This window comes from Acomys russatus, chromosome X (genome assembly GCF_903995435.1).
Source record: "Acomys russatus chromosome X, mAcoRus1.1, whole genome shotgun sequence".
Taxonomy (NCBI): Eukaryota; Metazoa; Chordata; class Mammalia; order Rodentia; family Muridae; genus Acomys; species Acomys russatus.
Window position 1 is genome coordinate 39452915 of NC_067169.1, and position 72089 is coordinate 39525003.

Sequence of the window (72089 nt, forward strand, 5' to 3'; positions counted from 1 at the left end):
TACGGAAATCCATCAATGTAATCCACCATATAAACAAACTGAAAATAAAAAAACACATGATCATCTCCTTGGATGCAGAGAAAGCATTTGATAAAATTCAACGCCCATTCATGTTTAAAGTTTTAGGGAGATTGGGGATACAAGGCACTTTCCTCAACATAATAAAGGCTATATACAGCAAGCCAATAGCCAAAATCAAAGTAAGTGGTGAGATACTCAAGGAAATTCCTCTAAAATCAGGAACAAGGCAAGGCTGCCCACTCTCTCCATATCTCTTCAATATAGTACTCGAAGTTCTAGCCAGAGCAATAAGACAACAAAAGGAGATCAAGGGTATCCAAATGGGAAAGGAGGAAGTCAAATTATCCCTATTTGCAGATGATATGATAGTGTACATAAGTGACCCTCAAAACTCCACCAGAGAACTCCTATTGCTGATAAACACCTTCAGCAAATTGGCTGGATACAAAATTAACTCAAAAAAGTCTGTAGCCTTCCTATACACAAATGACAAGCTTGCAGAGGAAGAAATTAGGAAAACCACACCCTTCACATTAGCCACAAGCAATATAAAATATCTAGGAGTTATGCTAACTAAGCAAGTGAAGGACTTGTATGAAAAAAATTTCAAAACTCTGAAAAAGAGATTGAAGATGACCTGAGAAGATGGCATGATCTTCCTTGCTCATGGATCGGGAGAATTAACATAGTAAAAATGGCCATCCTACCAAAAGCAATCTACAGATTCAATGCAATCCCTATCAAAATACCTACACAATTTTTTAAAGACATTGAAAGTTCAATTCTGAACTTCATATGGAAAAACAAAAAACCCAGAATAGCTAAAACAATCTTGTACAATAAAAGGTGCTCCGGAGGAATCTCCATACCTGATCTCAAACTGTACTATAAAGCAATAGTAATTAAAACAGCATGGTACTGGCACAGCAACAGGCTGGTTGATCAGTGGAATCGAATCGGAGACCCAGATGTGAATCCACACACATATGGTGACTTGATTTTTGACAAAGAAGCCAAATCCATTCAATGGAAAAAGGATAGCATCATCAACAAATGGTGCTGGTCTAATTGGAGGTCTATGTGTAAAAATATGCAACTGGACCCATATTTGTCACCTTGCACAAAACTCAAATCCAAGTGGATTAAAGACCTCAACATAAAACCAGAGACACTAAGCCACTTAGAAGAAAAAGTGGGAAAGAGCCTGGAACATATTGGCACAGGAGACAACTTCCTGAACAGAACACCAACAGCCCAGGCCTTAATGTCAACCATTAATAAATGGGACCTCATGAGGCTGAGAAGCTTCTGTAAGGCAGGAGACACTGTCAAGAGAACAAAGCGACAGCCTACAGACTGGGAAAAAATCTTCACCAACCCTACATCTGACATAGGTCTAATATCCAAAATATATAAAGAACTCAAGAAATTAAACACCACCAAACCGAATAACCCAATTGAGAAATGGGGCTTGGAACTAAACTGAGAAACACTTAAAGAAATGCTCAACCTCCTTAGTCATCAGGGAAATGCAAATCAAAACAACTCTGAGATTCCATCTTACACCCATCAGAATGGCTAAGATCAAAAACTCAAGCGACACCACATGCTGGTGAGGATGTGGGGAGAAAGGAACACTCCTTCATTGCTGGTGGGAATGCAAACTAGTACAGCCACTTTGGAAATCTATCTGGTGCTATCTCAGAAAAATGGGAATAGGGCTTCCTCAAGACCCAGCTATTCCACTCCTTGGAATATATCCAGAAGATGCCCCAGCACACAACAAGAAAATTTGCTCAACCATGTTCATAGCAGCCTTATTCATAATAGCCAGAACATGGAAACAGCCTAAGTGTCCCTCAGTAGAAGAGTGGATAAAGAAACTGTGGGACATATACACTATGGAATACTACTCAGCTATTAAAAACAAGGAATTCCCGAAATTTGTGGATAAATGGATTGAGCTAGAAATGATCATAATGAGTGAGTTAACCCAGAAGCAGAAAGAATCAAATGGTATATACTCACTTATATCTGCATACTAGCCCAAGGGGCATGTCCCACGAAAGCCTTCACTTACCAGGAAACTGGGACAGAGGGGAAGGCATCCTATTGGGACTCTATATGAGAGACGCATGGGAGAATAGCAAAATAAAAGGATACAGAGGGTCCTAGAAATCTACAAGTAGAACAATATGATAGGCAGATTTGGGCCCAGGGATCCCGCTCAAACTAAGGCACCAGCCAAGGACAATACAGGAGGTAAATTTTAAACCCCTTCCCAGATGTAGCCAATGGTCAGAATATTCTCCACAGTTGAGTGGAGAGTGTGATACGACTTTCTCACGTACTCTGCTGCCTCACATTTGACCATGTCCCCTGGAGGGGGAGAACTGGTGGCACTCAGAGGAAGGACAGTAAGTAGCTAAGAAGAGACTTGATACCCTATGAGAATATATAGGGGGATGTAATCCCCCTCGGGAACAGTCATAGGGGAGGGGGAATAATGGGAAAATGGGGGGGAGGAATGGGAGGATACAAGGGATGGGATAAACATTGAGATGTAACAAGAATAAATTAATAATAAAAAAAACCTGAGGGAGCACATATGGAGGAAGAGTAGAAGTGAGTGCTTGATAGTTGTTCAGATGAGTAATTATGGAATTGTCCATAGAATAAAAATGATTTACTCAGCCAACAAAAGAATGAAAAGAAATTCCAGGAATTCAGTCATGCACAGAAGACAAGGAAGAATAATCAGGCCACATTATTCATCATAATCCAAAGTCTAGGAACTGTTATCAGTCCTAGAAATATAACTGAATGCTTCCATCTCTATTCTCATAGAATGTATATTCCCACAGTAGAGTCCACTACTCAAAAAATAATCCAATAAGCATGTGTGCTCAGTAATAACATCCAAGAAAACTGAGCGAGGAATCAGGCAGCAAGGATAAGGAGTGGAGAAGTGGTATCTCTGACTAGGAGTTTCGGGGTGGGGCATATGTAAGTATGTAACAAAGGTCTGACAGCAAGATGAGTCAAAGGGGAAGAGGGTGGGAGGGAGGGACCTGGAGGAGAACAGGGAGAGGTCTATGATCAGGATGTAAAGCGAATACATAAACTTAAAAAAAGAAAAATGAGTCATGATGAGAGACTGCAATTTGAGGACTGTCAAGGAGATCAGATAACAAAGGCATAATAAGCAAGTGATAGAGTTAGAAATCAAAAGCTAGAGCCAGGTACTATAATATTGTAAGAGCTAGCTGGACAAAATGGCACATGTCTTTATTTATTTTTATTAAAATTTAATTTTATTAATTTATTCAGATTACAACTAAATTGTTATCCCATTACTTGTATCCTCCCATTCCTCCCTCCCTCCCTCCCGCTTTCACCCTATTCCCCTCCCCTAGGTCTAAGATCAAGGGGGACCTCCTCCCCCACTATATGGTCGTAGGCTATCAAGTCTCATCTTGGTAGCCTGCTTATTCTTTCTTTGAGTGCCCTCAGGCCTCCCCACCCAGGGGAGGTGATCAAATATGGAACACCAGAGTTCATGTCAGAGTCAGTCCCTGCTCACTACATAACTGTGGAAAGTGTCCTGTCCATTGGGTAGATGAGAGTAGGAGTTTGATGTTTACTATTTGTATTGTCCTTGGTTAGTGCAATAGTTTGAGCAGACCCTCCTGGGCCCCGATCCACCCATCACGATGTTCTTCTTGTAGGTTTCTCGGACCCTATGGGTCCTTCTATTTCCATATCTCCTATATTTCCCTTTCCTAGAATCTCAGTAGGATGGCCTCACATCTATCCCAATGTCTTGGTAAGTGAAGACTTATGCGGGACATGCCTTTTGGGCTAGTGCCCAATTATAAGTGAATATATGCCATGTGAGTCTTTCTGCTTCTAGGTTAACTCACTCATTATGATCATTTCTAGTCCCATCCATTTATCCACAAATTTCTTTGTTTTTAATAGCTGAGTAGTATTCCATAGTGTAAATGTAGCACAGTTTCTTTAGCCATTCTTCAACTGAGGGAGGCAGAGTCAGGTGGATCTCTATGAGTTTTGAGGCCAGCCTGGTCTACAAAGTGAGTCCAGGACAGCCAAGGCTAGACAGAGGAATGCTGCCTCAAAAAACAAAACAAAGAAAAAACAAAAACAAGACTTTAAGGGCTATAATTTAATGGTCCACAAGTACAAGTCAAGGATAACTCATATTAGAATGGGGGAACAGAAGGGTTCTTGCATTAAATTTTAGCACATAATCTGAGTAACCAAATCTAGAGGTTTGTGCAAAGTTTCATCTCAAGCATCTGTACATCGTACCAAAGTATCGAGAAATTCCCTAACTCCAAATTTTTCAAAGGTAAAGCTGGCTGGAGAAAGTACTTTTTACTTGTGTGCTGTATTTTTCATCATCTGTAGGAGAAAAATTGGTAAAGGAAAACAGTTAATTAAGGCATAGTAGGGGAAATTATCCAGTCCTAGAAAAATATTCTTGCCTGTTTCCCCTCAATCCCCACTTCCCTAAGAAACCAAGTATCTTAGGGCATAATAGCTTTGTTTTCAAGGATGAACGGGCTTAGCAGAGTCATATCAAGGTGATTATTATATCACTTCAATCAACTCTGTCCTGTCTCCTTGGGTTTATCTCCTAGCCACAAGTTTTTCCAGGGATGCCTCTCCTTTCTTCCCTTTCAGACCTCTGATTACTAGTGCACGTACTTAACTAGTTCCCTCATGCAACTGTGATTTACTTCATGCTGACTTTATTTTGCACCACCATGAATTCAAACTTGAAGGAGATCTTTAATCTTATGGGATAAAAACTTATGGACAATTCAATGTTTTTTATGATAGATAATTCTGAGAAACATTGTTTATACATCTCTGGGAATCCTGATGGAAATTCCTCTGCTTCCTTATAATAGTGGCCATTGTAATGCACCATAATTCTAATGTTTCCAAGGTTCCTATTTCCTTTTTTCCTACACCTTCACCATTGTTCCTGAAATCATCTCTCAAAGAAATTCTCATTTCATAATTTGCTTCTAAGAACTTGACCTAAGGCAGTTTGTTTGGGGTATTTTGAGTTGTTTTTGGTTCTTTCTTTTTAAATTTAATTTTATTATTTATTCATATTATATCCTGATTGTTATCCCCTCACTTGTATCTTCCCATTCCCCCTCCCTCTTTCACTCTATTTCCCTCCTGTAGACCTCTGACAGAAGGGGACCTCCTCCCCCACCAGATGAATAGCCTGCTTCCCCTTCTTCTGAGTGCCACCAGGCCTCCACACCAAGGGGAAGTAGTCAAATTGGGGGCACCAGAGTTCATGTCAGAGTCAGTCCTTCTTTTTACAGCCCATCCATATCAATCATGGCAGAAACATTAGTTTAGAAGTCAAAACTCTAATTTTCCTCACTATTAACATTTTGCTTTCCTGCAAAGAAGTTCACCTATATCTAGTGACTTTTCTCCTTCACGTTTGCTGTTGTGGGCTCAAGGAGAGAAATGAATTTGCTGATCCTACTTATGTTGAATGCATTTGATTCTAGATGGAAAACTTACTGCAGACTACACTGACCCCTTAATGTCAAGCACATTTGTAATGTCAGTGGTGTTTTCCTTATTTTTCAAAGTAAATATTGTATACAGCATTGTAGATGAAGATAGCTCATAAGACCCATATTGCCTTCCAGATGAGCTACAGAGAAAATAATCGAACATCGTAAGGGTTACACAGTTGCTGATCTGGAATTACAACTTTTATAATCACTGTAATCCTGAAATGTTCTAAAATCAACTTTGTACAAAGAGAGGCCTTTGTACAAATTTGGTATAATTGGGAAATATTGCTTCAGAAAATCTAATGTTACTGGCTTAAATCACAATTTAGATTTAATCATTCATAATTTTGAAGTATTGCTAATGTTTCTTAAGGATATATAATAACATTTTCTACATGCAATAATTTTACAGAGTGATCAAAGAAAATGTGTTTGCTGTCACAGTAGCGATTTGTGAACTAAACATTCGTGTGGTTAAGACAGGTAACTGGTACTCAGCACACTAAAGGACTGACCTAATTGTTAAAAGCCACAGGATCAGGTGAAAGGCATAAAGGCTGAGCAACTTAATGAAGTTAAAAGGTGAGTAAATATGGAAAAAACTCCCCTCTCCGCTTCATGATAATTGTGAAGAGTACATTGCTAAGAAAAGTCAGAAGGGAGAGCAAAAAAATTTCCTAGGAATTACAGCTTCAATACAGGACAGGAATCTATCACTAAAATTCCCATCAGAAACCCTATGGGCCAATGGAGTAACTCTTTCCTACTCTGCCCTGCCAGTTTGGATTGGTCTCCTGGCAACCAGCCAAATCAATGAGGCACTACTTTTCAAACTTGCGAGTTAGTCAAGTTTATCAAGTAGACACTTTACCAACATCTAATATGAATATGGATTCAAGTATTAGATTCAAATCAATTTGATGAATGTTATATCTGGTGGTTGTTAAAAAAAAAGTTGATTTTAGAACATTTCAGGATTACAGTGATTATAAAAGTTGTAATTCCAGATCAGCAACTGTGTAACCCTTACGATGTTCGATTATTTTCTCTGTAGCTCATCTGGAAGGCAATATGGGTCTTATGAGCTATCTTCATCTACAATGCTGTATACAATATTTACTTTGAAAAATAAGGAAAACACCACTGACATTCCATATCACCTGCTTACTGAAAGGACTGGAGTCTATGGGATTCCAGATCTGATAAGCCCAGATTGAAAAATTCATATCAAGTTTCAAATCATCTTGTCTTCTAAGGTCACAGAGCTCACTGCTGAAGGTCAGTTTTACAATTTTATCCAATCTTATCCCCACCCGGACTTCACTCCTACATCCTTTAGTGAAAACTGCATTACTTTGAAGTTGAAGGTTGTATTCAGGCAAGCAGAACAGCTTTACTCCCACCTTGAGTTGGAACAAATAATGGATTCTTCAAAGCAGGTGTCCAACTGGCCAAGGTCATCCCACAATGAGTCAGTGTTAATATATGAATTGCAGTTAGGGAGTTAGGGACAGACTCAGCACATGACAGGTTGATTTAGATAAGTATTCTTTTGTCTTGCTATCATCGTGGTCTGAGACTATGAAAGAAATTGAATGAGAAACTCTGTGACTGCCTTAGAAGGTTATGTCTTTGCTAATCGTGTAGCACCCAGCATGCTGGCAAAACACGTTGGTGTATTTGGATGATTTTGCTTCCCAGGGGCCATTTGTTCTGGGAAAAAATGGAAAGTGGAAATATGAAGTCAGTCTTCTCCTGACATTTCCGAGGATGAATACTTCTGAAGGACAAATAGGCAATCTCTCTTTAGAAACAGTCAATCCAAAGAGCTCAGAAAGTCCTTCAGAGTTGCAAATAGAAAAGCAGATCACAACTTCAAGGGAAAAACTGTACACACACACACACACACACACACACACATACACACACACAATTAAAAGACGCTGTTACTGGGAAAGAATAGAAACAACAAGCACACTCCAGATTCACATTTTTCTCTTCACTGCACTCAAGTTTCAATTGTAGACACTACCTTAAATCCAAAGACAAAGGCACCAAGGATGTGAAGGTTATGAATGATTAAAGAAAAACAAAATGCTTTTAAGTTTCTAGGATATTTTACAACATAACAGATGAGATAAAAGAATTTTAGGGAATTCCTTGAAGGACATTCAGTTAAGGTGCACATATTAAAATTAGTTCATAGCCGGGGTTGTAACATAATTATTTGAGAGCTTTTCTACCATTTCAGAGGCCCCAGGGATATATAAGCCCAGCTTAATTCTAGTTTTAAACATAGTTTTACATGCACGCATGTAATATAAATATTCATAAGGTAGAGGCAGGAGGATCAGAAGTTCAAGGTCATCTTTGACTACACAGCCATTTGAAGTCAGCCTGTGATACATCAGGCCCTATGTCAAAGCAAGACAAACTTTTTTTAAAAAAATCTAGTTTGCAATGCTGTATTTAATGTAATTTTCTGTTAAATAGCAGATCATCAGAAATAAAAAGATTATACATTTAAGTTACTATATTTCCATTTGTAAGTAACAAAGGGGCAACAAGCATTTCTATAAATCATCATATTGAGAGGAAGATATAAAAATTCTTTAAAGACTTAAAAGAGAGAGTACATTTTAACCATGATTTATAGACATTCATCCACATTTCCCAACAGAGAATGCTAACCTAAGGTGCTTCACTGAATTGAATTATAAACTTGACAGTGGATCTATATCTAAACTATATAAAGAACTAAAACTTTTACATATCCAACCTCCAAATAATCCAAGTAATAAATGAACAAATGATCCAAACAGTTTTCAAAAGAAGTACAATATATATGAGTAAAAAGCTCATTGTCCTTAGCTATCAGGGAAATGCAAATTAAAACTACACATAGATTTCATCCTGTAATAATGGCTTTATTATGAAAGCAATCTTACAAATACCCCTATGATTTAAGGAAAAAATTAACTCATAAGGTTGGTGGCAATGTCAATTAATCCAACCACTATGGGAATCAGTATGGATGTTCTTTAAAAAAAATCTAAAAAAATCCATATAATTCAGCTATGCCACTTCTAGGTGTATGCCCAAAAGTACCAAGAAGGTCAGTGTACAATAGGGATACCTATATTCCCATACTTATGGTGATACAAGTCATAATATCTATGTTGTGGAATCAGTGCCAAGATTGATCACTGAGTGAATAAAAAAATTCAGGGTAGCACACCCTGAATACATACATAATGCAGTTTATTCAGCCATAAAGAAAAATGAAACCATAATGTTCCCAAAAGAAAAAGGATGGAAGTGAAATCATCATGTCAGAAAGAACAAGCTATAGTGATTGCCACATTTTCTTTCTTATATGGAACTGTGAGCAAAGGATGACAAGGAAGTGTTATATGGGGAGTGATTATGGTAAAATATATTAAATGCATTAAAATCTTCACAAGAAGACCATTACTCTGCATTATTAATATCTAATAATAATAATCAAAGAACACTTTGAAAGTGCGTTATGTCTTTAGAAAAGATGAGCTCAAATTTAAGGGCAAGTCTTTTAACTGTTAACCCAGTTCTTCTGTTTCTTTGTTGTAAGGATTGTAACAATCTTTGTACCAGGATCCTTGAATCTAACAAAGCCTCCTAATTTTGCCTCCCTCAAGAGTCAGCACCACATTAACTGTGTAGGAATGGTTGGCCTCAATGTTGTCAGAATATAATAATCTTTTTTTCAAAAGGTACACTTTCCCAATAAATATATTTGAGGTTCTACTGTGTGTTGAACATTGAACCAATGGGTATGTACAGAGTGACAGGTTCCTTGCACCTAAGCAAATTTGATATGAATTGGAGAACAGAATAGATATCATATAACTAGGTAAGCAAATTACCAGGTGCTAAGAAGAAAATAAAATTATAACTAACACAATGACCTTAGGGTGGGGGACTTAGGTAGGCCGATTTTTGGCTAGGTTTTTTGGTGGGTTAAGAAGATTGTTAAGCAACTATAGCAAACCTAATTACTACAGTGGCTGAATATTTAACAGAATGGGCAACGAGCTCACATATTCAATATGAATTCTTGTTGTAGATCACATGGCCCATCTAGCAGTTCGAATCTAGAAATGTGGACATACAAAGTAAGTGGGACAAATGCTTGAGCAGAGATGAGGATGAGTTTCAGCAAGAGAGATAGCATTATGGTTGTGCTTTTCAATATAACTTCTCAGTCTTCAATATATCCTTTGTCCTAAAATAATATTTTAAACAAATTTACTCATGTATAAGAACTATATCTCAGATGCTACTGTCCACTTTTTACATATAAAAAAAGCTGAGGAATAGATGCATTAAGCAATTTTCCTATGGTTGAATAATGCACCCCCCCCCATGAAGGTTCTATTTATAAGAAGCTGTGAATTTAGCTGGGCACAGTGGCACATACCTGTAATCCTGCACTCAGGGAGTCAGGAGTAAGCAGATATCTGTGAGTTCGAGGCCAGTCTGGTCTACAAAGTGAGTCCAGGACAGCCAAGACTACACAGAAAATCCATGTCTTGAAGAAAAAAAAAAACAGCTGTGAATTTATTTGTGGAGGAAAAGAGGACTATCTAGATGTATCTAATATGTTCACAGACTTACATAAAAATCAGAGGAGTTAGAAAGAGAAGTTGGACTAGTGTATCCAGGAGCCGAGGAATACAGGTAGTTTCTAAAAGCTAAAAGAGGCAAGGAAACAAATTCTTCCTTAGAACTACCTGACATGAATGGTACTAGTAAAACTGACTTTGGATTTCTGGTTTCTCAAACTGCCATATAATAACCTTGTTATTTGTGTTTCCATAAGCCACTACATTTGTAATTTTTATAGCAATAATAAAAATATGTTTCCCAAGGCCATGTAACTACAAAATAACAGAAACAGGATTTAAATGGAATCCATCTGGTATCAAGGCAAGTAATTAAAACCTCTGTGCCATGGGGGCCATCACAGACAGAATACATATTAACTGTTGAGTTCTCTGCCCTACACGGGACATCTGTATCAACCCTCCAAGATCTAGGGTACATTATATAAGAGATGGCAAAATGACTGTAGGAGAAAAATGTGAAATTCTGTCTTCTGGACATGACACAACCATTACAATCTTGATCACATAATAGCTTCAGTTACCCAAACAAGACTTATATTAAGCAAAATAAAAATAAATAGATAATCAAAACATGGAGGTAGGAGGGACACTAGTTGAGATGAAGAATGGAAGAATGAAATAAAAAAAAGACAACTAAAAGAGATGGTAATAGGAGTGAATATGACCGCAGTAAATTCTGTACATATATGAAATTGTCAAAATGAAAAAGAAAAAATGAGGGTGTTCTCTTTAACTTTCTTACATTTCAGTGGCCCTACAGAATTGAAATGAGGGGGCAGAAGAAGAAGTAGGTGAATGAGAGAGAGAGAGAGAGAGAGAGAGAGAGAGAGAGAGAGAGAGAGAGAGAGAGAGAACGGATGAGTAAAGAGGTGGAGAGAATCTAGGAGAAGTTAGAGGAAGTGGAGACCAAAGGCTTGCACTCTTAAATTTAGGGGGACAGTGGAAGTTGGCTAGTTACACAAAAGTCGTAAGGTTGAATAGAATTAGGCCCCTGGACTTCTGTCTGTGTGAGACTAAAGGATGGAGGCTCCGTGACAAATGCCAGCACTCAGGCTTTCTGGTTCTTGTATTTGTCTTTAGTATCTTAGAATGGTTGGGAACAGGGACAGTTATCAGCGTCCTGCTACTACAAAAGTATGAGAAGTTCTCACAGTATCAATCTTGTGATTATTCTGTTCCCAAGATTCAGCTGCAAGTACATACTGTTTGCAGCCCCCAGCTCCTTGATCCAGGATCTAGGACACAATGGGTGACTGATTGAACTAAACTGAAGATTTGTTATTGCCTGCTTCCACCAATGATTTTCAAATGTAAAGTACGTATGTGTAGTCTTGGGATGGATTACATTAAAACTCACACACAAGTAGTTTGGCTGGGTCTGGAAAGAGATGGTTTTTCAGCCTCCAGTGTAATTCTGAGGCTATTGGTCTGCGGCTCTACACTTTTCAATGTCTCAGAAAATGAGAGGTCACTCTCCAAACAGTATACAAAATGCAAGTTATACAAATTGTGATCATTCCATAAAAGTTTATAACGATGCCACAAAAATGGACTACTTTCCCGTTTAAGCACTTCTTTCAATAAAGGGAATAAATTAGATGTCAGAGTCCCGTGGTAAGAGTTGGAACAGTGACCTAGCTGGCTGCCCCAGGATTACTGCTCTCTTCTTCCACAGGTAGGGGAAGGGGGGGGGTGTAAAGTAAAAAAGAAGGAAGGGAGGGTCCAGGAGTTCCAGCGTTGAGATGTTCCCCTTGGATTTACCAGCTGCTAGGGAGTGTTTGCCCCTTTGAACTTCCGAGGTCACGGGCACACATTCAACCGCAAAGGCGGCGCATCCCCCTCTGAGCCCTTGTCCAGGAGGAGGAGGCAGATGCGCTTGCGTGCGCGCTCAGTATAAATAAGTCCCAGGCGGCGGCCACAGGGCAGAACCGGCTGCAAGAGTCTCTGGCCATGGCGGGTGAGGACCACCCATGGCAGGGCAGCATCCTCTACAATCTACTGATGAGTGCGAAGCAGAAGCAAGAGGCTCCGAAAGAGCCCAGGGTGCGCTTGGGGCCTCAGTGCTGGGGTTGCCCCTGTGGTGCTCAGCCCTTCGTGGGCGCGGAGGGTGTGCCAGGCAGGCAAGCCTCGTCCCTCCTGTACCGCTGCTGCTTTTGCGGGGAGAACCACCCGCGCCAGGGCAGCATCCTCTACTCTATGCTCACCAGCGCCAAGCAGCCAAGCACGGTGGTAGCCCAGGCACCCAAGGCTCCCTGCTGGGGCTGTGCCTGTGGCAATGCTGAGCCCCTGGTGGGCAGAGAGGGGCCGCCAGCTGGCCGGGCCCCCTCGCTCTTGTACCGGTGCTGTTTCTGCGGAGAAGAGCACCCGAGGCAGGGCAGCATCTTGTACAGCTTGCTCACTAGCGCCAAGCAGACGCACGTGTCTCCGGAAGCACCGGAGGCACGTCGCGGAGGCGAGTGGTGGCAGCTGTCCTACTGTATGCAGAGTGTGGGTGGCCCAGAGGGGCTGCAGAGCTCACAGGCCATGGCGTTCCTGTACCGCAGCTATGTGTGCGGTGAAGAGCAGCCCCAGCAGAGCAGCGTTGCCTCTGGCCCGCCCGGGAGCGCGGATCAAACGCCTGGGGCTCCGGAAGAGCAGCCTATGGCCCTCTGGTGGGATGCCTCTTCTGGTGAGCAGCGTCCGGTGGCACTCAAAGATCCACAGGTGGTATGCGAGGCAGCCTCCGCTGGCCTGCTGAAGACGCTGCGCTTCGTCAAGTATTTGCCCTGCTTTCAGATCCTACCCCTGGATCAGCAGCTGGTGCTGGTGCGAAGCTGTTGGGCGCCCCTACTCATGCTTGAGTTGGCCCAAGATCACCTGCACTTCGAGATGATGGAGGTCACTGAGCCTAGTGGGATGCAGGAGATGCTCACCACCAGGAGGCAGGAGATGGAGGGCCCAGAGCCCGCAGATCCCCCAGCCACAGAGCAGACACAGATGGTGTCCGCGGAAGCTGGGCGCCTGCCCTCTGCTGCCGCGATCCAGGCCATCAAGAGTTTCTTTATGAAGTGCTGGAGTCTAAACATTGACACCAAAGAGTATGCCTATCTGAAGGGGACCGTGCTCTTTAACCCAGGTAAGCATGACAGCCTTGTGCATTGTTTCTTCAGGTCAGAAAAGCACCACCTCTACATGCAGTCACTTAAGAATTTTCAATGATAGTAGGGGTGTTGGAGCCCAAGTGAAGACTCCTGACTGACTCTGCGAAGCCGGTGAGCTTCTGCCAAAAATTTGGCACTGGATGGGGTGGGTGACAAATACGCGTTTTACTTGGCTTTTTACGCTGCTACATAAGTTTCTGCCTTCATGGGACATGGCTCTCCCTTCCCTCTTTAGGGTGTCTTTTAAATCCAGTGGCATAACTTTTTAAAAGTTTTTGCTCGTTTCATACAAGCTCTTCTCACACTCCTGTTTTCCAAATTTGCCTGTACCAAGAGCTTGTGTGCTGCTGGATGTTGTCTTCTCAAGCTCCTCCCCTCAGGAGTCAGTAGTTCAGCCCAGCCCAGATTCTGCAAGTCTGCATAAACAAGTGGCTCAGGTGATTTTTGAGATCACCTGAGAAACAGTTTTCTCACTCTTCCAGCCAGTGTTATTAATCCTGCTTTATGGAGATTCAAAGTCCAGACCAAGGTCTCAGCTTTTGGAAGTTTGTATTTCCAGTAGTTTCCCACTTTCCTTGACCCTGTTTCACATCCTTTGCCAGTCTCAACACTCCTTCCTCCCCTTCCCCCTCTCTCCCTCCCTCTCTTATTCCTCCTTTATTTTTATCTGAGTTCTGTCTCAATAGGAGTTTACCTGCCAAATTGTACGCTCTTAAATCATAATGCACCCACATTTGTGCACAATGTAATGTCTGTAAAACACATGGCTTCTCTCCTGATTACCTTTTTGTACCTTGTCTTTATGTTTAAACCCTTAGATAAGACAAAGATTCACATCGTTTTAAATTATATATAAACATATAATTTGGTTTTAACATAAGGAGATGAGAAAAGGTAAAGAGATGTGTAAAGTGTAGAATCCTTTTCTATTTTCTGCCTTTACATTGAAGGGACATTTTGTGGAGGTAGAAGAGAACAAGTAGGGGGGTGGGGCCAGGGAGGTGTGGGGAGGAGTTGGAAATGAGGACCAACCAAAACAATATGGGGTAGAATGTCATAAGGACACCTCTTGGTTTGTAGCCTAAAAATAAATTTTAATGCAAAGAAAGCAAGTAATTACTTTAAGGAAAGGGACAGGGGCTATGTGTGAAAGTAATGGGTGTCTCACAAAAGACAGCATTCACAAACCACAATTTCTGTGTAGACCTGTAGAAACTTTATCAATAGGATATACACAAAATAAAATAGAGATTCAAGCTTGAATGTCAGGATATAAATAGAGTGGAGGGTGTCAATGCTTGGACTATTGTAATCAGAATTATAATCTAGATAAGAAGTGTTGCTTTATTTTGTTGTCATTTTTTATGAATTGATGTTTGCCCATAATAGGAATGCTTCTTTTCTATCACCATTATTTTTTTCACCATTACTATTTGAAAAGCATGATGCTTTCAAAATATTCTTCTGTTGAATTTTGTAGAAGTAAGGTAAATTGTATCATCATTTAAACCAAATCTTTTTTAAAGTTGCCTTTGAGTTATCTTTCATTCTGTGATGTTTTATGTTTATCTTTTAACCTTTTAATGCCACTAAGAGCATGCTTTAAAAAGACTCTTATGTCAGTATTTTCTCCAAAATAACCCATTGGAACATTCATTAGAATCCTAATTCTTAAAACTTTCTACAATCTGGAAATTATAGTATAATGACCCAAATAGTAAACCCTGGCATTTAATTCATTATGAATTTCTAGAGTAATATCAGGGTGCAGCCCAATAATACAAAACACATGAGTTACAGTTTACAGCCGTGAGGCTTACAGTCTAATGACTGGACAGTCAGTATAATTGTGGGAAAGAGTGGAAAAATAATTCCAATCTGGCAAGACCTATCATATTCAAATGGTATGTTTCTCATAGTTATATTTCTCTTGAAATAACATCAGTTTCTTTGTATTTTCACAGAACAGGAACTGGAGCTGTGATGCATCAATTATATTCTATTGACACTAAATTCAGTGTGCCAGTGTTTTCTAAATGTGTGTGCACACACCTACTGAATATTCAATAGAAATTAGTGCATGTTCTTTCATTCTTAAAAGTATTGCTTTTGAAAACTTAGAACTGTTTTGTAACACATTGTCTTGCCCCCAGAAAAACCTTTTAAACAAGAAGCTTGAGTATGCTTCTTTGGGACAAGACAAAATAATGAATGTGGTTTTAAAATGTAAAGATCTCTGTGGTGAGCTGTTTAAAATAAAGACTTTTTTTTTTTTTTTACTTCCAGACCTGCCTGGGCTGCAGTGCGTGAAATACATCCAGGGCCTTCAGTGGAGAACTCAGCAGATTCTCACTGAGCATATCAGGATGATGCAGAGAGAGTACCAGCTCAGATCTGCTGAATTGAATAGTGCTCTTGTCCTGCTGAGATTCATCAACACCGATGTTATCACTGAACTCTTCTTCAGGCCCATCATTGGTGCAGTCAGCATGGATGATATGATGCTGGAAATGCTCTGTGCAAAGCTGTGAAGGCATGTGGCCACTCAAGTGCATTTTACCATAGAAGAAGGAGAAAGTATTAGCTGTAGACAGAAGAGTGCTAAATATTGTGAAAACAAACTTTCTTGTATTTTTACATGCATAGTATATTTGTATTCAATTGAAGAAATACTTTAGTTACAGATAATGCAAAAACCCCTATGCTCCATACTGGCTCCTTGTATTGCATTTGCTAACAAATAATGTATTTCATATATCTTTAATTACATGGAACTATGCTAACAAACTAATTTCACAAATATAACTTCTTTTTCCATTGACCCTGACAAATAAAATTTATAATACTAAGTTTTAATAAAATATAAGGTATTAACTATAAAATTGACTGAAGAGAGTTTTCTTGGAGTTTATGTCGTCAAAAGATTTTAAAATCTAGCTAACATAACTGAAGGTGTATTCATAAGTAACTTAATGAGATTTAATGTTATAGTATATCAGTGCCAATGAAAGGTTATTTTGCCTAGCTTCATCTCTGCCTCCATTAACTATTTAAGAGATTGCCTTTGCTCCTGCCTGAAACTCAAAAGGCAATTTATGGTCTGAAAGTGAAAAAAATATTTCCAGAGTTTGAGTTTGGAATTTTTCTACATACAATTATGGATTTGAACTAAAGTTCTATAATAGATCCGCATTCTGTCAGGGGACATACATCATTGTTTCAGAAAGTTCAACATGACCATAAAATCCTAATTATATACTATTTAGGAACTGTGAAATTAAAAAATCCTAACAAGTGGTTCTAAGTTGCCTCCTGCAGCTCCTTTAAATACAATCCATAGAAATATTGCTTCCTTGTTGTAAGATAAAATTCAAAGCTATATAGGTCCATTTACCTAGAAGAAATACATTGCCTATTAGGATTAACCAGTTAATCTAGTCCAATGTAATAATTCATTTCAAGAGGTCTTTTAAAATTAGGACAAGTCTTACACTGTAGCCTGAATTCAGTATATAGCCCAGGCTGGCCTTCAACTCATGAAATTATTCCTGCATATATTCCCAAGGGCTGGAATTATAGGTGTATGCCACAGTGTACCACTCAAGAGTCTTTTTTTTTTTTTTAAGATTTATTCATTTATTACATACAGTGTTCTGCCTGCATGTATGCCTACATTCTAGAAGAGGGCACTAGATCTCATTATAGATGGTTATGAGCAACCATGTGGTTGCTGGGAATTGACCTCAGGAACTCTGGAAAAGCAGATGGTACTCTTAAGAGCTGAGCCATCTCTCCAGCCCCAGTTCAAGAGTCTTAAACATTTTTGTGAGGGCTTCCTTGTAGGTTTCATGAATCTTACTGGCAACTTATCAGAGTCAGGCACTCAGAGCAATGTGTAAAGTGACATAATTAGGAATTCAAAGATTAATCATCTCCAAGACCAATATTAAAATTTAAGTATGTATTTTACATGTGCTTATACACACATATATACATGTGCTTATTGTCAACACATTAGATAAGAAATTGGTAGCACATATTCTATCTAGCTTAATTTAAAAGCAGCCATCAGTGTAATTGTAATATCAACATATCTACTTTTCTAATGTGATAAGAAAATATCTCATGTCACCCAGCACGTGGTTATATCACAAGGTACATTCTTTTCCCAGCAAAGAAAACTCATCAGCCTATCTGCAACATTTCAATACTTTTCCCCAGAGAAACCCATTAAGATTCAGAAATGGAGTTATTTTTAATTTTTTATTGTGGCTAGTTATACAGGCTTCCTTTACCTAGCATACAGAAAAATTCCAACCATGTGGAAAAAAAGTGTAGTCTGAGCTACAGAGATCAGAGTCTGGGACAACATTACATTTGCACTACATAAATTGATTTTTTTAAATGCCAAGTAAGGCAGAGAAGATTGCACATGTCTGTAATCCAAGCACTGGGGGAGGCAAAGGCAGGCATATCTCTGTGAGTTCGAGGCCAGCTGGTCTACAAATTAGACCAGGATAGCCAAGACTGCAGAGAGAAACCCTGTCTCAAAAAAAAAAAAAAAAAAAAAAAAAAAAACAAAATGCTAAGTAAAGTGAATCAACACCTGAATAAAATAAAGTGGAAGTTTGAAAGGCAGAATGTATACAAGCAATGAGTAGATGGTGGATATACAAGTTATCTATTTTTGTCTTTATCCTTCTCAAAGACAATTAAAAACTGATGAAGCTATGGAACACTTTGATTTCCTCTGTAAAGCATATGAACTTCCTAAGTTCAAAGACTTCCACATGAAGTGGATTTGGTGGCCAACAGACACATGACATCATCAAGTGTGAGGTATCCAGTAGACTTGGCTGTATATTCCACCAAGTTAACTAGTCCCATTTAATACTTAAATGTTGAGTACTGGATATTAAAGGATAACACTGTCATGATTATTGTTAGTCATACTTTTCTGATGTGTTTTTTTTTCTTTGCAGCTTTCCATAATTGAGAGGACCCATGTAAGTTTTAGAAAATTATAAGTATACACCATTTCATATCAAACATCCATCTGCAATAGTCATAAATCAAAGCTGTGAATCAACATTCCCTTTCTTGGATAATTACAACTTGATTCAGGTCACTAGTGGTTCATTAGTCATTTATAGGGATCAGTCTCAGTGATAAAGCTAAGCTGCTATGGAAAAGAGGGATGGGATAGCATAGCAGCAGTTAGCCTGAAAAAGTGACTAGAGTAGATTTTTTAAAACCCTTTCTTTCATTGTACATGGCAGAAGAGAAGCACAGAAAGAACAAACTCATCATGCGGATTATGCTCTCTTCTTCCTCTTCCTTTAGGGAGAGTTAACGATCTATGTCCGAAATCATTTGAATGATCCAGAGTATCAACTCTCCAGGACATGAATCTATTTTTTTTCTAATTTCATAAGTAAATTGTACATCTGTCCACAGGGAAGAGGTCCACTGCTATTTCAAACTACCACTCACATCTCAAGGTTTCAGCATTCTCTCCACTTTGTCAGTTCCCAAATGACACTGGGATTGTATTTCAGAGAACTAGGATCATTCTAGGAAACCCCACTGCTGCCATCACTGTGTGGTTATCCCCATGCTTACCTTCACCTTAGGATGTTTTATAAGTAGGCTTTCAGCACTCCACATGCGTTTGCACTCAGGGCTAAGATTTATTAGAGTATGTTGTAGGATCCTGTCAGGGAAAGGGCATCAGAATGTGGAAGAATTCATGTGCCGGCATCCTGCTTTACTCTCCTGCACATGCAGGGTTACACAGAATGAACTTCCCTGGCAACAAAAATGCATCAACCTGCAAGTGATGATTTTGTCCAGAGAAATGTTTTGAGATTCTGAGTTTAGAGTTGTTTATTGAGGCTGATCACATTGGTACTCCCTATCTATCAAAGTTCCAGATACACAGAAAACAAGTAGGTGCTCAGTCCAAACCACACTGTGTGTAGTCTGTCTGGCCACTGTGAATCACTTTAATGAGTTAGGAAAGGAGAAAAAAAATCTGAATTAGAAGTTCCCAGATGTCAGATGAGGTCATGCATACTCAGATCTGATATGGTATTTTCTGCCAGGACTGCAGTATTATATAACCTACATTTATAATTGAAGGAGAGGGGCCATAGCTCAACTGAAGGATAGTTAAAATTAATATTATTTTCTCACTTCATTTCACCCAGTCCCTGACTTCTATTTGCCATTTTCTTAGTGAGGAGTACAATGATTATTGATAAAACCTGTGAAGGGAGTACATTGATTATTTCATAGAACCGATGAAAGTTAATAGTTATTTTTTTCTCAGTATGATCTAGTTATTTACAATGAGACATCAAAAAATTCTAACCATATCCCTTCCAGCACATTTTGGACTTCTACTCCTAATTTTGAATAATTTATCTTTACTTATGTGTACATGTCTATGTGCAAGTAGCCTCAGAGGTCAGAACACTGTCATATACCATGAAGTTGGAGTTATAGGAGGTTATAAATCATGGATGTGGTTTCTAAGACCCAAACTCCAGTCCTCCAGAATAGCAGCAAACACGCTTAACCATGGAGTTTCCTGTCATTTTATTCTTACTTTCATATCTTTCCTCCTAATTTCGCAAAGAGCCAAGAGGTTGCAGACATAGAGAAGGAGAGAATAAAGGTGTGATTAATGTCAAACTTGTAGTTTTCTCTGATCATGAATAGTTTTCATTCTTTCCTCTTTAAGGCCTTAATTCATTTATGTTTTTGTTGAGAGGTTAAGAATCATGTTAACTGGAGCTATAGAGATAGATCAGAGATTAAGAGCAGTGTATTGTTCTTGCAGAGCTCAGTTCCCATAGGCCGCAATGACTGGCTCATAACTGTTCTACCTCTGGCTCCAGGGTGGTTGATCATCAGCATATTCTATTGTTACTGCATTCAAATGCACACATGCACAGACACATATATATGGACACACACACACACATGGAGAGAGAGAGAGAGAGAGAGACAGAGAGAGAGACAGAGAGAGAGACAGAGACAGAGAGAGAGACAGAGAGAGAGAGACAGAGACAGAGACAGAGACAGAATATTTTAAAAATATTTTCTCTGTATATTAGCTTGTGTTTGTGAAACCTCCTAAGAGTGGACACAGAGTCTGTCTCTCTTTTCTTGTTCTTGGTATTCCTTGTCTTCTATTGGATTGCCTTGTCCAGCCTGGTTTTATACGGGGGAATGGGCTGAGTCTTATGGTATCTTGTTTTCTCCTGTTTGTTATTCCTTGGAGGTTTGTTCTTTTCTGAAGGGAACCAGATGAGTAGAGAATCTGAGATAAGAGGGAGGTGAGTGGAAGATGAGAGGAATGGAACGAGGGAAAACTGTGTTCATGATGTATCATATGAGAGAAGATTCTACTTTCAATAATAAAAATTGTGGAAACTACATACTTCCTATATCATGACCTCCATCCTCAGTTAGAATATTATTTTCTTTGTGCCTCAGAAGTTACTTGCAACCAAACTTGTAACAATCAGCTAATTGTATGCTTTATTTATTATTTTTTATGAATACTAAATCTTTGACACCTATATATCTGTAATGCAATTTTTATTAGCATATGTGACAATTTCACTATCCATCTATATTAAATTTGACTCTTATCTTCTTCATATTTTAAACTTTTTATTCATATAATAATTAAGGCAAATCCCAATAAAGTATTCACAGATTTCACAAACAGTACTCTGGGTAAAATAAAATGGCAAAATTTTGGAACTTCAACTGTTGTCTGACTGCTCCCTCTGCTTGAGGAAGCTCTGAATGCCCTTTTATCAGGGGGTATGAGAAACTACATTCTACACAAAGAAAGACCAAACTGTTTAAAATTACCTTGCAATTTTGGAATTATTAATATGTTCCCTCATAAAAGAAAAATCTGTGTCGCTAACCAATCAACCAGGTGAAGAGGAAACCCACAGAATGGGAGAGAATCTTTGACAGCTATACATCTGGAAGAGGATTAATATCTAGACTAAATAAAGAACTCAAAAAACAAAAAACAAAATAAAAAACAAAACAACAATCCATTCAAAGACATGGCAGCTGAACAGAAGGTTTAAAAAGAAGAAATATAAATTACTAAGAAATTTTTTTAATGTCTACCATCCCTAGCAATTAGGGAAATGTAAATATGAATAACTTTGAGATTTCATCTTATTCCTGTCAGAATAACAAAATATCAACAAAACAACTAACAACAAACACTGTAAATCATGTGAAGAAACAAAACATTCATTCACTCTTGGTGTTACTAATACTCTAACAGTGTGGCAAATCCTCAAAAAAGTGAAGAATAAATCTACCGTATGAGCCAGCCATATCTTGCATCAACATGTCATCATATAATTAATGGACTCAGCATTCTACTCCACAGATACTCAGCCATGTTCACTACTACTCTTTTCCCAAATAGCTAGGAAATGAAAACAATCTAAATGCTGTCCGATTTATAATTATGAAATTATGGTACAAATACACTATGGAATACCATTCAGTTGAAAAGATAAATGAAACCATGTAATTTACAGGTAAAGGGATGGAACTAGAAAAGACCATACTAGCTGATGCAACCCAGGCCTGGAAAAATAAACATTATATGTTCCCTCTCATCTGAGGTTCCTAGCTTCACATCTTTAAATGTAACTGCAAAACCCAGAAAAGTAAAAGGGACCACTGTAGGGAGAAATGGAGAGCAATAGAGAGGAGACTAACAGTATGCAAGTAATCTAAAGGGGGAGATAGAAAAAAAACAGGGAGAATTTAATTAGGGAGAAGATAGGAAGATAAATACAAAAGTAAGGAAAAGAATAATATAAAAGTAAAGATATCTGGAAAAATAAGGAATAATGCTATTAACTATTCAGCTAAAATACCTATAATACATTTAATTATGTATATGTATAAGCAAATACAGTTTAAATGAAATGTTATCATCTGTGCTGGAAATGTTCCTCCAAAAAGACATAGATTGCCAAAATACCCAATACCAGGTATGAGAATACCTCTTTTGAGTTACTGGTCAAGGTTGTCCAAGAGATTCCCAAAATATTACAGGCTATTGTTGTTGCACCCAGAGGCTGAAGGTATGTCTTCATTGCTGAAGACATTATGTACTTGAGACACAGGGCCCAGATGACCCCAGCTGGATCTGACCTGAAAGCCTCTGCCAAGAAGACTAGCTTTCATGGTACTTAGAAGCTTGTATAAGAGTTTCTCAAGGAGGTAAGAGAAGAAAATAACAGTCTTACCCATCTGCAATGCCTAGGAACTACAGCAATGACCAGCATGTCACAATAACCCTAAGGGTACAGTAGTGACACACATATCATGATGGTAATCAACAGCTATAACTGCATGGTCTGATGCTTTGTAATTTATTGTTAATTATTTTACTCCCAGAGTTGTACTTGCTGCCTGTACCTCAAGTAGTCCTGTGTAACCTTGCCTTGAAATGTATCCCTGATTGGCTAAATAAAAGACTTTCACACATGGGCAGGGCAGAAGTGAAGTAGGTGTGGCCAAGTTTCCTGTGCTTAAAGGAGAGAAGGACCGTAGGAAGGAGATAGAGAGTTATGAGAAGAGAAGAAGGAAGCAAGACTGCCATGGGTTACAGTGGAGAAAACCATGTTGGGAAGAAATTTACTCTGAGGTGGTGTCAGGGAGAAGCAGCACAAATGGAAAGCAAGTGCAAGTATTTATGGAATTATGGAAGGGAAGTAACCCAGATAGGAATGGTTAAAGCAAATGGCAGGGGATGTGGGGCTGGAAGGTAACAAGGAAGTTTAGAGGGTTTATATCTGCCCAGCCCCAGGTGAAATAGGCTTATTTAAAATTCTATCAGGTGGTTGTCTCTTTTATTGATATGGGAGGTAGGTTAATAATAACTGCCATAATAATTATAGGCTTTTAATAATAAACATTAATAGTATTTTTTATTTTCTACAACAAGCTGTCTAATTGGACTGAAGGTCTTCTCAACAAGAAGGAAATAATGCCTGGTAGTAGAAAACTACCTAACGACCCAGGACTGGAAAATTCATGGGACTTGAAGAACCTACAACCACCACTTTACTCATATCTAACTATGTTCTAAATATGTATTCTTTACACACAGATAAGTGTAGCTCCCATGTTTAATTTTAAAAAGTGGTGCATGCCTTTAATCCCAGCAGAGGCAGAGGCAGGTAGATTGGTATGAGTTCTAGACCAGTCTAGTCTACAAAGCAAATCCAGGACAGCCAAGGCTATGCAGAGAAACCTTGTCTCAAAAATAAACAAACAAAATATTTTCTTTGCAATGGATTAAGTCCTATTACAGAAAACCATAACCAAGCAAACTAGAGTTCTACAGCTCAGGTCCAAAGAATATATATACAAAACACTCCCCCACCTATGGTTCAGGGAACACTGCAGGAGACAGGACAGAAATATTGTAAGAGCCAGAGAGAATAAAAAATTTTGCTGAGAGAGTCTGTCTCCATAGGAATGTCAGAAGCTGTCTCACCAACAGGACTAATGAAACAAAACCTGGAAAAGGACACCTATGGACATGCTAATATAAAAGAGGGGACGCTCTGGAAGCCTAGGCCCTACACAAAGAGCTACAGCCAATTAAGGAATGTGAAGAGTGACTGAAGTAGTCTTCAGCAGGGAAATGCACACCAATTGATTATCCAATACAAACTGGTCAGCCCTAAAACCATATACATAGTAGTAACATTACATAGACTGAGTAGGTTGTATTTATATGGTTATAATTTATCTATCTATCTATCTAAGCATCTATCTATCTGTAAGAAGAAATAAGTTGCTTTCTCCCATGCTTCTCTCTTTATGAGGCAGATTTGGGCCCAGGGGTCCCGTTCAAACTAAGGCACCAGCCAAGGTCAGTACAGGCGGTAAACTTTAAACACCTTCCCAGATCTAGCCAATGGTCAGAACAGTCTCCACACTTGAATGGAGAGTGGGATATGACTTTCTCATGTACTCTGGTGCCTCACATTTGACCATGTCCCCTGGAGGGGGAGACCTGGTGGCACTCAGAGGAAGGACAGCAGGTTACCAAGAAGAGACTTGATACCCTATGAGCATATACAGGGGGAGGTAATCCCCCTCAGGAACAGTCATAGGGGAGGGGAATAAGGGGAAAACAGGAGGGAGGGAAGAATGGGAGGATACAAGGGATGGGATAACCATTGAGATGTAATAAGAATAAATAATAAAAAATTTAAAAAAAGAAGAAATAAGTTGAAATCACGAATTTGAAGAAGAGCTAGGGTGGTTTACATGGGAGCGTTTGGATGGAGGAAAGAAAAGGGGAAAATGACAAAATTATATTCTCTCAAAATACAAAAAATAATTCAAAATATTTCCATTTGTTGTTTTAAAGTATTAATATGCAAGAACTGGACAAATATCTGTTCATTAAGTTTATAAATATTTTTTAAAACTGATAATGCCAAATTATACTTTTTTCTATTATGTTCAAGGAATTCTGTACAAATTCATAGTGGTAACTTTTTTAGGTCAGAAAATGTCCATATCAAAACATATACTCAATTTCAGAGCAGAAAAATAAAAAGTCATGGGAGATATTTTGAGTTATTAATAAAAGATACAAAATAATCTATAGAAAGTAAAATCTAAAACTAAACAAAAATAAGGGAGCACACAGCAGAGCAGACAAGGCAAAATAAGTAGGAAAAAGAAAACAATCTGGTTGCAGTATAAAATACATTCTAAAATAATCTAAGTTGTCACCAATATTTTCATTTCTAATACTTCAGTTGTGGATAAATATCTAATAACTATTCCAAAATGTTCAACATTCTCAGCCTTTTGGGCAAAACAAATCAAAATTATTTTGAGATTCCATATTACCACAGTCAGAATTTCTATGATCAAGAACACAACTGACAACAAATGCTGGCTAAATAGTGGGAAAATGAAGACCCTTATATACCATGAGTGACAGTGCAATTGATACAGCCAATATGGAAATCCATGGGGGAAGTTTCTCAAAAAAACCTAAAAGTTGAACCACTATATGACCCAGATATAACACACCTGGATGTGTTATCAAATGACTGTGTATTCTCCCACAGATACTTGTACATCCATGTTTAGTGATTCACAATAGCAAGGAAATGGAATTAGCCTAAACAACCATTAATCAGAACGGAAGGATACAAGGGACGAGATAACCATTGAGATGTAACAAGAATAAATTAATTAAAAAATTAATTAATTAAAAAAACAACCATTAACCACTAGATAAAGAAAATATAGTGTATATATAGTGTATATACACAATAAAAATTTTATTCAGCTGTAAACAAAAATTAAATTCATGGGAAAGTATATGGAACTGAAAATTATTATGGTAAATTAATTAACCAGATTCAGAAAGACAAGTGTATTTACTCCCATAGGGGGATATTAAGTTTTGATTTTATATATATGTATATGGGCTGGGGGTATAGATCATGAAACTATAAATTGAAGTGTAAGAGATGAAAATAAGGTTTTAGTAAGGGAGTAAAGGAGAATACTATAGAAGATATAAGACATGGAAAGAGAATGGCATGTTAAAGGAATGGCTCATCAGTAAAGAGCATTTGCTGTTCTTCCAGAGTATCAGAGTTCAGTTCTCAGTTCTTACATCAGGCAGCTTAAAATCATTTGTAACTCCAGATCCAAGAGATTCTATGCCTTTGGCTTCCTTTGGCACCTGTCCTTATATCTGTACATACCTACAAACAAACTCACATACTTATGCAGAATTTTTTAATTTTTTTTTTATTTTAAAAAGGGAAATCCAGCCCTTTCTCAGAAAATTCGGAAGAGCTCTACCTCAAGACCCAGCCATAACACTCCTGGGCACATACCTGAAAGATGCTTCACCATCTAAGGACATTTCTCAACTATGTTCATAGCAGCTTATTCATAATAGCCAGAATCTGAAAACAACCCAGATGTCTCTCAATCAAAGAATGAATAAAGAAACTGGTACATTTGTGCAATGGAATATTAATCAGCTATTATAAACAAAGAAACCTTGAGTTTTTCAGGCAAATGGATAGAACTAGAACAGATTGTCTTGAGTGAGGTAATCCAGACCCAGAAAGGCACGCACGGTATATCCTCACATATAAGCAGATATTAGCCACATAGTACAGAATAACCGCACTACCATCCACAGACCTAAAGAAGTTAAATAACAAAGAAGACCCTAGGGAAGATGCTTAATGCTCATTCAGAAGGGCAAATAGAATAGAGCCAGGTAGCAGTTAAAGAGAATCAACAAGATAGGAGCCTACAATAGAGATCCTATGAAAGACTCCACCCAGCAAGAGATCAAAGCAGATGCTGAGACTCACAGCCAAACTTGGGGTAGAGCCCAGGAAGTCTTATGGAAGAGTTAGGGGATAGAAGGACCTGGAGTAGAAAGGAGTTCCACAAGGAGACCAGTGAAGCCAGCAAATCCGGGCAGAGGAGGGGAGTGTTGTAGAAACTGATGCACCAACCAAAGACAATGCATGGTGAGGACATAGAACCTCTGCTTAGATGCAGTTGATAGGCAGCACAGTCTCCTTGTGGGTCCCATAATATTGGGAGTATGGACTACCTCTGACATGAACTCTGATGCCCACTAATTGATCATTTCACCCTGGTGGGACGGCCTTGCCAGGCCACAGAGGAAGAGGATACAGGCAGTTCAGGTGAGACTTGATAGGCTGAGGTCAAATGTTATGTGAGAGGTTCCCCTTTCTGAGGACTAGGGAAGTGCGGGAGGGAGATGAGAGAGGGAGGTGGAGCAGGAGGCAACCAGGGAGAGGGCTACAATCAGGATGTAAAGTCAACAAAACTTTTAAAATGTGAAATGGGAGATACTAGACTAGAGGGAGAAAGAGAACCATGGCAAAACCATGAGGGTGGGAGAATGGGGCCAAGAGAGGATAAGCAACTAAAAACATGTAAAAATGGCATGACGGGGCTGGAGAGATGGCTCAGTGGTTAAGAACACTGACTGCTTTTCCAGAGGTTCTGAGTTCGATTCCTAGCAACCACATGGTGGTTCACAACCATCTATAATGTGGCCTAATATGCTCTGTATACATAATAAATAAATAAATAAATCTTTAAAAAATGGCATGAAAATGAAAGCATAAGAGGTATGAGAGATGGCTTAGAGCACTTACTTGTCTTGCAGAGGACCCTAGTATGATTGCCAGCACCCACACCAAGCAGCTTACAACTGCCTGTAACTCTAGTTCTATGAGATTTGATGCTCTCTGGCCGCTGAGGGATCCTCCATCTATGTGGTAGATATACACTTATGAATTTGTGCTAGCTCTTTTATGAATTTATAAGTAAATAAGTCTTCTAAAAATACATTTTATTAATTTATTCATATTACATCTCTGAGATTCCATCTTACACCCATCAGAATGGCTAAGATCAAAAACTCAAGCGACACCACATGCTGGCGAGGATGTGGGGAGAGAGGAACACTCCTTCATTGCTGGTGGGAATGCAAACTAGTACATCCACTTTGGAAATCTATCTGGTGCTATCTCAGAAAAATGGGAATAGGGCTTCCTCAAGACCCAGCTATTCCACTCCTTGGAATATACCCAGAAGATGCTCCAGCACACAACAAGAAACTTTGCTCAACCATGTTCATAGCAGCCTTATTCATAATAGCCAGAACATGGAAACAGCCTAAGTGTCCCTCAGTAGAAGAGTGGATAAAGAAACTGTGGTACATTTACACCATGGGATACTACTCAGCTATTAAAAACAAGGAATTCCCGAAATTTGTGGATAAATGGATTGAGCTAGAAATGATCATAATGAGTGAGTTAACCCAGAAGGAGAAAGAATCAAATGGTATATACTCACTTATATCTGCATACTAGCCCAAGGGGCATGTCCCACGAAAGCCTTCACTTACCAGGAAACTGGGACAGAAGGGAAGGCATCTTATTGGGACTCTAAATGAGAGACGCATGGGAGAATAGCAAAATAAAAGGATACAGAGGGTCCTAGAAACCTACAAGTAGAACAATATGATAGGCAGATTTGGGCCCAGGGGTCCCGCTCAAACTAAGGCACCAGCCAAGGACAATACAGGAGGTAAACTTTAAACCCCTTCCCAGATCTAGCCAATGGTCAGAATATTCTCCACAGTTGAGTGGAGAGTGTGATATGACTTTCTCACGTACTATGGTGCCTCACATTTGACCATGTCCCCTGGAGGGGGAGACCTGGTGGCACTCAGAGGAAGGACAGCAGGTAGCCAAGAAGAGACTTGATACCCTATGAGAATATATAGGGGGAGGTGATCCCCCTCAGGAACAGTCATAGGGGAGGGGAATAATGGGAAAATGGGGGGGGGGGAATGGGAGGATACAAGGGATAGGATAAACATTGAGATGTAACAAGAATAAATTAATAAAAAAATATATCAAGAAAGAAAAAAAAAAAGAAAAAAAAATACATCTCAATTGTTATCCCATCCCTTGTATCCTCCCATTCCTCCCTCCCTCCCATTTTCCCCTTACTCCCCTCTCCTATGACTGTGACTGAGTAAATAAGTCTTAAAAAAAAGAAGAAAAATATTTCAAGTTAAAAAAACCCTAATATTCATTGAACCACATTTTTGAGTGTTGTTCAGAGAGTATACCTTTCAATGCCTACACTATGTTACAAGTTAAATACCCTCTTCCCAGGTAAGAAAATGAAGATGCAACGACAAGGCATTTTCCTAAGACTCCTTCAATAACATGAAACTTGACTAGAATTTCAAAGTAAGTTTAAAGGATGAAAGCCTCTACATTTCTTACAAACTACACTGTTCTCCAGTTGAGCTACAGAAGGTAAATTGGAATAATCTGGCACACTCATTTTCAAATTTAAATACCTACGACTTCTAGGCAAGCATGGTGTTGCTTTACTTAGTTACTGTGAACACAGATTCTAAAACAGAAACTTATAACTTTTCAGAGCTTCACTATTTGCACACACATTTATATGAAGCCCAGGGAATCGTAAAATATAGGAAATATAAAATATAAAATTTGAAATTATATTTTATTTTTACAAAATCATCTTAATTTAAAAATGAAGTCACATGAGATAAATGATACCAGTTTGAAAGTAACAAATGTGTTTTAGAGACCCTTCTATCATTTTGAGTGCATTATTCTTGTCCCTTTCAGGTTTTGCCTTTTACATTTACTAATTTACCTAAGGACTTTGAAACCATTTAATGGTTCATTTCATAAAGGTAATTAATGCTAGTATTTAGACATTTAAAAACACACATGGGGGACTGAATAACATTGGTACAATTACAATGTTTTAAGTGGTTATTTCTTTTCTTCCCTCCACAAAATAATTTTAATACAGTCTGGTGCTAGTATTATCATTGCTGTTTAAATTATAAACATAGGAACTGACAAAATGAAAACTATATTCCAGTTCAAATTAGGCATAGCATACAGAATATTAAAACAAAGAACCTTACTGCTTTTGTTTCCAATAAAATACTAAACTGATTGCTTTCAGTTAGCCAAACTCAAAATTCCGTCAAACACACATCTTGGTAAATATTATGAGTCATTTCTTTGGGAATTTTTCTGGAGGCAACATTGAAATAGTGGCAAAACCTCATCTATGCTATTGGACTAATATCATTTGTGTTACCACAGCTAATATGAGAGTAGAAGTGCTCATTGGTTACACAAACCAAGAAAGAAGTGGTAAACAAACTCCAATGAGATGAAGTTCTCATTTATAGATAGCTCCAATGTGAAGTTTCATAATTTTCACTGGATAGTGTGGTAGCTCTGTAGCCATCAAAAGCAATCTGTTTCCTTCTTTGTGCAGATTATAGATATATTATCTATTAATTAATTCATTTTTTGAAGGGAAGCATGTTTTTTTCCTTCTTCATTTTTGTTCAGCTCACTCCTTACTGTCTTATAAATCTCTACCCTAATCATTTGAGTAACCTGGACTCCCATGACTATGTCAATGTTTTAAATAGAAGAACGTAATTTATAAAACATAATTTATAAAAATGTTGGTAATTATGTAAAAATGTTGGAAACTGTAGTGGTTATCACTGTGCCAAATAACTGACAGAAACAATTTGAGGGAGAAAAGATTTACTTTGGTTCATGAACTCAGTACATAGGAGGTGGGAAGGAAGGCATGGCTGAGCATCAGCAGCGTCGCCCCTGAAATTCAGAGACCTGCAGAATATGGCATTTAAAGATGTTTTCATTATTTTAAAGATTCACTGACAATGAGACAGGTTAACTCCTGGCAACACCCAGCCTGCCTCAAAGAAGATGAACATCAAAGAACCTCCTAATGGAGATGGCTTAACATGTGGCAAACAAGCCACTGGGCAAAAGGTCTTCATTTATACCACAGACAGAATTCTGCCCAAAAAATGGCAAGCTTGGATGCAGACAGAGTGAGTAGATGGCCAAACTCTGCCAAGACAGGGTAAGCAAGTCCTCAATAGTTCTTGGTTCACTAATATGTCTGTCAGATATATTGGGCCAAAGGGCTGAAGAAAATGCACCAGTGTTATAGAGTTTTGGGTGACTATTCAGGCAGCAAAATGTCTCTGTCATCTTCTTATTTGGGAAGCTGCCAATCTGTACTTCCTGTATACTCAGATAATTAATTTTATTCCTTCTCAAGTCTCTGATGCGGTTGAAGGCCAGATAGTTTAGTTTTACAATTAAGCTTAGTTGTTTAGGAATTAAGATGTTTTTAGGTCTGGATAGATGTTTTAAGTTGATAATGACAAGATACGATAGCTATTGATTTATCTTCAGAATTTTAGATGCACCAAGATAGAAAAGATGTTTTCTTCAAGGCTGTCAAATACAAATAACCCAAACACTATGAATGTAACATATCTATCTATCTATATCATATATTATATATATAATTCCTGATTGTTTCATGGTCCTTCTTGCTGTATGTAGTTTATTGTGTGTGTATGTGTATGTGTAATAAAATAAATTTATATGTAAAAAAACAAAAATAAATGAAATAGGAGTATACACCAGGAAAAAATTTAAAGTGTATAGTAGAAATTCATCACATGGCCAAGGACTGGATGCACAATGAAGCAAATTAAATTCAGGAGTGGCTATGACGTTACAAGGCCCTGCCTTTTAAAGGCATCATAACCTGCACATTAGTACAACAGGCTGAGAATTGGATGTCAAAAACAGAAGCCTATGGAGGACATTTCACAGCCAAACTAATAGATTCAGAAGTTAGAGTCATTATATGTGTGAAAGTGCCATTTTTTTCTTTTTCTTGTGATATGAGAAGTACAATTGCCACAATACAGGTTGCAACAAAAGAAATGTCTTAAAGGAGCACTGCAAGATCTAAACATCAAGAATATTCTGGTAATTTTCAAAATTTTTATTAATTTATTTTTATTGTATGTATGGGAGTTTTGTCTTCATGCCTGTGTGCCATGCCCATGCAGTGCAGTCCAAGGCCAAAAGAAGGCAACAGATCCCTTGCAACTGGCTGTTAGCTGCTATTTAGCTGCTAGAAACTTGACCAAACTCCTCTGCAGGAGCAACACGTGCTTTCAACTGCTAAGCCATCTCTCCAGCCCACAATGAAACAGCATAGGAACCTATAGGTCTTCATGGATCAACTCTCCATATTCCGACTCTCCTATTTACTGACCTATCAGGTCTGGCCTGTGCGTGCTTTCTTGTAATTGGCTCTGCCCACAGAGACTCCCTGTTGCTTTTTTCTTTCAGGAGATGTCATTCTTGATGGAATCAGCTATTAATTTACTGTTACATTTTCTATTCTCCTTGGTCTAGATATATAGTAGAACAGTATCTTTTAGGACTTGCTATCCCCATACACTTTAGAAACTTTATTTGTCCTTTTGGTACTTAAGTACCTTGTAATTGCTAGTCATTTTAGCTTAATCTTCTCTATTCAAAATACTAGTGGTAAGCCTGGAGGGGGAGAGAGAGAGAGAGAGAGAGAGAGAGAGAGAGAGAGAGAGAGAGAGAGAGAGAGAGAGAGAGAGAGAGAGAGAGAGAGAATATATCTCATAGGTGAAGAGGGCTTGTGGCTCTTCCAGAGGACCTAAGTTCATTTCCCAGCACCCATGTTGGGCAGCCTTTAACTGCAGATTCAGGACATCAGACACCCTCTTCTGGCAAAAATGGATACATACACACACACACACAGACACACACACACACAAATGAAAACAAGATAGATTTTTTAAATAAATACTGATGCTGTTTCTTTTCCTCAGATGACAGTGAGTAACTAAGATGTAGAAGAGATTTTATTCTTCATAAAATGCATCAGATTTTCTTATTGACAGAGATAACACAATGTAATAGGAAATACAAAGCAAAACATAATCAGTATATATCCAGTTGTGCTGTTATTTCAGGAAATTAGGTTTCACCTTAAGAGATGCTACTTAAGTAATGAGATATGGTGGTGTAAGCCTGTAATCCCTGCACTTGGGAGGTGGAAGCAAAGGGATTAAGAGTTAAATACCAGTCTTTTCTATAAGAGACACCGTTTCAAAAAAATGTAACCTAATATCAGTTAGCTTTAATGAATAGTAAAAGCAGTGACCAGATTCCTTACAAGGAGACCAAAAGCCAGAGACATAGATTTTTCAGTGTGAGACATGTAAGGTTATGTTGATTAGTAACTTGAAAATTCAATCAGTAGAAGTGTTAAAAGGTGCATAGAACACTAAGTAGGTGGGAGATATCCTTTAGCTACCACTTAATCAGTAAAATGCCAGTGGATTCCCATTGAGTGTGTTTGGCATTCTTCTCATTTTCTCTCTTTTTGTAAAGATTTGTAGGCCAATAATTATTTTGATTTCAGCACGCAATTACATTTTCTTTGCTTGAGTTTCTCTCAGTTATGTACGAAGCATCCTGTTCTCAAGCCACTTTGTATTTGTCTTTCTTATCCTGTCTCACTGCTTATTGATGGTAGTAAGCAAGTTAAATTATGAGAAACTTTAGTCTTTAATACGGTCAAGACATTAGTGCTAAAGGCAAGGAAACAAACTAGACAGCATCAAGAAAATGGATTCTGGCTCTACAGGAAACTACTTTTATTATCTTTTTTTTCCATTTTGGGGGATGAAAAGTACTTGCATGATATAGGGATACAAGTAAAGTAGTCCTAGAAAATCATCTCTTTATAGTTAATGAGGAAGTTTTAATCACAATATTTAGAGTAATCTGATCAAAATATAAAGAATTTTAAAATAATATTTCATTTTATTGAAATGGATTATTTTTTCACAATGTTTTCCCCTCCTTCTACTCCTCTCAGTCTCCCTTCATCACCTCCTATCTTGATCTTCTCTCTTTCTGTATCTCATTAGGAAATAACTGGCTTCTAGGGGATAATCATAAAATATAACCAAATAAAATATAGTAAGATAAAATAAAAACAATCACATTAAAGTTGAGTAAGACAAATAGAAGGAAAAGAACCCAGAAGAAAGCACAAGAAGCAGAGACTCACTAGTTTGCACACCCAGGAATAAAAACACTAAATTGGAACATTCATAGATCAGTGGCTTAGGTGAGCCTTCATCAGAGAGGATTCCTCCTGCAGCAGATGGGAACAAATACAGGGCCCCATAGCCAGACAATATGCAGAGTGAGAGACTTGGGAGCACTCAGTCCTAAATGAGGTATCTCTATCAAATGTCTCACCTCCGGGTCTTCACCAGGTCTTGTGCATATATATTATGGCTTCCAGTTAAATAACATTTTTATTTATTCTTTAAAAACTTCATGTTTTGTACAATGTATTTTGATCATATACATCAGTCACTTCCATTCTCTAACCCTCCTTGGTATTCCCTGTCAATCAGTCTCTCTCAACTTTATCTCTTATCTTTGTGTTACTAATAAACCCCTGAGTGCAATTAGCACTGCCCATTCATGCATAGATGTAGGGATATCCACTGGAGAATGAGACCTCCACATTTGCCAAAACTTTTCCTGTGTCCAGGGAAAATGTAAGGTGAAAGGGTGAATAATTCTAGAGAAATGTAAACAGAGATATTATTCTTTTGAAAATATATGGTTCCTTGTCTCAGGCTGGCATTGTTTGACTAGCAGATATCATTTGTTAATAGAGGAATGCCAAATCAGTGAATGATGAAATCATTAGTACTAGACCATTTTGATCAGATGCCTTTGATAATGATGTGCTGATTAAGACATAATCATCATTTTCTTCACAGAGGAGTTTTGTTATTTACTAATAATCATTTCTTTACTGCATGTATGTTTATGCATGAGCACACACCTATATATAACATAATTTTCAAAAATTAAAATATCTCAAATTCTTTATAATTTTCTATTGTTTTTATTTGTTATTCAGATTACATCTCGATTGTTGTCCCCTCACTTGTGTCTTCTCATTTGCCCCTCACTCCCTCTTTCACCCTTTCCCTTCTCCTGGGTTTGTGACAGAATGAGCCTCCTCCCCCATCATATGCCATGTGTATCTTTCTAGGGCCGGGGCTAACTCACTCAGGATGATCATTTCTAATCTCAATTTACCTGCAAATTTCTGGATTTCCTTGTTTTTAATAGCTGAGTAGTATTCCATAGTGTAAATGTACCACAGTTTCTTTATCCATTCTTCAACGTAGGGACATCTAGGTTGATTCCAGGTTCTGGCTATTACAAATAAAGCTGCTATGAACATAGTTGAGCAAATGTCCTTGTGTGGTAGAGCATCTTTCAGGTGTATTCCAAGGAGTGAAATAGCTGGGCCTTGAGGTAGCCCTACTCCCAATTTTCTGAGAAAAATGTCAGATTGATTTCCGAAGTAGTTGTATACAAGTTTACACTCTCACCAGCAATGAAGGAGTGTTCCTCTTTCTCCACATCCTCAGCAGTATGTACTGTCACTTGTGTTTTTGATCATAGCCATTCTGATGGGCATAAGACGGAATCTCATCACATGGCATATACTCATAACTGGACACTAGCCCAAAAAAATGTCCATGAAAGTCTTCACTTATCAGGAGATTGGGATAGATGCAGGGACTTCTTATTGGGACTCCAAGTGACAGTAATATGGGAGAATGAGGAAATAGAAGGATCCAGAAGGACCTAGAAACCTAGAAGAAGAACATCATGACAGGCAGATTTGGACCCCGGGGGGGTTCTACTCAAACTACTGTACCAACCAAGGATAATACATGCAGTATACATTGAAGCCCTATTCAGATCTATCCAATGGACAGGATATTCTCCACAGTTGTATGGAAAGCGGGGACTGACATTGACATGAACTCTGGTGCCCCATGTATGACCACTTCCCCTTGGTGGGGAGGCCTGGTGGCACTCAGAGAAAGAATAGGCAGGCTACCAACACAAGACTTGATAGGCTGTGACCATATGGTAGGGGAGGAGGTCCCTTTCTGTCATAGACCTAGGGGAGGGAAATAGGGTGAAAGAGAAAGGGAGGGAGGAATGGGAGGATACAAGTGAAGGGATAACAATTGGGATGTAATCCAAATACATTTTTAAAAAAGAAAAAGAAAAAATAAAACCCTATTTCTTAATTGGATTATTTGATTTGGTGGTATTTAATTTCTTGAGTTTTTTAAAAATATATTTTGGATATTAGCCCTTTGTTAGATGTGTGGTTAGTGAAGATGTGGTTAAAAGCATCGAGAGACAGACAGACAGACAGACATTAGGATTTCCAATGCTATATTATTTATCAAATTCAGTGTTGCAAAATCTTGCAAGGGGCCACTCAATGCTTAGTATCACACTCTCTCAAAATAAAAATGTACAAAAAAACATAAATAAAAGATGTTTTTCCCTTCATGAAACCTGCACTCACTTCCACATTTTTGCAGATGTATTCTTATTGTCTAACAACTTGAAATATAAATCAGAGGCTTTTTTCATAATTTTCTAGGGACTTGAGAATGGCAAAGAACATACATGAGCAATACCTGAACTCTGTTAGAATAACTATTGCTCCCAACTCCTGATTTCCTCTTCTTTTATCTTTCCCCTTAGATTTGTTCTTTTTTTATTAATTAATTTATTCATATTATAACTCAATTGTTCTCCCATCACTTGTATCCTCCCTTTCCTCCCTCCCTCCTTAGATTTTACATAAGAATGTTAAGGGATTTTTTTGTGAAACACCTGTCTTTCTTTATTTCTTTTTTTTTTTTTTTCAAAACAGGGTTTATCTGTTTAGCCTTGGATGTCCTGGACTCACTTTGTAGACCAGGCTGGCCTCTAAGTCACAGAGATATAGAGTATAGAATCATAATACCAGGTCCAGCATGGTTTTGGGCCCTAAACAGACACATAGACCAACTGAATACAACAGAGCACCCAGGAATAAACCAATGAACCTAGTGAAAAAGTGCCGAAAGTACTGATGAAAAACAGCCTTTCAACAAACGGTGCTGGGAAAACTGGATACATAAATGAGTAAAATTAGATCCCTATCTCTCACTGTATACCAAGATCAGAGCACAATTTATCAAAAATTTTAATGTAGAACCTGAGACTTAGAAAATGTTCAAATAAAATACTTCAAGACACAGATATGGGCAAAGACTTTCTGAATAGGATGCCGACAACTTGGACTATAATAGGAAAATTAATAAAGGGGGTTGCTTGAAATTTAAAAGGCTTCTGTCCAGGTCAAGAAACAATTCTGAGAATGGCAGACAGCCCACTGAATAAGAAATGAGATCTTAACCATGTGTCTGTCAAGTAATATCTAGAGTATATAATGAACAAACCCAAGCAAACAAAACTCAACAAAAAAAGCTCCACCAAAAGAGCAACAGCCCAACAGTGAACAGACAATACTTATGAGGAAAAGCAGCTCAAGTGAAAAATACAAATAGAATGTTCAATATCTTTAGGTATGAGCAAAATCCAAACTAGAACTACATTGTAATTTCAGTGTGTTTGGCAAATGCCTGCAATCCCAGTACTTGAGATGTTGAAGCAAGAAAATTGTAAGTTTGAAATGAGTTTAGGTCATATAGTGAGACTCTGTCTCAAAAAACTAAGCAAAATAAAGTCAGAAAGAAAGGAAGGAAGGAAAAAAGGCAAGCTATGTTGAATTTTTTTTAGTTTTTTTTTCATTTATTTAATCACTTTACAGCCCAAACTTACGCCACTCCCTCCTCTCCTCCCACCTCCCACCCCCTCACTGATTTCTGTTTTTGTTATCCGATTTTTAAATTTTATTTTAAATGTATAAAGCCATTTCATGTGTTTCTGTGCATAATATTTATGTTATTCCTTTCACTTATAGAATGCATTGTCACCCAATTTCTTTTTCATTAATTTATTTAACCTTGGTACAGCCTGATCCCAGCCCCTTCCCTCCTCTCCTCCCAGTCCCACATTCACAGCCCTCTTCTCCTATTCCCCCTTCTCCTTGTTTTCCAGAGAAGAGGCCCCCAAATACTATCAACCCACCCTTGCACCTCAAGTTACAGCAGGACTAAATGATCCTCTTCCCTGGAGGCCAGACAAGGCAACCCAGCTATGGGAAAGGGATCCAAAGACAGGCAACAGAGTCAGAGACAGCCCCTACTCCCATTGCTAGGGAACTCACATGTGTGTAGTGGGTCTAGGTCTAGCCTATGTATACTCTTTGGTTGGTGAGTCAGTCTCTTTGAGCCCCCATGGGTCCCGGTTAGTTTGCTCTGTAGGTCTTCTGGTGTTGTCCTTGACCCCTCCAGCTCCCTCTATCCTTCCTCTTACTATTCCAAACAATTTCCAGAGTTCAACCTATTTTGCTGTGGGTCTCTGTATCTGTTTCCATTAGCTTCTGGGTAAACCATCTCAGAACACAGTTATGTTAGGCTCCTGTCTGCAAGAATAGCAGAGTATCATTAATAGTGACAGGGGTTGGCTCTCTCCCATGGGGTAGGTCTTAAGTTGCACCTATTATTGGTTGGCCATTCCCTCAATCTCTGTTCCATCTTTTTCCCTACACTTCTTGTAGGCAAAGCAAATTTTGGGTCAAAGGTTTTGTTGGTGGGTTGTTGTTGCCCTCCATCCACTGGAGGTCCCACCTGGCTACAAAAGGTGGTGACTTCAGGTTCCTTAACAACTCCCTCTATGCTGCTAGGAGTCTCAGCTAGGTTCACCTCCATAGACTCATAGGGGCCTCCCCTGGCCCAGAGATGCCCCCCATAGATTTCCATTCTCTCTCTGACCCTCCCCTATTGCCCTCTTGTTCTCCCCACACCTGATTCTCACCCTAGTTACCCTCCCTACACCTTCTCCCATGCAGTTCCTCTCTTTTATCTACCACAGATTTATATTTTATTTCCTATTCTGAGTGAGATTCAAGCATCCTTCTTTGGATTCTCCAAAGAAGAAATGAATAAATACTTTAAACATGTGAAGGAAATGAAAAAAAAAATTGCCACAAATCTTCAACCCTCAAGCCTCAATGATTTGCACCTAATTGTTGGGTTGGATGATGAATTGGACAGGCCTGACATTGCTTCTCTGGTCAAATGAAATTGATATCTCACTGCTTGTGAATATTGATGGTGTAAGAAATGAAAATTCTTTGCTTGTTCTATGGGGGCGAGCAGTGGCATAATTAATCCAGTAGTGTCATCTACCAGAAAATTTGCTTCTGTCAGAGGTCCCAGAAGGGAAGAATGAGCTCGCAGATAAGTAAAAAATAGGGGAACTCTCTTGTCTGTAGCAAAGTCTGAAGTTCGAACAAGAGGTCATTAATTTGATTCTTATCATAATAACAGCAGCTTTAATAACTGGATAAAGTTGAGCAACATACTGACAATCAGTATAAACATTTAGAGGGCAAGATGAAAACAGAAAAAGCCAGAATAATAGCAGCAATTTCACCCTTTGAGCTGAAGTAAAAGAAGTTTGCCTTTTTACTGTTTAAGCCTTTGTAACCTCCGCCATGCCTGATGCTGACCCATCAGTAAAGGCAAAAATGGCACCAAATATCTAGGAAAGGGCACCAAAAGTCTAGGAAATGTAATAGCCTATAATTTGAGGAACTGCACCAAAGCATGAAGAGGAAGATAACACTTTATTTGTATAATTAAGACATGCCAATTGTCAATCCTCTGACATATTTAAAAGCCAATCAAACTGTTCATTATAATAACATACTGAGATAAAAGCAAAGTCTGCTTCTAATATTTCTCTGTTTCATTTCCTTGCATTCATAGTTATCGTAGCAACCAAAGTATTGTAAGCAGTTAAGATTTTTCCTGAAGCAGCTGACAAATGTACCCATTGTAGAGGACCTTCCTGACAAATGACCCCAGTAGGTGTAAAGCAAGCAGGTAAGACAAAAAGTTCCCAGTGCAAAGCAAGGGAAATTCTCTGTAACTGATGTACAAGTTGCAAAGCAGCCTTTCCCTCTGGCATTAATTGATGAGGGAGCTTGGATCTGAAGGCCCTTTCAAAATATTAAATAATGGTTTTACGTCCTCAGTAGTCAATTTTAAGAAAGGTCTGACCAAAGTATTTCTCCCAGCACCTTTTGAAAGTCATTTAAAGTTTTTAGGTGTGAGAAATTCAAATACAGATGCTGAGGAACCACAGACTATGTCTGGATAATTTTACCCAAATAGTTGAAAAGAAGTTGTAGTTGAATTTTGTCAGGAGCAATTTTAAGTCCATAGGCTTCAAGAGACAGAGTCGTTTCCTACAAAACTTGCATTAAATAATCATGATTAGGAGAAGCCAATAAAATATCATCCATATAATGGATAATAAGGACACGTGGATGTTTTTGCCTTATAGATAACAAAGCTTTGTCCACAAACTTCTGGCACAATGTGAGACTATTTTTCCTGGCCTGAGGCAAACAAAACTTTCCACTAATAATGTTGGTAAGGCCTTTGTAAAATCATTGAAGGAAGGCTAAAAGCAAATCTTTTTTCTATCCTGTTCAGCAAGCTTAAGCTTAATAAAAAAGAAGGAGGAGGAGGAGGAGGAGGAGGAGGAGGAGGAGGAGGAGGAGGAGGAGAAGAAGAAGAAGAAGAAGAAGAAGAAGAAGAAGAAGAAGAAGAAGAAGAAGAAGAAGAAAGAGTCTTTCAAGTCAATTACTACCACTTCTTATCCAGAAGGAATCATTGTGGGAGTTGGCAATCCAGACTGTAAAGCCCCCATTGTTTCCATACTAGCATTTACCTTTCTTAAATCTTGTAATCATCTTCACAATGCTACCAACTATTCTCAAAACCTCCTGAAGTATTTTTAATTGCTCTTGAGGGGGAACCAACAACCTGTTCCAATAAGAACAGTACAGTCCAAAGCGTCATCCTCTGCTCTCCTGGTTCTAGCACACAAAGCAAGCACTACTCCCACAGCTTCCCCATACTCTGCCTTCCACATCAAATATTGCCCTCCAGACAAACATGCCTTGGCTACGAATTGCCAATCCAAAGGAGTAAGAGCATAAGTTGCCACATTTCCTAACACAGAAACAGCTGTACCACCATGTAACTGATTCTTTTAACTCTTTTAGGAGCTTGTAAGGTAAAGGTTCCCAAGTGGGTGTGTCACTCACTTCATCATATATTACTGGGTAGAAATGAAAGAAGGTATCCCCTGCTTTTGTAGCCCAATGTATACCGTGTCTAGACCCTCTTACTAGGTTTGCATCTTAGGGACTTGCTAATTCTGTGCCACAGAGGCTTGCACGCTGGGTGTATGCTAGCACTACCTGCTCTGTCTGGAGGCCACAGTTCCTTAATTTTTTCAATAGATAAATCAGAGCTGGTAGTTTGAGAAATAGAATCTGAGAAATTCTCTGTGTCATCTGATGATAAATCATTTAACTGTATTTTAACAAAGGCCAGCTGCCTACATTTCAGAACCTAGCCAAGACATTTGTAAGGCAACATAAACTTTTTGTTTGTTTGTTTGATTTTGTCTCTTACTTAAATCTAAATCCGCAAGCTGGATTTCAACTAAATCCTCTTCAGTGGAAGAGCCAGAAGAGTTATTAGAAGCTTGAGACCCTTGCGAGTTGCATTCTTGAAAGCTAAAAGCTGGGAGGTCAGGCAATATTAATTTTTCTTTTCTCAGTCCCTGTTTAAGTATTAGCCAGAGTGTAAGGGCATTTTGTGGCATGGGCTCATCAGTGTGGCTCATAATCCATCTTGCCCTACCTTTTTTCCATTCTTCCTGGCTTAATGTACCTGATTCTGGGACCCATGGGCTCACCTTTTGAATGAACATTATGAATTTCTTTAGAGCATCACACTGAAACTCAATACACTTTGTTTTTAAAGTTTTCTTAAGAATCTGAATATCCATGCTCCATTCCTTAGATTCAGTTTGACCCATGAGTACCCACTCCAGATCTGACAGCCCTTTGTCAGACAAGTCAGCAATCTTTGAGTGGGAACCTAGCTCAAAGCACCAAGAAGTAATAATAAACAATGATTACCCTACAGTCTGCCACACAAATGTGCACCAAAGAATGCTGCTCCTGCAGACAAGCTCCAGAAACAGTGAAGAGGAGAGAAGAGAAAGTCTTGGTGGATCCATGGTAGGGGGAATTGAGCAGATGGTGAACAGCTGGTTAAGGGAAACCAATCGTTGGGGAACAACTAATTATAGTAGTTAGCTGTTGAGAAGAGGTTGAGTAAAGAAGGAAAAAGAAATACGGGGAGATCCAGGCATATCTGGTAAAATTCTGAAGTTCTAAAAGCCCAGAAGGACTTTATTTTCTGTCTCTCTTACATGCTTACTGTCTATCTGTCTCTGTCTTTGTCTCTCATGCTGTCTGCTATTACTAGCTCTCTATTCCTCTTACTTTTCTGTCTCTCTTACATACTTACTATTTTCTTATTTTTCTGTCTCTCTTCTTGATTACTGTTACCCACTTTTCTGTCTTTCTTCTTGTTTGTTGTTACCTATTTTTCTGTGTCTGTCACTTACTGCTACCCATCGTTCTCTCTCTTTTTGCTTGCTGTCTCCCATCTATCTCTTATACTGCTTGCTGTTCCCTCTGACTCTCCTAGGGCCACCCTCAATATTTTATTTTAAGTGAAGTTCAAATTTTCATTACAGATTGCATCATGATTTTTCTTATCTTTTACAATCAATAGGGCATTCAAAAATGAACAAAGCAAGAGAACAGTCTAAAAATGAAATATAAAAATTTCTGTGTAACCTAAAATAAAGCATACAGCAAAAATCAATCAATTTCCAAGCAATGGTCAGGGTAACCTGATTATTATTTCTTAAACAATACTCAAGAAAGCTTAATCATAAATTTCTCAGGCTAAAGTCATTGTATTTACAAGATTGTCATAGCAACATAGTTTGAGCTAAATGTTCTCTAATAAAGAAAAAACTTGACTTACTCCCAGTCCCAGACCAACAGGTGTGCTATCTAAGCCTACTCTGTCAAAGAGTCCTTTATTATAAAATATCTATAAAGCATGATGTTACAAGCCCACCTTCTGTTGCTATCAAAACATATTTTAGAAACTTTTCTACAGGTAACAGTATCTAGCCAGGTACTGTTATGTCAAGGTCTTAACTTTCTTTCATGCAGTTTCTGCTTGAGTGCTCACAGTCAGAGAAAAAAAAAACCACCACCACCACCAACAAACAAACAAACAAACAAAAAACTATCAATCTCTCAAGCCTTTGGCCAGATGCCCTCTTTAAACATTCTCTTTGAGAAAATGTTTTCCCTGTATGAATTTCCTTAGGGCTGAGAAATAAAGAGAAAAAGACAGTTTTAGGAGAAAAGGCAGATTTTTAGACAAAATTACACCTGGACCACACATAATATTTAATAGCAGTAGTGATCAGCCAGAGATCTTTGGAACGTTGTCAAGAAATGCCTTAAAAGCTGTTCTGGATGTCTAGAGATTGTGCTGCACAGTCAGAGGTCTCTGGAACTTTGTCAAGCAAAGCCTCCACAACTTGTCCTCATGTCTGTCACAAAAACTGTTTAAGACGTGTACATGGAAATAGAAGCAACAAAGAAACACAATCTGAACAAATCCTGGAGATGGAAAACCTATGAAAGAGAACATAAGCATCAGCTGCAAGCATCACTAACAGAATTCAAGAGATAGAAGAAAGAATCTCAGACGTAGAAGATATGATGTAAGAGATTGATGCATCAGTCAAAGAAAATGTTACATCTAAAAAATTCCTCACACAAAACATCCAAGAAATCTGAGATATTATGAAAAGACTTAATCTAGGAATAATAGGAATAGAAGAAGATAAAGAGTCACAGCTACAAGGACCAGAAAATATTTTCTTTTTAATTTTTTTCTTTTAAACTTTTTTATTAATTTATTCTTGTTACATCTCAATGGTTATCCCATCCCTTGTATCCTCCCATTCTTCCATCCCTCCCATTTTCCCATTATTCCCCTCCCCTATGACTGTTCCTGAGGGGGATTACCTCCCCCTATATATTCTCATAGGGTATCAAGTCTCTTCTTGGCTACCTGCTGTCCTTCCTCTGAGTGCCACCAGGTCTCCCCCTCCAGGGGACATGGTCAAATGTGAGGCACCATAGTACGTGAGAAAGTCATATCACACTCTCCACTCAACTGTGGAGAATATTCTGACCATTGGCTAGATCTGGGAAGGGGTTTAAAGTTTACCTCCTGTATTGTCCTTGGCTGGTGCCTTAGTTTGAGCGGGACCCCTGGGCCCAAATCTGCCTATCATATTGTTCTACTTGTAGATTTCTAGGACCCTCTGTATCCTTTTATTTTGCTATTCTCCCATGCGTCTCTCATTTAGAGTCCCAATAGGATGCCTTCCCCTCTGTCCCAGTTTCCTGGTAAGTGAAGACTTTCATGGGTCATGCCCCTTGGGCTAGTATGCAGATATAAGTGAGTATATAGCATTTGATTCTTTCTGCTTCTGGGTTAACTCACTCATTATGATCATTTCTAGCTCAATCCATTTATCCACAAATTTCGGGAATTCCTTGTTTTTAATAGCTGAGTAGTATTCCATACTGTATATGTACCACAGTTTCTTTATCCATTCTTCTACTGAGGGACACTTAGAAAAATCAAAGAAGAAATCTTCCCCAACCTAAAGATGCTCATGAATATCTATATATACAAAAAGTATACAGAACACCACTTAGATTGGACAAAAAATAAAATCCTCATCCAAATAATGATCAAAACACAAAATGTACAGAACTACGTAAGAATATTAAAAGATGCAAGGGAAAAAGGTCAAGCCACATATAAAGGCAAACCTATCAGAATTACACCTGACTTATCAACAGAGACTAAAAGCTAGAAGGGCCTATACAGATGTCTTGCAGCCTCTAAGAGACCACAGATGCAAATCTAGAATACTATACCCAGCAAAGCTTTGAAATTTTATATAATAAAATAAAAAAATAACAAATTCTGGTGATGATCTAAGGGAAAGAAAATCATTACATTTTTGGTGGTAATGTAAATTAGTCTAGCTACCATGGAAAACAATGTGGAGATTTTAAAGTAATTTTTAAAAATGTACCTAACCTATGATTTAGCTACATTACTTCTCTGGTATATACCCTAAAGAATCGAAGAATATATAATAAACGTACACAAATATGGATTTGTTTACACCTCACCAGATAAAATGTTTGCTATGCAACCAAGAAGATCTAAGTTTGGACTATAGGTGTATGGTAGCACATACCTATGTGCTGGAAGACAGAGACAGAAAGATCCTGGAGGCTTGCTGGCCAACCAATCTAGCCAAAATGACAATATTCAGGTATAGTTAGAAACATGCCTCATAAATCCAGTCAAGAACCATTAAAGAAGATACTTAATTTCAATCTCTGGCCTCCTCCACCTGTGCATGCAAACCTCACACACATATAAGCATGTGGGTGCATGTATACACACACACACACACACACACACACACACACACACACACAGATGCTTGAATATCCATACTTATCAACACATCATTTACAATAGCTAAATTATACAATCAGCCTAGGCACCTATCAACAAATGAATGGGTGAAGAAAATATGGTACATCTACACAATAGACTATTATGTATTCTCTACACACTAGAGTATTATTCAACCAGAAAGAATAAAGTAATTTAATTTGAAAATAGTTGGCACTGAATATAATCATGTTAAGAAAAATGAGTCACACTTAGAAAGACAGGAATCAGCTGGGAGTGATGACACACCCCTTTAATCCCCAGTGCTTGGAAAGGCAGGTGGATCTCTGTGAGTTCGAGGCCAGCCTGGTCTAAAAAGTGAGTCCAGGACAGCCAAGGCTACACAGAGAAACCCTATCTGGGGAAAAAAACGAGAGAGAGAGAGAGAGAGAGAGAGAGAGAGAGAGAGAGAGAGAGAGAGAGAGAGAGAGAGATTGCACAAAAGTCTCTTAACACTCTTTCGTGAAATCTAAGAGGAGACGAACATTACAAAAGTGCAAAAGGATGTATTAGAAAAGCAAGAGGAGATCAGGAGTTGGAAGGCGCAACGGTTATTCTAACAAAGTGCAGGCATTACTCACATATGTTCTATGCATGTTTAAAAATGTCACACACTCATTATTCTGTATAATTTATATGCAATCTGTAATCCAATCTGTGAAAGGCTCAAGGTAGGCATAGGATATTTTTCACAATTGAAATTATCTTTTAAAAAATCTAACATTTTCCTAAAAAATAGTGTTTGAGGAGGTTGTGGGATTTTTTGTTTTGTTTTTTCTTTTTTGTTTTGTTTTTTGTATTTTTTTTCCTGAGACAGGGTTTCTCTGTGTAGCCTTGGCTGTTCTGGACTCACTTTGTAAACCAGAAAGCCTCAAACGTACACAGATCTGTCTGCCTGTGCCTGCGTGAGTGCTGGGATTACAGGCGTGCATCACTGTTCCAGGCTTAAAAAAAAAAAAAAAATACTGCTTTTATTAGTTTGTTTTTGGTATATTTTCCTTGGGTTTTTCTGCTTTTCCTTAAATTTAATCAGGTTGTTAATATTCTCTCTACTTTAAAGGTCATTTTGAATAGTATTTTCTTCAAGAAATGGTTTTATTGTCAAAACAAGGTAATTTCTATTCCCACCACCACCACCACATTCTCCCTGTGCTTTGTTTTTAAAGTTTTATAATATCAAGGGATATTCTGAGTTAATTAAACCACCTTCCTCTGTTTGAGGTGTTTGTTTTTTCACTAATGTAACAGGAAGATATCAAATTGTTTTATTGCTGTTAATGAGAGGGAGAAAGGAGGTTAGCGGGGATTATAGTTCCTCAAGATAAGTATAATTTGTCTTGTAAATTACTTTGAGACTGGAGCCAAAACTAACGTTTTCATTACAAAATCATGAAAGTGAAAAACCTCAGAGATTTACACACAAAATTATCTGCCTTCATGCTATGTTTAGAGCTACTGAATAAAGGATGTTCCCATCCTCTGTGGAGTTTTGATTGAAGTATAAAATAAGAAGCCATTTGCATCTTGCCTTTGTGCTCTCCTCTTCTGTAGAGTGGCAGCTCTCCAAGCCTCCCATGGAAACCTCTTCCCAAGTCTTCTCATAGCACAGGGAGCAGCCAGCAGCTGCAAGTAGTCAGGCCTGGGGAATTTTTGTTTTCCTTGACAGCAGAAGCAGCCTCTCTGGCTTCAGAGCTGTAATCTATAGAATGTGTCAAGTGTCTTCTGATGTCTTTCTCTAAGTCTGAGAGAACACCTTGGCAGCGTATGCAATGGCAATGGCTTTCCTTCTAATACTGGAACCCTTGAGCCAATTCCCCCAGCTCACAGAGACTGTGAGAAGGACGATTCACCTGTCATATCTAACCCTAAGATACAGCTTTCATAACTGAAATCTCCACATCAAAATTTTCCTTCATTTCTGTTATTTTGACAAATAAATTTCCCCAAAAGTCAAATATTTGTTTGATATGGTTCATTGTAGACTATTTGAAGATCCTTTAGGAAATGTCAATTCAACTGAAGCTGCCTTAGTTGTTTTTCCTTTGGCTTATAATTGCATCTTTTGGTTTGCCTTATCAGCTGAAGAGAGTCATCCAGTTAGTTAATTGAATAGGAATAGTCACTGGAACTGGCATCATGCAAAGCTACTAACAAGCTTTGAGTCCTGAAAATTATATTGTAGTATATCCATTGCCGACTTTTTTCCTCAAAAGACTTTTCAGAGCAGTTATATAACATGCATGCCATAACACATTCAGTAAAAGCGTAAGATAATACACAAAAGCAGAACCTAAGTCTTGTGGTCTCTATCTTTTATCTCATCACCTACATAGGAACAATGATTAATAATTTCATTGTATAACTTTAAGTCGATTGAGACTCAGTACAATGTAACTGATTATGGGTCTATATTCAGAGAGTGTGAGCTCCATTCCTACTGTATCTTATTTCTCAAGCAATCCTGCAGAAGAATCTAAACTCTCTGTGACTCATGGTCCTCATCTGGAATGTACATCAGTTAGATACTGTAAGCATTAAGTGTGAAAAAGCCTGGAAAGTTTTGGGCACAGAAGACAACACTTGGATATTCTGCCAATCCAAAACATGTTAGCTTCTAGTATTCCAAAATGGCTGCAGAGAGCATAATTCCATTTGATGATTTTGATTAAGATAAAGCTTCTGGGACATGAGATTTTTAGCTGCAGGGACTGTTTTGATGCTCCCTGTCATTGATCAATTTAGTGTTAATTACACAGTTGCTATATATGATCAACATTTTGATTAGCAGGTTTAGGAAAACAAGAAAAGAAAGGTAGCTTTACGGTCCATAAAAAAATGTCTATCTGGGGTTGAGCTTCAAATAAGAGTCTCAGCTAAATGGCAGAAGATAACTGACTTGCCACCAAGAAGCATTTCACTGCGGAAAAGATTTGATTTTTTTCCTTGCTGCTCAGCTTCTGGACCTTTGCAATCCAGACCCAGAAATCTAAACTCCTTGGTACATTTTCTAATGATGTACAGATGGCCAACAAATCAATTCACAGCTTAATGGCTTCTACCAACAGCCAGCATGTATTACTTATCACAGTGTCTCTGTTCGAGTAAACAAGATATTCAGCTGAATGGCTACAGAAGCAAGAAGACTTCCCTGTCTTCCTATGGCCTCAGGCCTTTATACTGCCCTCTTTACCTTTAGTACAACAACCTAGCTTTTTTGTGGTGCTTAGCACTCTAAAGCTGAATGTCTCAGAAGAAAGAGGCTTTTGTCAAGGCTGTGACCAGTGTTTCATGAGAAAAAAAGTCATAAAATTTGTGCTGATATTTTAAACTACCAGTTTTCCACAAAGCTGTTTATAACTAAGGTACATCTAAATTCACGAAGCATCACATAGAATTAGAAATCTAATTTTCAATGAGAAATAAATTTATCAATCATGTAATTTTTAAAAACTAGCTTGATATACTTACTTTTGCCTGGTAGATGCAGTCTACTAGATATCAAAATATTATAAGGCTACTGGCTAAGTCCATGATACGGTAAAAATAAAAATGCTGAAAATGTTTAATTTCATCATAAATTAATTTTCTAATTTATGTGGAGATGGTGTAGTTGTTATTGGGCTTTTATTTTCCCAGTAATGATGTACTGATAGTGCTCACATTTGCTTTTCCTTCCTTACCAGTTATTTTTTTTTATTTTCTCCAAATTGAACATTTAAAAAATATGCAAGTGTCATACCCTCCCTACTCTGATGACCTGGGAAATGCCATACCTTTCTAAATGTTTTCCTTATAAAACAATCTTACTTTTGAAACAGATATGAATATCAGTGCAAAATTTAATTGTTTAAGAAACAGCCCAGTGGGCTGGAGATATAACTCAAATGGTAAAGTGATTGCCTAGCATTCAGGAAGCCCCAAGTTCAAACCCCTGCATATAAACTGTATATCAACTGGAGGCAGTGGTGAGGCCTACCTCCCAACAATAGAGAGGGTAGAAGCGGGAGATTTAGAAGTTCAGTAGCCATTCAAGGACAGCCTGGAATATTTTAGAGACACTGTAAGAAAAGAGGAAAGAAAGAAACACTATTCCCTTATTTACTTCTTCAACAAAAATCAAAACTGATGTCTAAAGGTTAAATATACAAGGCTAGTGAGATTTTAACATTAACCATTCTTCAGTTATCTCCTCTACCAATTTGAACCTGAATGTCTACATCTAATAGAGACTTATAGGAGTCTTAGGTCATGAAGTTCCTCTTTGTTCCACCTTCACTATGCTTGAAACACAACTCTCTGGCAAGGTTGGAAAGGGCATATCTCAAGTTCAGCTTTTTCCCAACTGCTCCAAATCCCTGGGAAATTGCTGCCAAATGCATGCTGCTACAGGTCTCTAATTCTTCAGTGCTGTTTTCTTCATGGTCTCAGCTCCTGTGAAAGCTATCTTTTTTCACTCTGCTATGGGCCATCCAGCACTATCTCTTTAATGCATTGAACTATTTATAATCCTAGACAAAATAATGAGAGTCAAAGGCTGCAGGTAAGCTCTTCAAAATCTTAGAAACTATAAATTCAAGAAGAAACTCACTTAATTAAGCTCTCCTTATCAAATACTCTCCTGATTAAGCAAAGCCCTCCATTTCCTCTGTTAGGTACTTGGACTAACTCCCAGCACAAATTGAACATATCTGTCTAAAACGCATATCTGGAATGTTCTGCCTTTCTTGGTACAGATTACTTGAGTTATTTATTTACCAAAAATATAGTAATGTACTAAATAGCAAGTCTATTTTAGCCTACTTTTGTTACTGTAACTTTAAGTAAATATTATTTATTTGAAATAAATAGAAAGTGTTGTTTGTACTAAAATTAATTATTTTTTTAAATAACCAAGATGAGTTGCTAAAATATAAACTGCTGTTAAAATATGTGAGCAAGACAATTGTGAATACTAGAAAAGTCACTAATATAGAGTGATATAAGACACAAAATTAATGTCTCATGTATTTTATGTTGATTAATTTTTAATATTTGCAACAAATCAGAAAACCTAAATGGAGATAATTTTTAAAATGTAAACATAATCATAATAATATTCTCTAACTGTTCTCCAAATAACTAATGTATCACTCCATTTTATACACACAAAACTAGAGTATAACTTCTTGCCTTGTAATTGGAGTGGACACACAATGAAGTTCAAAACATTGAGATGTGAACAGAAATGATATGTGCTTCTTCATTCTGATACATAAAATAGTGTATGACACACAAAATGATTGTGGCATCTATTATCCATTTAATCCAGAAAGTCAAAGACAATCTTAAGCCATCCACCTGAGTATTATCACATCTCTGGAGGGCAGCCCCTAAATTGTTCCTTGCTCACAAGAGGACCCTTAACTTCTATATTTCTAAAAAAAACCCTCAGCATCAAATCTTAAATTCATTCTTTTTCTTCTTCTTTCCAAACCTCCTTCCCACTTCCATTCATGTACTGTGAGACAGAATAAAATACCATTTAGCGGGCTCAGATTTTACAAAGGGAAGAAAGAAAAATATGACCTTAGCAATCCTATAGCCATTTCTGTCTGTCCTGTAAATAACCATAGTGCAAAGAAATGGCACAGTTTTGAAAACATACTGGGATCTTCTAGATATTGGAGTAGCATATCCACTCAATAAGAATTGGACCTAGTAAAGATGGTTTAATGAAAGAGCTGTACCTTTAGAGAGTCCTTAAACATTCTCTAGTTGGCCAGGTGTGGTGGTACACACCTTTAATCCCAGCACTTGGGAGGCAGAGGCAGGTGGACTGATGTGAATTCGAGGCCAGCCAAATCCAGGACAACCAAGACTGCACAGAGAAATCCTGTCTCAAAACACCAAAAAAGGAGAAGGAGGAAAAGGAGGAGGAAGAGGAGGAGGAGGAGAAAGAGGAGAAGAATGGAGCAGGAGGATTGAAGGAGAAGGAGAAGAAGAAGAAAAAGAAAGTGATATATCCAGCTACTCAATTTGCAGGAGGTATTTCATAAGCTACCTCCTTCACCCCTCTTCTTTAGTTTACTCCAAAAGTGTAACACAATCTGCTGGGTCTATCTTAGATTATAACATTCTCTAGTATATAGGAAGAAAGGATAAAATAAAATACCACTAATAACTTTGAATATGACTTTACTTTGAAATTCTACATGCAATGTTTGTAATTTTAAAATTCCAGTCACTAATAAAAAGGAGAACTTGCTGGAATAAACAGAAAATATCTATAACCTTTACACATTTAATAACAGTATTTTAGGCTTCTAAAACTTGTAGGAGGGCATGTTTCAAATTTCTTCAGTCATCAGGCATTCAGATTTATTCAATACCAGTTGCCTCATCATGCTCCCTAAATTTGACTCCAGTGACATCAAAGGAATATATTTGAGCTACATCAGAGAGAGGTTTAGTGTCAAGTCTAAGGTTATCTCCATGACTGGTCTCTGAGTCTGTTTGCAAAACAAGGCTGATTATGACATGTCAGGCAATAGGTAATTGAGTCTAAGAATTACAGTAAAATTGACCACTGAGGATAAACAGATCTGAACTGAGGTCTTTACTTCTGCCTTGATCATCAAAGCCCTCAAATAATCTCTGTAAGATGGAAAAAAAGATAGGAAAAATAACATTTTTCTTTTATTATTAATTTTTACTTTTACATATACATTTATATTATTACACATATATGCAATAAACTACTTATGGGAAGAAGGACCACAGAACAATCAGGAAATATAAATGTTACATTCATAGTGTTTTGGCTATTTGTATTTGGCAGCCTTGAAGAAAACATCTTTCCTATCTTGGTACATCTAAAATTCTGAATGTAAATTAATATCTATCATCTATCATCTCTATCAACCTAAAAACATCTATCTAGACCTAAAAACATCTTAACCCCTAAACAACTAAGCAAACATTATAAAACTAAGCTACCTGCTTTTAAACTCCATCAGAGACTTGAGAAGGAATAAACTTGATTACCTGAGTATACAGGGAGTGCAGGTTAGTAGCTTTCCAAATGAGACGATGACAGAGACAGCTTGTTACCTGAATAGTCACTCAAAACTCTCTATAATGTTGGAGCATCTTCTTCAGCCTCTGGTCCAACATATCTGAAAGACATATTTGTGGGGCAGGAAACATTGAGGGCTTGCTTATCCTGTCTTGATAGAGTTTGGCCTGCATTCAAGCATGCCCATTTTTAGGCATAATTATGTCTGTGGTAGAAACAAGGACCTTCCCCCAGTGGCTTGTTTGCCACATTTGAAGCCATCTCCATGAGGAAGTTCTTTGATGCTAATCATCTTCTCTGAAGTAGGCTGGGTGTTGCCAGGAATTAAACTGTCTTATTGTCAAGGGATCCTTAAGATGATAAAAAAAAAAAAATCTTTAAATACCATATATTATAGAAAAACCTTGTCTGACAACTTTTTAAAATTACTAGGTAGGGTGGGAAGAACCAAGACAATGGAGACCCAGGACAATGAGTGCTACCACCTATACAAAGTTGTGTTTATTATGGACTCAGGTGTGGACACAAGCAATCTGCTATTACAATTCAAGAGCAAAAGCTGTGAGTGGAGTTCACCACTCACAGCTTTGAAGTGGATGACAACACCATAAAGGCTCAGGTCTGGGATACTGCCAGCCAGGAATGATACTGTCCCATCACCTTCAGGTACTACTGTGGTGAGGAGGGTGCACTGCTTGTATATGACATGACCAATCACTTGACATATGAGAATATGGAGTGCTTGCTGAAAGAACTGTAGGATCATGCAGACAGCAACATCGTCATCATGTTGGTGGACAACAAGAAGGACTTGTGCCACCTTCTGTCTATGCCAACTGAAGAGGCCCGTGCCTTTGCAGAAAAGAACAACCTGCCCTTCATTGAGAACTCAGCCTTGTATTCCACCAATGTCGAGGAAACATTCAAGAACACCCTCACAGAAATCTACCGCATTGTGTCACAGAAGCAAATCACTGACTGTGTGGCCCATGATGAGTCCCCTGGTAACAAGATGGTGGACATCAGTGTGCCACCCACCACCAATAAGAAACCCAATAAGCTGCAGTGCTGCCAGAACATGTGACTGCCTTGTGCCTCCACCCAGTATAGGTACTTGTCCTCAGTCCACGACCAGCCCCTCACCAGTGTCCTCCTGGCCCTCCCTGATCCCTCTAGGACAGGCTGCTTGCACCGTCCAAATGAGCTCCTCCCGCTAGCCTGATGACCAAGGACAACCAAGAGACAAGTGGCCTCTCCTGAACTGTCTGCTCTAGATAAGCCCCTTGTTTATCTACATGCTCTTATGTATTGTGGCCATCTTGACAAGGTAGGAAGGTTGGTAGGACTGATAGGGCCAGCCAAAGATGAGGGCCAGCCAAAAGTGATGAAGATGAGCACAGAAGCAGCTGGCTTATCTGGTTTTCCATGGCAGACACAGGGGCTAGATCACCTCCTTCCCTCTCTGGCTAGTTGACCCAGCTGTCTCTGCGTCCCCACCCCAAACCTTCTCTGAGCCCATACTGGAAGAGCCAGGCATTAAGGGCTGGGCAGGTGGACACTCTGGGCTTTGCCGCCTGCCTACACCACTATAGCCAGCACCAGCATGGCCTCCAGCGTTCCCAAGCCTATGCACTCGTGCTCCTGCCTGTAGATTTGTGCTAGAAAAAGATACCCTTACCCATCTCCGCCCTCCTCTGGAAGCAATGCTCTCCACTACACATCCCTACTTCTCTGTCTCATCTCCCTGTCTGGTCAGAAACCTGTCTGCAAATGACACAGTAGCTATTTCTGTTTTTATATATATACAAGTGTCCTTGTAGCCTTTAGTATTTATTATTGTAGAGATACAAAGGCTCTTTATACACTTTGTAAAATTTACGCCAAACCCCAGATCTCAAACTCTTATTCTCCTTGTAGCACTTGCACTGTTACTAAAATGTATAAGCCAACTTCTGTACAGAAAAAAATTGCCAAGCAGATACAGCAACAATCTTTTGTCAGAAAACTTTTGGGAAATTAAAGTCTTGGCATAGTCCAGATATAGGTTTCAAGAATAATGGTATCACAGATGAAAACAACAGTAGTACATTGTGGTGCTTGGATAGTGATGAAATACTAAAGAAACTTTGGACATGGTTGCATAAGCCTAGCACTTGGACTTGGGGACAGGAGGATCAGTAGTTCAAGACTAGTCTTGGTTACATACTAAGTCTATGGCTGCCAGACTAGGTTACTTCAGTAAAAGATCATTTGAAATTAAAATCCCTGTTGCTGAAGATGCATGTACATCAGACAAACGTCCTAGAAGCTCCCAAGTGGGACCTGCCATGAATGCTTCCTCCCTGAGGAATAGTACCTTCTGTTGTCATGAATGTTTGCAAAGGAAGGAAGCAGCCAACAATCCTTCTTAGTTATGATCAAAATGAATCACAATGACCAACATGGCACCAAACCCTCCAAGGGTGCAATAGTAACACTCATACCACAGCTCTCTAACTTACTACTTGATCAACAAGAGGGAAACCATGCCTGTTGCTGGAAACCTAGGCAAGTACACAGGGCTAGTGAATTTGCTGCTCTTGGAGGAGAACCTACCATTGCCATTTTGCTAAACCAACATAATCTCTAACTACATTACAGAAGAGGGAGCAGAAAGCTTATAAGAACCAGAAGATCAGGGAGTTTTCTATGAAAGTGTGTTTCCCAGGAATGTCAGAGGATACATGCATAAAGTCTCACCAACTTGACTGCCTAAACACGAATTGGACAAGGACAACAACAATAGATATATCAAAGTGGACAGGGGAAAGACTATGAGGCATCAACTCTATGAAAAGAATTATGGGCAACCCAGCACTTGGGAGGCAGAGGCAGGTGGATCCCTGTGAGTTCAAGGCCAGCCTGGTTTACAAAAACGAGTCCAGGACAGCCAGGGATACACACAGAGAAACCCTGTCTCGAAAAAACAAAACAAAACAAAACAAAAGACTATGGGCAATTGGGGAATTCTAACAACAGGAGAAATAGCATTCCCCAGGGAAGAGCAAGCCTATTGGCTTTGCAATGCCTGCAAGCATACATACAAGTAACCTATAAACTGACCAGGTTAGGCTGAGGTACACACACACACACACACACACACACACACATGTGTACATGAAACAACAATTAATAAAAAAATAGACATGAATTTGAAAGAAATGAAGCATATATAGGAGAGTTTTGTGGTAGAAAAGGGAAGGGGAAGTGATATGTCCATAACCTTAAAAGTAAGAGGAATTATATGCAATATATATCTCAAATATATAACTAGATTTATATCAATATGTTTCTTCATAGCAATCTATTGTCATTTCCCTGTAAATTGTGATTCAGTTCATCTGCTTTGGGACAACAAAAAAGCATGATCTAAAGCCTGAAACAGAATTCATATAAATTTTGATGTATCAGTTAATTGTTCAGAGTAAAATAATTTTACTCATGATCTCGGAAATAAAGGGTTATGTAGATCCCAGCAAATGAAAGTGTTGTGAAGGGTTAGCACGAGGGAAAAGTCTAAGATTACTGTGGTGGGGTTGAAGGGGTCTCACCAAAGCTTGGCAAATCATTTGCAAAATGCTCATTGTGTTATGTGCCCAATTCCTTTATGCTCAAGTATCAGAGACATAACATGACAGTGAATTAAAGTGGTCTTGTAAATTTCTTTGAACAATAGAAGTGAAAACGTAGGAGTTTGAAGCCTATGCCTCTAAACACTTCATGCTGCTCGCTGAGGCTGCTTCCACTTCCTCTTCATCTCTCCCCCCCCCCCCACCTCTTCTTTTCCTTCTTCTCATACCTGCCTAAAGTTGGTTTTTAAAAGCATCAAAAATTGAGTGATGGTTTCAGCTTTTGAGTTACGTTGGGGTGGAATTCCAAGCCCTAGACTTGAAACTATTCTCAATGAGCGGTGAATGAAAGCAACGTTGAAATGCATTCAGATGGATATATCTAAGCAAGAGTACCTTAAATCCAAGCAAAGATATGATAAAGAACATTTATAAGACATTTACAGGAACATGACGTTATATTCAATAAAACATGCACATGTATTTTTATGATAAATATCTATAATGAAGCCTTTCTTTTGCATGTTTCCATCATTCATTTTTCCTTCCCATTTATTTAATTTTAACTGATATTTAAAACAACAACATTTTGATATTTTTGATAGGTGTCCATTGTGTAATGGACATTGTGTAAGTACACCTATGTTTTTAAATGTTCCACTATGGTGAAAAATTCAAAATCTTGCCTTTTCTACATAAATATTATCACTATGCTATGGAGCAAAACATTCAGCTGTTTTCTTTCTATCTAAAAAATGTAATTCTGGGTTTGTCCTTCCCTCCTCTTCTTCTTCCTCCTCCTCTTCCTCTTCTTCAAATAAGCTTTGTTTAAGTATAATGATGCACACTTATGAAAATACTCCAGTAGCACTCTTTTCCTACTAACCACAAAGTGGTTTGTTTATATGTCTTTTGAGGCTCGGGTAAGTACTATGTGACAAAGCCCTGCAAAGAACATTTTGCATCCTTCATCTTCTATGACAAGTATCAGACTGAAATTGGAAAGTTTCCTAAAATATTCACCTCTTTAATTCTACTCTTCATTCCTTGATCTACGGGGGCATGAAGCACAAAATTGGTTCAGAAAGATACAACATTTCCAGCGTTCAAGATCTCTTGTCCACAAGACACAGCATCTGTCTAAATAATGGATTTCAGTACAATCTCCAGGGCAAATGTGCACATTATAGTCAGCTCCACTTCATTAGCCGGTTATTTTGTATCTTCCCAGACAGGTAGTGAAATTGCTCTGCTGTTAGCATGGCTCTGATTAATCTAGATTTCACTAATTACCCTGCACTCACATGGATTAGATGAAATTGCTTTTTGTATTCTTCTGCAATAGGCTTCAAATTGGTTTCTAAAGACTCTTTTGTTAAGACACTGCCAATGTTTCCAAGATCATAAGTCTATCCAGCACAAAGAAAATAAGGAACTATACTTTAATTCCTGCTTACATGGCCTTTCTTTGGGGTACTTCTTTTCCTACCAGGGCATCAGAGTGTGCTTTTAAAAGAAATATAAAACATAACTTTAAAAACAAAGGATTGGTTTTGTTGTTTTACTTTTTGTTGTTGTTGTTGTTGTTCCAGGGACATTATTGGAGAAAGCTACATGCAGATAGACTGACTTTAAAAGAATAAAATAACAATGAAAGGTCAAGCCCTAATCCTAACTGTAAACCTACAAACCGCAGATTACTATTTTTCAAGAAGCAATACTGCCACCTGGCTGTGTAAACCAGAGAAAAAGACCAGTGCCTTCCTTCTCCAACCAAATCCTTGTGATGGTCAATCTACCCCATTTTCCACCTATCTGTACAGAAGCCTGGTGAATACTAGGAATACAAAATCCTAGAGGCACAAAACCGGAACAAGATCATTAGAAAAAACCTCAAAGGCTGTGCAGAACACTGTTTGGAGCCATGAAGATGAAATCCAAGATGGAATTGCAATGGCAACGCTGTAATACAAGGCAATCTGATATCTCAATCCATTTCACTTGCAGTGCCCTGGGAATTGCTATAAGAATCCAAGTCTGCATTAGAGACTATGAGTCAAATGGTATATAAGCTTTGAGGAAAAGACAAATGGGGGAATATGAATTCATTAATAAATATTTCAACTATCAGAATTTGTCATATTCAAAATACCTGTTAGTTTCTACTGCCTGGACATGTTTAAACCTCCAAAATGCCATTTCCCATAAAACATGCCTGATATTTCCCCACTTGTAATTTTCCTAAGCATCTCCTCATAGTCTAAATTTTTATGCTAGATTTCTGCAAGTCTTTTCTATGAAAGTTTTATGATTCCCAACAGAAAATGATATAGTGTGTGTGTGTGTATATATATATATATATATATATATATATATATATATATATATATATATATATATATATATATATCCCAAACCCTTTATGGTATTTTGCCAAAGCACAGCCTATTTGGCAAAGCAGAATTATGTTATGCAGAACTTCCTTCCATGAATCTTTCAGTAAACGTTGACTATAAAGTCACTTGATAAATAATTTGTATAATATGAACTTAAACTGCATGAGTTTTGTTCAACCCATTATCTGGCAGTATTCTGAATAGTATGTAGAAAAGATCTCCACACTATTAAATAAATAAATGTGGTAAAGTCAGCATACATATCCCAGACTATTAAAACCCATGTTCTTCTACTTTAACACATTATATCACATGAATACACTGTACTTGCTTGGTTCCATTCCTAAAACGTGTTGTAATTTATACTTGACTTACAGTAAAGGCTATTGGGGAGAAGCAAACATTTTCTTCCAAAAGGCAGCTATGTTCAATAGTATGCAACAAAAAAGCCATTTATTTCCCTTTTCTCTGTTACAATTTAAGAGGCCATCTTAGAAGAAAGTTTCAAGATAACATCTTAAATCTAAGTTATGCAAGATTTTTAATGATATAAAAATACATAAAGTAGCTACACTGTACAAAAATGGCTACATATGTAAAATAATATTTTGGCAGAGTTTCAGAGTGCAGAAGCTATGTTCTCCAAATAGTTTTTGTTTTAATTATTTAGACTGATGAAGTACAATAAACTAATAACTAATACTGCCAATTTAATTCATTTTGCTGTTATTATTTTACCAAATATAAAATTGTAAAAATTAAAAGACATTTTCTTGTGCTAATGACATTTTTATTATTATCAGATGACATGCAAGTTAAGAACTGTGGCAAAAACAAGTGAGAAATCTGTTGTTTTCTTTTTTTTCCTGAATGATCATGTCATATTGCCTTCTACATGGTTAGCATTTATATTCATAGATCAGTCCTGTTCTAAAACTCAGTTAGAGAACCTTATTACTGTAGCACATGCTAATTAATACAGAGCTTCATCACTTTTCGAAGTGACTAGAATAAGTGGCTGAGCACATGTGTCCACCCCCACCTGAAGGCTTATGGAACAGAACCAAAGGACAGGCAGTAATACTGTGAAATGCTGCATACCTGTTACACATAGTACAGTATTTGTTACCTTCGGTAGACCTATACAAGATGAAGCCAGTTAAAACTTCCAGCATAGGTGTGAGAAAGGCTACTGATGCCCCTCCCATAGCTAAACAGCTATTGGCAATTGACTGCTTGTTAGTGGAAGTGGAGGGAGAGTCACTTTTCTTTGGGACAGGTGGCCAATACCAGGTTGTTCATGCCCCATTACATGACCCCACAAACATGTGCATATGTGTAGTACCAATTGGATTTGTTGGACTAAAAAAGTAAATAAGTAAATTATTTAAAAAGAGGACATGAAATTGAAGGAAAGATGTGTTGGGGTTCCTCATCATCTTCTAAGAGATAATTAAGCAAAGTATTTAAGTTTCCAAGTCCTCAATGTAAAAAGATTTTAATTTATAGACCAGCTTCTTAAACTATGGATCATAGCTCCAAATGGCATAATTGAATCTGGCTGTCATGAGGTTCCTCAACATGCAACAAGCAAAATTAACTTTAAAATGAAGCTATTAAATAGTCAAAATCCTAAGTGTTTCTGACAATACTGCTTTATGTTGCATTATGTGACTCTGCTATAGCCTTGGTCCTGACCACACAAAATGTGTACTTTGCACTGTGTATGACATCGTTGTTGGGGTTCATGTAAAAGGAATGGCGAAGGGCTCTAGAACTCATGGAATTCAGCCCACTGGTTAACAAACCCACGATGGGTGTGTCTTGATGAGGCATAACCCTGAGAACTATGTGTTCATGGTGTTATGGAGCATAGCTCTGCTTTTTACACTTGAGGTCCTCATAATCCTCCTAACATATAAATTGTGTGAGAGCTATAAGAGAGCTTCCAGGCCCTCACTGGGCAACATCACTGGCACTCACAATAATAATGCTTGATGTCTTCCAGGCATTGCTGATGGAACAGATTAATGATTCAACCACCACCCTTGAAAAAAAATCTGCAGATGTAGATTGCTAACAATGACCACTACCCCAAGAAAGAATTTGGGAAAACAGATTGTTTAGCAAGGTTAAGTAAAGAAGTTTTTGTGGTGACTCTAATGCAGAAAAGCTTAGGAAAGAATTTGAAGTTAAGAAAAACATACACTCTAAATAGTAAAGCTAGGGACCTTTTGAAGTTGGTAAGCAAAGACAATAGCCCAATTAGCCCTAGCTGATGTGACTCTCTCACTCAAGCTGGACTTCAAGGTGACTACTTTCTTATACTATTTTTTGCCCTCAGCTTCCTGCTATGATTTAATAAAAATATTAATGTAGATAAGCATCTGTAGGAATTAAAGTAGAAATGGCTGGTTGTTTTTAATATAGAAGTGTAGATTTGTGATACTTTTATGATTTTTATAAGATTACTTTTTAAGTAATTCTTTCCTTGTAACCACAAATTGGAGCTTGCTTGTAAAGAAACACTGGCTGAGAAATTTCCTTGCATGCTTATACTCTTTTAATATATAACAAGTTGCTTAGTTATATATGTATATGGGTTCTTGGAAATAACTTGTTTTTCATGCTTGTTTCTCACCCATAATGTATAAAACATTTGATCATGTGAAGAAACTGGGGAACATGTTTTCTTTATGTTTGTAATTGTTCATTTAAAGAAAAATAGAATGTAAACACATTGTGATTTTTGTACTGCTTTAAATATCTTGCTGGGATATGTAAACTGTAGGAGGAAGAATAAAGTTGTTGGAATCTTCTTCCATCCACAAAAATGTGTATATGTGATATGTATGTGTGTAAGGTTATTGGAATCTGTTTCCATCCACCCAATATGTGAATGTATGTATGTATATATGTATGTATGTATGTATGTATGTATGTATGTATGTAAATGTGCAAAGTAAGAGAAGCTTCAAAGAAGAAGCTTATTGAAACATGCTGGAGTCTGTCTTAATTCGTCATCAAGTGTGTGGATGTGTGTGATCTTTTTCTTTCCTTTCCTTTTTTTTTTTAGATGCTTGTCACAATCAGTGGAAGCCCCTGCTAGGAGCCAACAGCCCTATCCCCACTTACATGGTAGCTGTAAGCCCCCACCAGAAAGCTTATCAGCACTGGCTTACTACCAGCAATTTAATTCTGGCCCCTCAGTTCACCACTGTCAGTGGAGCCATTGCTGTTAACAATCAGTTATGGCCTGGAAATTTGCCCTTAGAGAAAGTCTGCAGGGTAACCAGCTACCTGCCAGATCTGCACCTTGACTGAGTTTACCCTGTCAGTGTTGAAGCTGGCCTTCAACATGTCATGCTATCCAATGCCAACTAACACTACTAGAAACAACTTCAGTACAGATTTGAATTGTACACTCTGAATTGCAATGATTTTACTGGCCGTACAAAACAGTCTGCTCATATAGAAACACAATTGTTTAATTATGGAAAATGAAAGCATGTAATATATTTGTACTATAATTATTTAGCATGTAAATATCAAATTATTTTATCCAGTGCTGGAGACATGGTTCAGGGAATAAAGTTCCAGCCACACATGTGTGAGGACATGAGTTCAGGTCCTTGGAATTGGTGTGAAGAGCAGCACTATAATCCCAGTGCTCCTATGGCATGGTAGAATACAGGGACAGAAGAATCCCTAAGACACTTCAGGGACACCAAGACTGGCCTATGCAGCATAAAACACACAACCCTGCCTGAAACAAGGAGAAAAGTGAGGAATGATACCCAAGGTTGTTGTGTTACCACTACACAGATGCTATAATTTGCCCATGTCTATATTCACATTTGCAAACACTCCCCTCAATGTAACACACATGAACTACTCACACACTCACAAACGACACACACACACACACACACACACACACAAGATTTTTTAAATTTTTATAATATCTTTAGATTGTCATGTGCTACAGTGTTTGATATTAAACATTTCTGAGTTTTTTACTTTAAATTTGTACAAGATCATTAAATAGCCAGGCATGGTGGTATAGAACTGAAATCTTAGCACTCAGGAAGCAGAGAATGTGTAACTGTTGCAGGTTCAAGTCCATATCGCTCTACATAAGGAGTTTCAGGACAGCCAGGGCTATTCAGTGAGATCATGTCTCAAAAAAGTCATTGAATGAATTTTGGCTTTCAATTAGGGCAGCAGTTCTAATAATTTCTGAAAGGGACCTGAACATATTTCTGACATTTTATACTTTGTACTTATGAAAATAAATGTTGGTAACTAAAAATGAAAATATTGCTCAACTTTGAAAAACATTTAAGATCCTCTATGTACTGTAGTATTACTCAGATGGGGGTTAAGAAATACATATGTATTACATATAATTATATATATATGTAATGTATAATTATTAAAATTTTATTTTTGCTTGAAAAAGAAATAGTTTAACTTTAGTATAATAAGAATATAGAGTTTGACAGAATTTTAATGATTATGAAATGAATTTCTGTATTTTGAAAATAACAATAAGGCTATGACAGTGCATAGCCATACATATACATATATGTATAATACATATACATATATATTGCAAGTTCACACCAAGGCACACCAAGGTTCTCTCCTTTTACCATGTAGTTCCTGGGGATCAAAGTCAGTTCAAGAGGTTTGATGCCGGATGCATTTATCCACTGAGCCATCTTGTAGGCCCCATGATTTAGGTTTGTATGTAAAAATAAACAAATATAAGTACCTCATCACTCTGAAAATTTTCTTTAATTTTTAATAAATGTTAACATAACTTTTATAACAAATAATTATCTTAAAATAAATTTTCTTTTGTTTCATTCTCAGTAAATGTTTTATTTGTATACCTATATTATATACTTATATTCGTGGGGTCATGTAAAAATTTCACATGTAAAAGAGTCACATGTGGAAAATAATTAAAAATCTCAGATTTATATGATGGTTCTTATAGAACCAGCTGTACAGAATGTAAAAATGTTGAAATTCTATTAGTAATGTTGAAGTGGGAGATGTTAAAATATAGGGAGAGGTCCAAAATAAGTTTCTTAGTTCTTTATTACCATGATGATGCATGTGTAGAAATCACAGAAAGACTTGAGAAAGTTAGTTACCTCTTTCTACTGTGTGTGTTAATGTGATTAAATTCAATTCATCAGATTTAGCAACAAATGCCTTTACCTACTGAGCCATCTCATAGTTCCTGGAAGACTTCATTTATCTTATACAAAGCAGGGACTGGTGAATTAATGGTACCACTTTCCACAGCCAGGACTGAACACTTTGAATATTGATGCTTCTTATTGATGTTCCAAATTATGAATAAAAATATTCCTATAGTGTTTTGGGACTATGCACTCTTATAATCTTATTATTATTTCCAGAATCCAGAAATTAGTTTCTTATCCATTAAAATTGTTCGCAGATCTCTATTCTTACTATATTGAAGTTAAACTAATTCTTCTACAAGTAAAAATTAAATAGCAAATTTTAACGATTTTTAAAATCATTTATTTTATTTCTGTTTACCTGCATGTGTGCCTGGTGCACACAGAAGCCACAAGAGGGCACTGGTGGTTTTGGTGCTTTTGTGAACTGCCATGTGGGTCCTGGGTGCCAAACTTAGGCCCTCTGCAAGAACAGAAAACACTCTTAACAGCATAGCCATCTGTCTGCTTTCCAAAAGGTTTTTTATAAGGAATAATAATTAATATACATATAACATTTAAATATTCATGAAAAAGTTCTGAAGACCTTAAAAAGAGACATTTAGAAGTGACATCATTCATTCAAGATCTATAACTAATAGTAGTAGAGTCTAGATTCAAGCAAGAGGTATATGGTTCTTTGATAATAGGCCTTAAGTCCAGCATTTTCCTTTCAGGATGGTGTGAGGTAAATATTATCCATGAACTGTAATTTTTAAAACTATGAAGTATTATAGATTTATCTGGATTTATCCTCTACACCTTTTTGTTGTTCTTGTTAATAAGCATCTTAGCCTCTTCTCTATTGCTAAGGGATAGTACTAGAGACTTTGTTTTGGCTTAGGGTTTTGGTTGACATGGAGTGTGTGTGTGTGTGTGTGTGTGTGTGTGTGTGTGTGTGTGTGTGTATGTGTGTGTGTTCCTGTGTGTGTGTGTGTGTGTGTTTATGTGGTGTGTGTGTGTATGTCCTTAAGTCTGTTTCTTTTCTTACAAAGCCATTAGTAGTCAATCACAGACTCTTCACCCTGATGACCTTATCTAATCACAATAATGTCCCAGAGACCTCATCTTTAAAATCCTATAATTAGATAACAATCTCACAATGGAGTTAAAACTTCAAAGTGAAGTTTGAAAAGGATAAACCATATTCAAACCATACATAACATATGTTATCATGACACAAAAAATGTTGATGGCATCTTGATGCTTAATTTTCTACATTTGCTGGTGAAATAAGCATATACAATTTAGTTATTGTTTTAGATCATTGCTAACTTTTCCTATTTTAATAACTCCCTTAACACCTATAATTGGTATCTTCCACTTCTGTTTGTTTGTTGGTTTGTTTGCTGATTTGCTGGTTTGTTTGTTTGTTTGTTTGAGATAGGCATCATGTAGCCCAGAATGGCATCAAACTTGATGCTTATTTAAGACTGACCTTGTACTCATCTTCCTGCCTCCACCTCCCAAGAGCCAGAATTACAAGTGGCACCATTCCCTGATTTCTATCTATCTTTTAATTTTTATTGTTCCTAACCTTTAAAAATACTTTTAAAAATATTTTTTCACCTGTAGAAAAGTAGAGAAAAACAAGGCCTTAGTAAGATACAAATTTCTTGTACTGTTGTTATCCCGTAGTGGACTTGTTTCTTAGCTTCTGTGGTCTAATTAAAACTTTGCATGTTAACAGAGCCATTTGTCCCCCTAACCCTGGATTGACTTGGATCGCTATGCATCAAACTGTAGGTTGAGTGGCACCAAAAAGCTGGTGAATTTTTATTTTTACAAAGATAGTGGTCATGAAAACATTTAATATGAAAACCTATTACAAACTCCTTCCAGTTGGCTAAAGCAAATAACAGCACTGAACCCCAAAATAATAATAAGGTAATTACATTCAGCCCACTGTGTGCTCATGACAAGAGCAGACATGCAAGGAGGGGGGAAGAATTCCAACCATTAATTGAATCTAACACAATGCATTTTATACATACGTGTCTGTGTGTGTGTGTGTGTGTGTGTGTGTGTGTGTGTGTGTGAACTAGAAAGATAGCTTGTTAGTATAGTGTATGCTGCACAAGCAGGAGTATTTGAGTTTGGTTCCCCAGCACCCATAAAAAAGCCAGGCATGGTGGTACATCTGAATACCAGCCCTGGAAAGGCAGAGTCAGATGGAATTCCTGGAGCTCATAGGCCAGCCAGCCTAGCTTAGATTGTATCTCAAAAATTAAGATGGAAAGCAATTAAGGAAAATAGGGAACATCAGCATCTGACCTACAAATCTCACATGCATATGTAATTGCAAGTATATATGTATACAGCATGTATGCACAAATACCCTCCCCCACACACAAGTATCTACCACATATCTATAATCTACTTATTATCTGCTTATGGATATATAATATGTGCACTTATATGTATATAGTCAATCTATATCTCCCTGATATCATAATCCTATCTATTGCTTGAAAATGAAACTATATGTACATTTAACTCTAAATCACAGTGACAATTATACCTCCTGCCCAAACAAGAATCATGGTATTTGCAGGGTATCCCCTAGTTATTTCTGTTAACAAAGGCATGATCTACGTAGTTCCAGAGACTTGCTTGTCTACAGAAATCATGTATGTGCCATGATACTTCTCTTAGGCTTGGCTTTATTTTTCCCTTGCCTAGAAAAAAAACTCCTTATGCCCTAAATATTTTTGTGCATTTTTAGTTATTCCCTGCACAAAATTCTCAGAAGGGGAAATTTCTGGAGAAAAAAATAAGGTAAATTTCAAAGACCTTTATATAAAAAACAGTCTCATATTTTCCTTTGACTATTGTTAAACATTACTTTAAATTCGCTACATTTTACATACAATATTGGTAATTGTTTCATTTGTTTATTAATTAGGTTGAAATTTATTGTCCTGTTACATTTCATTAAATTCTTATGTTCTTATTTCATTCACAAGTAATAAAATGTCCATTTATTGGACCCTTAAAACTTGTGAATTTATTTTAAATAGTTAGTTCATACATAAGTAAGACTATAAAAAGTCTTAACAGTCCCCCGTCCCTTCCCTTTCTGTGCTGGAGAGTCACATTTAGGTATCCCTTACCTACTAACTTCACTACTGATTACAGATTATTTCTCTTAGATTTATGTATGTCAGTGTTCTCTGACTATGTGGGTCTGGGAATACCAAAATTCCATTGTCAGGCTTGGTGGCAAGTGTCTTTACCCACTGAGCCACCTCGTGAAAATGAAAACATTTTTATAGTACATAGTTAGGAAATTACCTCGTTTTAAATTTGTTCATTTGTGTCCTTTCTTACTAATCTTTCCTGCAATATTGACAAACTATTCAAATGCAGAGAAAAATGCAATTAATACAATCTTGCTCAAGAAGCCTAGGTGCTCTTTTTGAATAGTGTTTATAAAGTTGGTGAACAATGTATCTCATAATGTCACAGAAAAGGAAATATATCATATATACATAATACCCACTTTTTGAAACAGGGTCTCACATTGTAGCCCAAGCTGGATTGGAACTAACTGTGTGGCCTCCAACTATTGGCCTTCCACTTACCTTAGCTTCCCAAGTTCTCAGTGGTATGTGACATGGCACCTGATTTACAAACAATAAGCTTAATAAATCCTTAGAATATCATTCTGAATTTCTTACCTTTCTCATGACCACCATACACTAAATTTCATGTATGAAGTTTCACAGTATACTTTGTCTTTTAAAATCTTTGGAAGAACTTCTGCTTCCAAATGAAATAGAACAAAACAAACCAGCCTTCCCTTCACACCAGAAACAACAGCATCAAAACTAGTAAAATATATTGAAGAGGGTGCTAAAGACTTGGTGCATACAGGATAAAAATCACTGTACTCTTTGGGAGGTGGAAGACAAAATGAACATCGTCCTGTGATTATTACTATAATTGAATGAGAACTGAAAGTTGGGCCCAAGCAGTTTTGCAGAGCCCTTAGCACAAGAAATGGAAAGGAAGCTCACAAAAGTACATGCTCACTTCTTCAGGGACAGTGGTAAAGAGAAACTCTTACAGGTAAATGGGTGTTTCTGGGGTGAAATAATTGATTAAAGGTTTCTTCTGTAGGATTCTGAGTGAGAAGTTAGAAGTGACTGTGAATCTTCATTGTCAGCCTGACTGGACTGAGAGTCACCTAGGAGACATACTTTGGGGATTTTTGGTGGGTGTTCAGAGAAAGGTTTAACCGAAGCAGGAAGACCCACACTGAGTGTGGTTAGCACTAGCCACAAGAACTGGGATGCTACACTGATTAAAAATTGGGGAAAAGAGAGGATCCAAGATGGTGGCGAGCAGTGTGGACCGCGTTTGGAGGCTCCAGTGAACAATTCAGGGAATTGCCCAGATTTCTGAGCCAGGAACACCGAGGTCCGAACATCACGGCAGCAGGAGTGCTCCACGGTTCGGAGGGACCAGGGTGCGGAGGACCTGCGTGCCCCTGCACACGGGAGGACCATGGATTTTCTCTGATCGGAGTGGCAGCGGCAGAGGCAGCAGCACCAGCGGCACCAGTGGCAGTGGCTGAGGTTTGCAGCTCATAGCCTTCCGGTGGAGGCGATTGGTGTGGTGGCTGGTGGGAGTTGCTGCGGGAGAGGGGACTCGGGGCAGGATTTGGGTCGCGTGGAGCCTTCGGACCCAGACTGGACTCGGCGGACATTTCGGCCCCAGAGTCCCGGGTACTGGCCCAGCCCAGCAAGCAATTCTGCCCGAGGCACTAACTCAGCTTCGGCCACAGCTCCCCTGCTGTGGCGCAGGCTTAGTGGAGCGCACAGCTCCACACTAGGCAGCACCTCAGCTCAGCAGCAGCTCCCCTGCGGTGACACAGTCTGGGCGGAGCACTTGGTTCCACCACCGTCGCTAACTCAGAGCAGCCGCAGTTCTCTTGCTGTGGCGCAGGCTTGGCTGAGCGCTCAGTTCCACCCTAGGCACCACCTCAGCTCAGTGGCAGCTCCCCTGGAGTGACACAGTCTGGGCGGAGCACTTGTTCCACCACTGGCGCTAACTCAGAGCAGCCGCAGTTCTCCTGCTGTGGCGCAGGCTGGACAGAGTGATTGATTCCACCAGCTCTAAGAATCTGGTTGGACACAGTGTGCAGTTTGAATCCAGAATTCCTGGTTGAGATTGGTGGTCAGTTCGGGCCCTGAGTCAATAACTGACCACAGCACGCACTTTGGGCCAAAAGGCCCTAGCGGAGCTTGGTGCGTAGTCCCAGCCCAAAAATTCTGGCTGGACCCTGTGTGCATTTTGGGCCCAGAATCCCTAGCTGAGCTCGGCAGACGGTTCAGGCCCTGAGAATCTAGATGAGTTCAGCCCGTGGTTCGGGCCCAGTGTTCCTGGCTGGGCTTGGCATGGAACACAGAAGGCTGTGGGTACCTTGGCCTGACCCAACGCTCATTCAGAGACCCAGAACAATTGCAGGATCCACAGCACAGGGGGGCTGAAGATCACTGGCTGTGAGAGACCAGAACAAAAGGGCTGAGCTCCTAACATCCACACCAGTGAAGCTTTGAGCTCCCAGCCTAGGGAAATCATGAGAAAACAAGGGAATCTATCATCAGACTCCCTCCATCCAACTCTGGAAGCTACCCAACAAAAACAAAGACGGCAAGATGTCTAAAGGACAATTAAAAAGCATACGCAAAAAACCCCAAAACAACATGGGTTCTCCAGTTTCCAGCTATCCCAAAGAAAACAACCCAGAGAACTCAAATACAACGGAAATACAAGAAAATGACCTCAAATCCTTAGTAATGAGGATGATAATGGAGGAAACAAATAAAATTCGTAATCAAATGCAGGAAGACGCAGACAAACAGGTGAGAGACATAAAAGAAGCACATAGAGTGGAACTGGAAAAATTGCAGGAAAATGCAAACAACCAGATGAAAGAAATTAATAAAACGGTTCAAGCTCTGAAGACCTATAAAGAGGCAATGGAAGAAACTCAGGAATATACAAAAAATCAGATGAAAGAAATCAAAAAATCAGTTCAAGATCTGAAAATGAAAATGGATTCAATGATAAACACACAGACAGAAGAAAAACGAGAACGTGAGACCTCAGAGAAGGCGAGCAACACAGAGGTGAGCTTTTCTAAGAGAATCCAAGAGAAGGAAGAACGAATCTCAGGGCTAGAAGATACAATCACAGATATTGAATCAACCATTAAAGAAAATGCCAAATCTGGAAAACTCCTGACACAAAACATCCAAGAAATTAAGGACACCATGAAAAGAAGAAATTTGAGGATAATAGGCATTGAAGAAAGAGAAGACCTCAGACTCCGGGGCCCAGAAACTATTCTCAACAAAATCATAGAAGAAAATTTCCCCAATCTAAAGAAAGAAATGCCTATAAACATACAAGAGGCCTACAGAACACCAAATAGACTTGATCAGAAAAGAAAAACTGCCCGCCACATAATAATCAAAACACAAAACATGCAGAACAAAGAAAAAATATTAAAAGCTGCAAGGGAAAAGGGCCAAATAACATTTAATGGTAAGCCTATCAGAATTACACCCAACTTCTCAGCAGAGACCATAAAAGCCAGAAGGGCCTGGACAGAGATCCTCCAAACCCTAAGAGACCACAGATGCCAGGCCAGACTACTTTACCCAGCAAAACTATCAATAACCATTGATGGAGAAAACAAAATATTCCATGACAAAAACAAATTCAAACAGTACCTATCTACAACTCCAGCTTTACGGAAGGTACTAGAAGGAAAACTCCATCCCTAAGGGTCAAGCTACAACCAAAACTACTCAGGAAATAGATAACTATCCCATGGCAAAAACACAACTACACAAACGCTTGACTGGAAACAACATCAAAATTAAGACTCTTAACAGTCACTGGTCATTAATATCTCTCAACATCAATGGCCTCAATTCTCCAATAAAAATACACAGACTAACTGAATGGGTACATAAACAAGATCCAACAAGAAACACATCTCACCCATAATGAAAGGCATTACCTCAGGGTAAAAGGTTGGAAAAAAAATATTCCAAGCAAATGGTCACAAGAAGAAAGCAGGCATAGCCACTTTAGTATCAAACAAAATAGACTTTCAACCAAAATTAATCAAAAGGGATGAGGAAGGACACTTCATACTCATCAAAGGTAAAGTCAACCAAGATGACATCACAATTCTGAACATCTATGCTCCCAATACAAGGGCACCCACATATGTAAAAGATCTCCTAAAAAAACTTAAACCACACATCGATCCCCACACAATAATAGTGGGAGACTTCAACACCCCACTCTCACTGAAGGATAAGTCATTGAAACAGAAACTAAGCCAAGAAATAACATCATTAACCAATGCCATGGGTCAAATGGATCTAACAAATATCTATAGAACCTTTCACCCAAACAAGAAAGAACACACCTTCTTCTCTGCACCCCATGGAACCTTCTCCAAAATTGATCACATCGTAGGTCACAAAGCAAGCCTCAATAGAGACAAGAGGATTGAAATAATACCTTGTATCCTATCAGATCACCATGCTCTTAGGCTGCAATTCAACAACAACAGAAATAACAAAAAGCCTACACGTACGTGGAAACTAAACAACTCTCTGCTAAATGACTCCTGGGTCAGGGAAGAAATAAAGAAAGAAATCAAGGAGTTTCTGAAATTCAATGAAAATGAAGAAACAACATACCCAGATTTGTGGGATACATTGAAAGCAGTGCTAAGAGGAAAATTCATAGCACTAAGTGCCTTTAAAAAGAAATTGGAAACATCGCACATAAGCATCTTAACAATACAACGGAAGCCCTCGAAAAAAAAGAAGCAGAAACACCCAAGAGTAGTAGACGCCTGGAAATAATCAAACACAGGGCTGAAATTAACAAATTAGAAACGAAGAAAACAGTCCAAAGAATCAACAAAACCAAAAGCTGGTTCTTTGAGAAAATCAACAAGATAGACAGACCATTAGCCAAACTAACTAAAAGGCAGAGACACAGTATTGAAGTCAACAAAATCAGAAATGAAAAGGGAGACATAACAACAGACACTGAAGAAATTCAAAGAATCATAAGATCCTACTTTGAAGGCATATACGCCACAAAATTTGAAAATCTAAGCGGAAATGGATGATTTTCTTGATAAATTTTACTTGTCAAAGTTGAATGAAGAACAGATAAACAAGCTAAATAGTCCCATTTCCCCTACAGAAATAGAAGCAATCATCGATGGTC

The 72089-nt window shown here is 38.2% G+C and overlaps 1 protein-coding gene and 1 pseudogene across 1 annotated transcript; both read left to right on the forward strand.

Annotated features, from left to right (window-relative positions):
- Positions 1-12206: 12206 nt before the first annotated feature.
- On the forward strand, positions 12207-16219 carry Nr0b1 (nuclear receptor subfamily 0 group B member 1). Its single transcript, XM_051142136.1, has 2 exons — positions 12207-13379; positions 15691-16219. The coding sequence occupies exons 1-2, from the start codon at positions 12215-12217 to the stop codon at positions 15933-15935; spliced, it is 1410 nt and encodes a 469-aa protein (XP_050998093.1). The 5' UTR covers positions 12207-12214; the 3' UTR covers positions 15936-16219.
- Positions 16220-53011: 36792 nt separating this feature from the next.
- On the forward strand, positions 53012-53640 carry LOC127185711 (ras-related protein Rab-11B-like; annotated as a pseudogene).
- Positions 53641-72089: the final 18449 nt, after the last annotated feature.

Excerpts from the sequence above, each read along its gene's own strand:
- Nr0b1 (XM_051142136.1), top strand. The coding sequence starts at position 12,215 with ATGGCGGGTGAGGACCACCCATGGCAGGGCAGCATCCTCTACAATCTA. Across the intron at positions 13,380-15,690 it reads GACCGTGCTCTTTAACCCAG|ACCTGCCTGGGCTGCAGTGC; the intron begins GTAAGCATGACA and ends TTTTACTTCCAG.